The 71,269-nt window shown below is 52.9% G+C and overlaps 1 protein-coding gene across 1 annotated transcript; it reads right to left on the bottom strand.

Moving 5' to 3' along the window:
• Positions 1-9,997: 9,997 nt before the first annotated feature.
• CFAP100 (cilia and flagella associated protein 100) lies at positions 9,998-58,704 on the bottom strand. The gene is given in 16 exon segments (XM_068558456.1): positions 9,998-10,154; positions 10,876-10,969; positions 11,913-12,118; positions 13,244-13,379; positions 28,747-29,030; positions 31,040-31,225; positions 31,227-31,276; positions 31,516-31,697; positions 32,085-32,165; positions 32,466-32,629; positions 32,702-32,769; positions 34,350-34,536; positions 36,407-36,507; positions 50,705-50,782; positions 57,428-57,537; positions 58,660-58,704. Coding segments are annotated over 15 exon segments (1,980 nt in total). The 5' UTR covers positions 57,477-57,537; positions 58,660-58,704; the 3' UTR covers positions 9,998-10,040.
• Between the last annotated feature and the right edge of the window lie 12,565 nt (positions 58,705-71,269).

The following is a 71,269-nucleotide window of genomic DNA, read 5'->3' on the forward strand; positions in this document are numbered from 1 at the left end:
AGAACTTGATCATGTTTAAACTAGCTTAGGGCTGATCTCATAGGAGGTACAGGTCACACACATGGGTCTCTCATCTTTGGACACCCACATCAGGAAACTGAACAAAATCTTTGTCGTTAAACATTTCAACAGGCAAAACAGAAACGTTCCCAATTTCTCCGGCCACGTGATGGTCAGGATCCACGGGCGAGCCACGAACTTCTTAGAGTGCAGCCCAGCCTGCTACCAGGACAGACAAGAAGTGGCCTGATTCCAGCCTCCCAGGCTTCCAGAAGGAGGCGGCCACACTGGAAGCGCAGGCAGGAGAGTCCTACATGGTCCGGGCCGGGAGATCCGGTCTGTCCATTCGGCTGGCCGATTCCGGGCGGGGCGCTCAGGGCCGCTGAGAGCCCTGCACTCAGGTCCTGCTTCCCCGCAGCGTGTGCGTGTGCGTGTGCGTGTGCGTGTGTGCGTGTGTGTGTGGAGGGGGCGGTGGCTGACGTCTCCCATGCCTCCCGTCCCGGGCACCGCGCTGTCTTCGAGGGGAGGCACGGGGAGAGGTAGGGGCACAGAAGCCGTTGGAGAGGAGAACCCACCGCGGAACTCCTTGCACGCTGGCTCGCCCCACCCGGGGACCTGCCTGCCCATCGTGGGCCCCATGCCACCTCCCAGCCCCCCACCCCCGAGGGCAGGGCGCCTGCTCTTTCAACAGCACAGGGTCTCACATGAAGGAGACCCAGTGGGGGCGGTCACCCCCCCGCTCCTGATGCTGAGTTTGGGAGAATGCACCCCCTTGACTGGGCGATGGGCCCCTGTGAGGAAAGAGGTGGCGGCCCCATCCAAGTCGGGGCCTGGCTGAGAGATGGGAACACAGGAGCCAAGTGCAGGGCCTGGAGGCCAGGCCAACAGGAGGGGCAACCCAGCCTTGGCCGGGCTCTCCAACTGTGACATTGTTGCTTCAGGGGACCTGGGGCAGGTGACTGAATGTAATGGGGGTCTAAACTGGACCCTGAATGGGGCTTAAAGAAGGTGTGAAGGGTGTTACTGAGACAGTGACAGTCACTGGAAGACAGACTCTGTGTCAGGATATCCTGCTCCATCCATTTAAATCCCCGAGATCTGTGACCTTTACGTGGCTACGCAGGATTGTTAGAGCAGCTGCGTGCGGATATATCTGGGGCACAATTCAGTCTGCAGCCAACTTGCAAGTGGTTCCAGCAAACACGCAGGTGTGCGCACAGGCAGGCACAGCACACACACAAACACATGCACGTGCACAGCACAAATATATTCACACACTAGCATGTGAACACACATGCACGCATGTGCCCATGCACACACTAACGCGTGCAAGTGCACATACCTATGCACATGCACGGCATATGTATGCAAACGGGCACATGCACACGCATAGCACACACACAGGGAATAAAGTGAATCCGTAAAGCATTAATTCCTGGACACACGTGAAGCTGACATGTATTTCTCCCTTTTCTTAGCTTTGATGTTTTTCACAATAAAAAGTTTAAGAAAAAAGTTAATGGCAAATGACTTTTGAGTCATAGGACTTTCGGACATTATTCCACAAATATTATGACAGGAGAAATGAATGTAGATATTACATGTGTCCACTAATGGATGAATGGAGAAGAAAAACACGGTCCATCAATACAAGGGAATGCTATTCAGCCTAAAAAGGAAGGCAATTCTGACACAGGCTGCAGCAGGGATGAACCTTGAGGGCATTATGCTCAGTGATGTAAGCTAGACACAAAAAAACAAACAGTGCTTGATCCACTCATACAAGACCCCTAGAGCAGTCGGAAACATAGAGACATAAAGTAGGATGTTGAGTGCCAGAGGCTGAGGGAGGGACAATGGGGGGTGAGTGTTTAATGGGGACTGTTTCAATTTTGCAAGATGAAAAGGTTCCGGAGGACGATGGCGGGCAAGTTTGCACAACAGTGCGAATTACTTCTTGACCCTGAAATGTGCACTTAAAAATGGTTAAGATAGTAAATTTTATGTTATGTGTATCTGACCACAATTTTTAAAACTTCTTTAGAAACAACAGGAAATAGTCCATGAATACCACAAGATGCACAACTTCACTAACAACCGAGGGATTAAAGCCATAAGAAAAATACTGTGCATACACCTACCAGAAGGGCAGACATGAAAGACATAGTATCAAATATCAGCAGGATGTGGAGCAATGGAAAGCCTGGTACGCAGCGGGGGGGGGGGATGCAACCACTTCTGAAACAATCGGGCCTCAGATAGCGAAGTCCGTGCCCACAGACCCACAGTGCTCCTCCCAGTTGAACACAAACCCACCAGCCCTGCACCAGGACACACGGACATGGACTCTGCAGCCACAGGAGCCAAACCTGAAAGAACCTGAAGGCCATCACAAGCGGATGCAGAAATGAACCATGCACGCTCCTATGAAGGAATATTCCACAGCAATGGAGTACATTTTATTTAAAGGTAGTAAAACTATAAAAATTATTAATAAAAAATACTATATTCACAAGATGAAAGAATCTCACGGACACAATGCTGAGCCATCAAGAGCAATAAAGCAGCAAGCATGGTACACGCACTCACCGACTTTGGAACTAGGCAAAGCTGGGCTGCGTTATTTAGGGATGCTTGCCCGGGCGTAAACTATGAGGACAAGTCACGGACACAAAATCAGGAGAACAGCTACCTCACGGTGGGGAGGAGGCTGGGACCAGGGAAGGGCACTCCTGGGTGTCCACTCATCATGTTCTGTTTCTTGATCTTTATGATTATTCTTTACATGTATATAACCTACTCCTTAATATGTACTTACAGCTTATTATTATTGTTTATTAAAAAGGGGGTCTCCCCAACAAAGTAGAAGGAGACCTGCTTCTCCCAGGGAAGAAAAGGAATAGTTTCTACCAGTGAAATCTCGATACCATGGCTGCTTCAACCATCAAGCCTGACAACAACTCCCGTGAGAGGGGCAGCGGGGCCGCGACACTCAGAAGGAGGCTCTGGGACCTCAGTCCTGGGTCACTGCCTCTGAGGAGCCCACGGCACCTGATCAAAGTTCTCAGTCATTCTGTGCATGACCCTTTTGCCTTGGTTGCTCTGGCACAGCTCGGCCGGCACCATCGCTGGGAGAGAAAGAAGAAACGTGCAGAAGAGGGAACCGGGCTTCAAGCTGACCCACCTCCTTCTACGGAGACGATGCCACAGTCCCTAAGAGAGGACAGCAAGGCCACGGAATCCAGCCTCTGTGCCTGAGGCCTGGCCACACTAGCGCCCCACGCTTCTGATGCCACAGGGAGAATTTCGCAAGGTGCCCTCAGACCACCTGGTTGGACACATGGGGCTTTCAGACACGCAGGTCCTGTCCGATCCCGCACCTCTGCTCTCACATTCTGGACGTGGGCCTGGAAGCCTCTAGGTTTTCGCTTTTGATAACATCTTTATTGACATTGAACTTCTATACCACACAGTTAGTTAACCCATTTTAAGTATTAAGCTCAGTGGTGTTTTGCATATTCACAGGGTTGTGCAGCTACCAGCACAATGCATTTGACAACATTTCCATCAACTCCCCAAAACCCCACTCTTCAGAGGTCACCCCTCATTTCCCACAGCCCCGGCACCCCAAGTCCACTTCCTGTCTCTGTGGGCTTGCCTGTTCTGGTTGCCTCACGTAAGTGGGATCCACTAATTGTCCTTTTGTGTCTGGCTTCTCTCACTGAGCATCATGTTTTCGAGGTTCATCTACATCATAGCCTGTGTCAGTGTTTCACTCCTTTTCCATGGCTGAGTCACCCCTACCCTCTCTGCTTTTAACTCTATAATTAATTGTGTCTCCCTGCCTACACCACACAGGGCTGATGAGACTTTCACCTTCCGTCATGCTTGGGGTGTAAGCTGAACTTCTAACCAACACCAAGCGGTCCTGCGCAGAGGCTGAAAGCCCAGCCCCACACGGTACACAGTCGCCCTGTGTGACCAGAGCCCAGGAGGAAGGGTGAGATGGGCCTGCCTGTTTACAGGACCAGCGTCCTACGGTGTCCTGTGAAACCAACTCGCTGGTCAGTCTCCTGTGAGAGCTGCTCCCCACCGTGCCAAGCGGGCAAGACACACTGGTCAGGGACCACGGTGCTGCCTTCAGTTCAGGCCCGCTCATGGTAACTGTCTAGTTGGAAAGTGCTGAGGCTCCAGGGGAGGGTCCTTCCTGCTTCTTCCAGCTTCTTGGGGCTCCAGACATCCCTGGGCTTATGGCTGCATCACCCCCACCTCTGCCTTCATTTTCATGTGGCTTCCCCTCTGTGTCTGTGTCCCGATTTCCCTCTTCTTATGAGGACACCAGCTGCTGGATTCAGGGCTCTCCCTAATCCAGCATGACCTCATCTTAACCACATCTGCAGAGACCCTGTTTCAGAAACAAGGCCTGATTCTGGGGTCAGAATGGATATAAATTTGGTGGGGGGGGACACTATTGAACCCACAGCAGTGGGTGAGGTGTTAGAGGATGGAGGGAACGAGAAGTGCCCACCGAACTGACAGGGCATCGTGAGCCCGAAAACCGAGGCAGGCAGCCGCTTTGGGACCTGACTGCTCAGACCTCTGCGTGACCTCTGCAGGCCGACCTCAGCGGGAGCATATTGTGTCAGGAGTCTCAGGCAGGACACATCCTCAGGGTTCGGGGAGGAACCCCAGGAGGCCTTGGAGGCCAATTCTGTTGGGGGAGGACGGAAGGGCTCAACTCCAGCCACCGTGGGGAAAGTGAGCAGGGCAGCGGGTGTCCCATGTGGACAGGGCGGTGTTATCAGCTCGCCTAAGAAAATAACGTTTCGCGGCTCCTGTGCGTTTGTAAAAATCACGTTTCTACCGTGAGGTGCTCAAGTAACTGGAGGTGCTCCGGTCTTACTCTGCAGCCGTGCCCGTGTTCCAGCAGCGAGCATGGACTGAGGGCAGCGCCGTCCACGTCACCTGGTAGGCCCCAGCCTCGGGCTGAGAGGAGTCAGGCCACAGGCCCCGGCGTCCAGGGCTGCGGTCAGTCACCAGTGCACGGCCACTGGCCCCCCGAGGCTGTTCACACTCGATGATAAAGCCGGCCAGCCCTCCCAGTGGATTCTGTCCTGCGCTGCTGGGGCCGCGTCTACACGTGGGCTGAGCCCTGGGTCCGCCTCTGGACCGTCCCGCTGTGGGGTCGTTCACGCCCTCCTTTACACTCCACGGTCCCCACATGGTCACCCGGGAACCACGTGGGCAAGCAGGCGGGGTCTTTCAGCAGAAATGCGAGTTCCCTGGGGTGTCAAGTTGTTGATGTGATGAACGATGGTTCTTTTTAATTGTGGTAAGATATATGTAACATAAAACTCACCATTTACCATTAAAGTAGACAACTCAGTGGCATTTATCACGTTCAAATGTTGTGCAAGCACTACCTCTATCTGGTTCCAAAGCATTCTCCTCCTTCCTGCAGGAGGCCTGGCGGCTCAGGGCACCCCTAAAATGTGCCTGAGAACCCCAACCTTTGTATCAACCACAAATGCACAATTCCACGTGTGCCGGGGAGAACCCAGCTGACACCAGAGGTCCCCAAACAGGGACATGTGCCCCCGTGTCCAGGGCGCAGGAGAGTGCACGGTTTGGAAGGGGTCACTTTGCAGCTGCCCCTGAAACTGGCCTGCCTGGGGCCCCTGCGTGCAGAGCAGCTCACACACAGAGGGACCCTGGTGCAGCCCCCTCTTTCTAGGACATTAGATCGTTAAGGCCCCGTAAATGCAAGACATCATAACTTGGCTACAGAGTACTGAGTATAGTTCTCTGTGCTTCTTGTTCACCCAAAACTCGGTCTCCAAAATTCAATTCAGCATTGGTGCACAGAGAACGGGTTTCGGGATCACAAGGGAAGATGTACAGTATCCATGTAAGAATGGATCATGTTGGAGATATTATTATAAACTCACCTTTCGTTTACTATGGATACAGACAGTTCCACACAGAAATCTTCATAATTAGGTGTGTATACTGTTGGGGAGGGGGACCTTTTTCCCTCTATCCCTCCTGAGTTCCTGTGGTTGGACTAATAATAAAATTGACACAAGACAGATCAACAGGAGAAAAAGAAACAAATTTAATTCCTGCACACGGAGGTCTCATAGAAATGGGACCCAAGAAGTAGTCAAAGCAGGCAAAAAAAAAAAAAAATGATCATTCCCGCAAGAAGATGGAAGGATGTCAAATAAACAAGACCCAAAGGAAAAGAATCAGTAGCCAAAGCAGGAATAAACTGAGCAACCAAAAACTGTAGTGCTGGATTATAACCAAGAGCTTAAAATACCTACTCAGGTGTCCACACTGGTAAAAATAAGTGATTGCATAGGTTTCTTTTTTAAAATCAGATTGAATAAAAATCTCCTATGCAGAAGAATCCAAGTATTTGATGCAGACACTCAGCCATCCATCAAGGAGGTGAAGATAACTCCCTTCTACAGAAGTGTGGGTTGCCCAAACTAAGTTCATCCAAGAGAAGCCACACAGTATGGACACGGGAAAAAAAGTAACTTCACTGTGGGAAAAGCTGACACATAATAACTTAGCCAGGAGTCCAAGTAAGATTAACAGTGATAAGTTGCCTTGATGCCTATTCCCTTAATATAAAGTGATGAGAAAGCACTTGACCTCTGTGATCTGCCTCCTGAAAACACGTAACCCCAGTCTAATCACAAGAAAAACACCAACCTGATCAGTCCTCCTCCACACTGTCAAGGTCATAGAAACAAGGTGAGTCTGAGAAACTTGTCAAAGCCCAGAAGAGACTAAACAAACATGACGACTACATGTCATGTGGTGCCCTGGATGGGATACTGGAACAGAAAAGGTAGAATAAAGGTAAACTGAATAAAATATGGATTTCCGTTAATAATAAAGTATCAGTATTTGTTCACTAAATGTGACAATTCTGTAGAATAAGAGAAACATATTGCAGCAAACTAAACATCTAGAGGAAATTGGTGATTTCTTAGTGAAAACACACATTGACAAAATGGACCCTAAAATAACAATATATAAGCAGTCCTATTTGTGACCCAGAGACCTCTTCCCTCCTACTGATTCTCCACTCAATGCGCTGGGGGCTCCCTTTCCTGGACAGGGAAGGAACAGGGACAGAGCTGTTTGGCAGCTCCTCTAAGATCTGACCCCACCCCGTGTCTTCATGGTCCCCACCCATCTCCACCCAACGAGGACACCCTGCCAGAGGGAGTCTCAGGACCTATCCAACAGCCACTATTTCCACCCACACTCTGTGCAATCCAGCCTTCACGCCTTATGACTCACTCAATACCATTCAGATATACCTACTTGCACCCTCACTGTGTGCATTTAAAAACCACTATTTACAGATGATGTGTGCAAATAACCAACTTCTCAGATACACTTCTTTTGCAAAATCCAATTTTTACTCTTTAGAAAGAAAACTTTTTAATTCAACATTCAATCCAGGCACACTCACTGTCTGCAATAAATACTCTTATGTATATTCATTCTTCTCCATCCAACAGACAATTCTTGCCCAATCACTCTGGGCTAATGAACCAGGTCTCACATACAGATGGACCATACAGAGGTGATCTCATAAATCACTCCAGAATGAAAATGGGGTTGATCCCACACCTCACCCAGAGTGAAGCTGGATTGACCACAGACCTCACATCAAGGTGGGACTGGGTTTATCCCACCTATCACCTGAAGGTGGAGCTGGAGCTGGTGCAACACCTCTCCCCAAGGTAGAACTGGGGTTCATCCCACACCTCAAGTCAAGGTGGAACTGGAGTTGATGCCACACCTCACCTCAGGTAAGACTGAGGTTTAACTCATCTCACCCCAAGTAGAACTCTGGCTGATCTCACATCTCGCCTCAGGTGGAACTGGGGTTGACTTCACACCTCAACTCAGGACGGTGCTGGGGTTGATGCAAAGCCTCACCTCCAAGGGAGCTGGAGTTAATCCCACACCTCACCACATGGCAGAGCTGTGGCTGATCCCACATCTCCCCTCAGGGTGGAATCTGGGTTGATTCGACACCTCACCTCAGGGAGAATTGGGTTGTTCCCACACCTCACTCAGTGGGGAGCTAGGGCTGATTGCACATCTCATATCAGTGTGGAACTGGGGTTGATGCCACATGTCAAATTGGGTGCAGCTGGGGTGGATCCTACATCTCATATCAGGGGAGAAATGGGGTGGATTCCGTACCTCACCTCACAGAGAGAGGGGACTGAACCCACACCTCACCTCAAGGTGGAAAGGGAGTTGATCCCACACCTCACCTGAGGTTGGAGCTGAAGATGATCCTCCGCATCAGCTCAGGTAGAACAGTGCTTAATCTCACAACTCACATCAGGAAGAACTGGGGTCAATCCCACATCTCACCTAGATATAACTGGGGTTGTTCTCACACCTCAACTCCATGGGGACTAGGGTTGATCCCACATCTCACCTCAGGTTGGAACTGGATTTGACGCCACACGTCACCTCCGGATCGAATTGTAGTTGATCCCACACCACACCTCAGGGTTGAAGTGGGGTTAATCCCACACCTCACCTCAAGCAGAACAGGGGTTCATCCCACACCTCCATCCAGGGTGGAGCTTGTGTGGATCCCACACCTGAACTCAGGTTCAAGCTGGGCTGCTTCCACACCTCACCACGGTGAAAGGCTGTGGCTGATCCCACACCTCAAGTTAGGGTGGAACAGCCTTCGACCCAACACCTCACCTCAGGATGGAGCTGCAGGTGGTCCCCCACCTCACCCTAGGGTGGAACTTGAGTTGATTCCATGCCTTACCTCAGGTGGAACTGGGGTCGATGCCCCACTTTTCCTCTGAATGGAGCTGGAGTTAATGCCACACCTCACCACACAGTGGTGCTGTGGCCGATCCCACCCCTCACCTCAGTGTGGAGCTGGGGTTGATCCCACCCCTCACCCCACTGTGGAGCTAGGGTTTATCCCCACCTCACCTCACGGTGGAACTGGGTTGGATCCTACACCTCACCTCAGGCTGGAGCTAGAGATGATCCTCCACATCACCTCAGGTAGAACAGGGTTTAATCTCACCACACTCATCTCACGTAGAACTAGGGTTATTCTCACACCTCAACTCCATGGGGACTCAGTTTGATCCCACATCTCATCTCAGGGTGGAGTTCCAGTTAATCCCACACCTCACCTCAGGTGGAAACGGAACTGATCCCACAGCTCACCTCAGGTGGAAACGGAACTGATCCCACAGCTCACCTCAGGTGGAAACGGAACTGATCCCACAGCTCACCTCAGGTGGAAACGGAACTGATCCCACAGCTCACCTCAGGTGGAAACGGAACTGATCCCACAGCTCACCTCAGGTGGAAACGGAACTGATCCCACAGCTCACCTCAGGTGGAAACGGAACTGATCCCACAGCTCACCTCAGGTGGAAACGGAACTGATCCCACAGCTCACCTCAGGTGGAAACGGAACTGATCCCACACCTCACCTCCGGTGGAAACGGAACTGATCCCACACCTCACCTCAGGTGGAAACGGAATTGATCCCACAGCTCACCTCAGGTTGGAGCTAAGGTTTATCCCACATTTCACAACAGGGTAGAGGTAGGGTTGATCCCAAGTCTCACCTCAAGCTGGAACCGGGGTTGATCTCACATCTCATCTCAGCTGGTTCTGGGGTTGATCCCACCCTCACCCCACTGTGGGGCTGGGTTTTGTCCCCACCTCACCTCAGGAAGGAGCTCTCTGTCTCAGCAGCTAATTGAACTCACATACAAAATGGGCTGCTCTCTCATTATCTGCTGATTTAAATGACGACTGAGGGGAGACTGACATTTTGCCATAGCGTCTGCCTCCTGAGACAGGCCTCGAGGTACCAGAGCGACACAGCTTTTATTTCGCGCGAGGCTGAGGGGCAGCGCGGGAGCGGGGGGCACGGCGCCAGCCCCGCCGCACCCTGTCGCGCCAGCGCCGCCGCCTCTGCTGCTCCTTAGCCGGCAGGCGGCCGGGCGCTACGTGAAGAAGAACAGCTGCTCCCACGTGCCCTTGACCGCCAGCTCGGGCGCGGACTCCTCCTTGCTCTTCAGGGCGGGCGGCCGCGAGCGGCACACCAGCCTCCTGCCCCTCTGTGCGGAGGGCGACGCCGTGAGCCTGCGCCGCGACCTCCGAGCCCGGGGCCCGTGCCAGCCCCCCTGGTCACGCGCGGCCACTCGCGCTCAGCGGGCGGGCCGGGGCCGCTGTGAGCGCTCGGGGAGGAAGTCTACCCAGCCTGGGCCGGGCCTGCCCCCCGGGATGACAAGGGGGGACCCTGGAAAGTCGGCGGAAACGCCAGGCTGGAGGGCCCGTGTCTCCTGCCGCAAGGATCGCGGGAGACCCCGCAGTGTCCTCATGTGTGCTGGGGGCGTGTTCAGGCTCAGGCCTGCTTTAGGGACCACACATCCTGACGCCAGGGCCCGAGGCCACAGGCTGCTCCAGCCCATCTGCTGTGGCGGAGGACGCAGCGGCTGGGGGGCCTTGCTGAGGGGTGACGACCCTGGCCTGCGGCCTGGCTGGAACTAGGTGGGACCCGGGGCGGGGGCTGAGCTGTGGGCGCCAGCGCTCTGGGCGGAGGGCCCGCAGCCGGGCGGGGCTGGGAGGGCACCCGGAGGAAGCAGGTCCGGAGGGGCAGCTGGGGCGGCGGGCCCGGAACGGGAGAACTTGCTCCGCCCTGACCCCGCTCTGCGGGCCCATCTCCCGCCCCCCCCCCAGGACCTCAGCAAGAGCATCTGCAAAAGGGGGCGAGCCAGGGGGGGCTGCAGCCATCACCCCTCCCAGGCCCCCGCGCCTCCTCAGGGCCACCTTGCCCACCTTCCTCTTGACCTCGGCCTGGGCCCGAGCCTGGGCCCGCTGCAGACGCTCCTCCTGCAGTTGCTTCTGCAGCTTTAGCTGCTCCTCCCGGAGTCTGGGTGGCAGCAAGAGAGGGATTCATCACTAGAGGCCCAGGGAAGGCCACCGAGTCACCAGCTCCCTCCCATACGGCCCTCAGGCCACAGCCCTCCATCTTCGGAGAAAACTGCCCACTCCCCCCACCTCCCTGCCAGGGGTCAGGGCCTGGCTTCTGACCCTTGTTCCTCGCGGGTCGCGGCTCTGGGCTCATCCCCCCGGGAGACCCGACTTCCTAGCTCCTCGTCCCTGGTCACAGATCCCCCCGCCCATCGCCACCCTTGAAGGCCCAGGCCCCAGCAGGCTCTAGGGTCCCGTGTCCTCCTCTGTACTTGTGGCCGGCAAACTTTTGTCCAGTGCCTGCTCAAGCAGGGTCCAGGGACACACGGGAAGAGCCCTTGTGCATGTGGCAGAGACAGGGCTGTTTGCAGGTGACTGTGTCTCGGGGCTCTGCTAGGACCGAGTGAGCCAGGTGGCCACGGACTGGCCTGCACCCCACTGGGCCTGTGGGGAGCTCCACGGGCCTCCCTTCGGAGCCGGGCATCCCCTGCTGACCTCGGCTCCCCTCAGCTGCTCCCAAGCCGGCCCCTTCCCCCTCCACCGCCCCCCAACCCTGGGCTCTGGCAGTGCAGCCCCTCCCCCTCCGGTCCAGCCAGCAAAGCGCCTGTCACCGTCCCTTGTCCTCGGAGGGGAGGCCAGCTGGCCGCACCCTCACTTTGGCTCCCAGGCCCCTGATGCCACCACACGCCCCCAAGAGGGACTTTCTCCATCGGGCTGAGTGTGCTGCCCCGTCTGGGCCCCCAGATGCCCCCAGACGCCCCCAGACCCTGGCTCCGCTCCCTCAGCATGCAGCACCAGGTCCTGCCCCTGGTTCGGGAGCTCCGCGGGCAGGGCCCGCCCAGAGCCAGGGCAGCAGTGTGAGGGTCCCTGCGGGGACAGCTGCGGGACCTGCGGGACCTCACCTCAGACGGCGCTCCTTCTCCTTGGCTTTCTCGGCCTGCTCGAGCCTCGCCTGGGGCACCCGCTCCAGGTTCTCGAGCAGCTCGTCCAGCTGGCGCTCGATGGCGGCCAGCATCTTCACAGTGCCCAGGCTGGACTCCTGCTGGCTGCCGACACAGTGCCGGTACACGTCCAGCACCTTGCGGGTCAGACTCTCCAGCAGCTTGTCCTGCGAGGCGGGAGGCCCCCTCCAGTGTGGCCACGCGGGCCTGGGCCGGCCCCGAGCCACAGCCGGCCAGACCTCTCACTGCGGCTTGGTTGACCTCCCAGGGCCCTGCCCGCCAGGCAGTGGGGCTCGGGAAGCGGGGGGGAGGGGGCAGAAATGGACGCCTGGACTTCTCTTGGCCAGAGTGCCTGACCCCTTGGCCCTCTTGTGGTCAGCCAGATCCTGAGTCCCGGCACCTACTGGGGCTCATGCCTGGGCCTCGGGGTGCCCACTGAGGCCCAGTCCCCTATTCCAGGAGCCCTCCTTGTTCTGCCCCCACGCTGACCTCAGCTTCCCCAGGACCACGTTCTGTGACCTGCTTTCTGTGTAGCCCTGGGCAGGCGGACTCCCCTCTCTCAGCCTGTCCTGGCATTCAGAAAACTCAACACCCCTGTCCCACGGGGTGGTTACAAGAGAAACAGCAGGCACAGGCCAGGCCCAGGGCACAGCCAGCGCCCACTAGTCTGCAGGAGGCGCGGACGCCTGGCCTGCTCTCGGGGCATCCCATGCGCCTGGCCCGGTGCCTGGCGCACAGTAGGCATTCAACAGGAATTTGAATGAACTAGGAAGCCAGGTCCACACCCTGGGCGCCGGGCATGCTGTCAGGAGGGGTGTGCCCGGTCCCGGTCCCAGGACACATCCCTGGCCTCTGTGCCCTCAAAATTCCCTCACCCTCCCAGCCTAGCTGGGGATGTGCCTGCCTTCCTCCTGGCAGGGTCACTTCCAGACACACTGTGTGTGTTTAAGAAGCTGATGTAGTCATTGAAGGAAGCAAGGGATAGAGGAGGTGTGTCGGGGAGCTGCCTGTCACGGGGTGTGAATACATGGCTGGCTCCGGACTGGGGCCAGCGGCCTTGTCCAGTGGCACCCCTGGGTCAGGCCCAGAGCCTGGACAGTGGCAAGGGGCCATGGCAGCCCTGGAGCACCACGCCCCCGGGGCCTCGCTCTCCCACTGTCCGAGCTCTGGGCACTGGGCCCCCTCCCAGCAGGTGCCCATGAATGCCCCCACCCTCCCACCCTGGCCTGTGGCCACGTGCCCTTTGCCCACCACCGCCCACGGGCAGCCCTCTGTCCATCCAGGGGCCCTACCTCCTGATCACCCTTGTACTCGCCAAAATGGAAGATGCGGGCTTTGAGCTCCAGCTCCGCGGCTATCTCCTCCTCCTTGGCGATGGACATCATCAGCGCGGCGATCCACTGCTTCAGCTGGCTGACCTCCCGGTCCCTGCATGGGGGACCAGCACCTCTCTGAGCCTGCTGGCCTCTGCCGCATGCTGAGGGCTGGGTGAGGCCCAGGGTCAGAGGCGCTGGCGAGATGCAGGAGGAAAAGGTAAGATCTTTAACAATCCACACTAAAAAAAATGAAAACAAAAACCAGCCTTATTGAGGTGTATAATTCACCATAAAATTATTTTCAAGTGTACAATTCGGTTGTTTTTAGTAGAGTTGCAAAGGTGCACAACCATCACCATAATCTAATTTTAGAACATTTTCACCACCTGGAGAGAAACCCAGGCGGTCACTCCCACTCTTCCGTCTCCCGTACTTTGTCTCCTGGATATCTCATTAACATGGAGCCACACAAAATTTGTCCCTTTGTGTCTGGCTCTTTCATTCAGCATAATGTTTTCAGGTCTGTCCGTGTTGTAGCGCGTATCAGAGCTTCATTCCTTTCTGTGACCACTGTGGTCCATTTATGACTGCAATAGTGCATTGTGTGGAGAGACCACACTTTGCTGATGGATTCATTCATCACTGGACATCTGGGTAGTTTCCACCTTTTGGCTCTTGGGAATAATGCTGCTATGGACATTGACAGGACAGGGCTTTGTGAGGACATGTTTTCAATTCTCTTAGGAATAGGATAGCAACAATCAACTTTTACATGAAATAATATATTAAAATTTTTTTTTAATCTTTCACAATCATGGCAGACACTGACCGTTGTATGTTGGGGTTTCTGGAGCAGGAATCCTGGCTCTTAGGGCTGTCGAGGGGCCATCCCACATGGGCAGCTGCATGCAAGTCCCGGCCAGAGTGAGCAGCGCATTGGCCACTCAGCCAGCAGTGCCGGGAGGCCTAGAGGTGCCCCTTTCCCCTACAGTGATTTTGTGGCTCTGCCCATTGGTTGATGGAACATACTGACATTTTCTCGTTTATAGGCCAAGTGCCATGGGCTGCTGCTCGTTTGCCCACTGGGGGCCACCGGTCTGTCACATGCACCGCCACAGGGCTACGGGCCTCAGTCTCCCGGTGCCCCCCCAGGCTGCAGCCCCATGGCTGTGGGGCTGAGGCCAGAAGCCTGAGCATGAGGGATCCTGACCCGGTCTGGCCAGCTCTCCTGGGCTCTCAGAGGCGGATGGCCTGAGAGGCCACACGCAGCTCACACATACCCTCCCCGCGGGCCCTTGTGGGGTGCACGCAGGTTGCCCGGGACAATAACAGAGGCCGGGCCCCCCCCCGCAACCCTGAGTGCCCACCACAAGGGCGGGTGTGTTTGGGGTCAGGGATGCATCTCCTAAGGGTACAAGATTGCACTCGGTTCTAGCCTGTTTTGTAAAGCTTCCTCTACGTCCAGTGCCTGGACCCATGAGTGACCCTGCAGCCGGCACGTCTGTTACATGGACCAGGTTGGGGGCCGGGGGATAATTTTGTTGTTCTGTTTCTTCTCCAGGTAATTGGGATAAAAAGGTACCTTTTCCCCACTAGTTCTCTTTAAATGTCAAATTGTTGGGTCACAGGCTTTTTTCTCTTCCACCAGATCCCACTGGGAAAGGAGAAAAGACTCAGGAAATGCAGGGCATGAGGGCCACACTGCTCAGCGTCGGTCCTCTCAGACCAGCGTGCACATCACCAGCACATCTGTCAGAAACGCAGGGTCCAGGCCCCACCCAGGACCTGCCCAACTAGAGACTTCACTTAACAAGATCCCCGGGAACCCTCCTACAGTGTGGGCAGGAATGCAAGCTGCTGCGGCCACTGTGCAGAACAGCATGGAGGATCCTCAGAAAGCTAAAAACAGAGCTACCATGTGACCCAGCAATCCCACTCCTGGGCATATATCCAGACAAAAGTCTAATCCAAAGAGATATATGCACCCCCACGTTCACAGCAGCACTAGTCACAATAGCCAAGACATGGAAACAACCTAAGTGTCCACTGACAGACGAATGGATAAAGAAGATGTGGTGCATATATACAATAGAATACTACTCGGCCATAAAAAAGAATGTAACAGGACTTCCCTGGCAGTTCAGTGGTTAAGACTCCATGCTTCCAATGCAGGGGGCAGGGGTTCAATCCCTGGTCGGGGAACTAAGATCCCACATGCCACAGGGTGCGGCCAAAAAGTAAAAAAAAAAAAAAAAAAAAAGAATGAAATAATGCCATTTGCAGCAACATGGATGCAACTAGAGATTATCTCACAAAGTGAAGTAAGTCAGAAAGAGAAAGACAAATATATGACATCATTTATATGTGCAATCTAAAATATGCCACAAATGATCCTATCTTCGAAACAGAAACAGGCTACAGACAGAGATAAAAGACTTGTGCTTGTCAAGAGGGAGGAGGTTGAGGGAGAGGTGGAGTGGGAGTGTGGGGTTAGCAGATCTAAGCTACTATATACAGAATGGATACACAACAAGGTCCTGCTGTAGAGCACAGGGAACTATGTTCAGTATCCTGTGATAAACCATAATGGAAAGAAATATTTTTAAAAATACATATATATATATATATATATATATATATATTTGTGTGGTGGAATCACTTTGCTGTGAAGCAGAAATTAACACAACATTGTAAATCAACTATACTTCAATTTTAAAAAATACTAAATTTTTTTTTTTAAAAAAGCAAGATCCCTGGGGGAATCCAATGCACAGCATCTGAGGAGCATTTTGCCACCAAAAAAGTGATCACACAGGGAGGGAACCTATGGGTTGAAAGGGACTTAAAGATACAACTGATTGCAGAGTATTGATCTTATTTAGATTCTAATTCAAATTAATGATTGAAAAACTCCGTTTATGGATTTTGAATATTCAATATTAAGGATTACTTTTTTTAATGCTATGATGGTATTGTGGTTAATTTAAAGAGCTCTCATCTTTTTAGAAGTATCTATTGAAATAGTTAAAGATTAAATGATACAACGCCTGGAATTTGCTTCAAAATAATATGGGAGGGACTTCCCTGGTGGCACAGCGGTTAAGAATCTGTCTGCCAATGCAGGGGACCTGGGTTTGAGCCCTGGTCTGGGAAGATCCCACATGCCGTGGAGCACCTAAGCCCATGCACCACAACTACTGCACCTGCGCTCTAGAGCCCGCGAGCCACAACTACTGAGCCTGCATGCCACAACTACTGAAGCCCACGCGCCTAGAGCCTATGCTCCGCAACAAGAGAAGCCACCGCAATGAGAAGCCCGTGCACCACAACAAAGAGTAACCCCTGCTCACCGCAACTAGAGAAAGCCCGCTTGCAGCAATGAAAACCTAATACAGCCAAAAATAAATATATAAATAAATAAATTTATAAAAATAATATGGGACATAGGGAAGTGGGTGGGGTCTAGGTGAAGGGAGATTGGCTACAAGTTGGTCACTGGTGAAGCTGCTGATGGGATCCTGGAGACTCATTGTACCAACCTCTCTACTTTCGAAGATTTTTTTTTTTGATGTGGACCGTTTTTAAAGTCTTTATTGAATTTGTTAAAATATTGCTTCTGTTTTACGTTTTGGATTTTTGGCTCCGAGGCATGTGTGATCTTAATTCCCTGACCAGGGATCGAACCCGCACCCCCTGCACTGGGAGGCGAAGTCTCAACCACTGGACCTCCAGGGAAGTCCCGCCTCTCTACTTTTGTATATGTTTATGTGTTTGAAATTTTCTTAGAGCCCCTGGGCTGAACTGGAGACGTTATAATAGGTTTTTTAGGAGGTAACAAGAAAGAGAATCCCTTCATAGATACCTGGGGGCATATACTCAGAAAGTTTACTGAACTGGTATTAAAGAGAGAGAGAGAGAGAGAGAGAGAGAGAGAGAAAAGCAAGCACAACCAAATGTGAATAAAGGTCATTCAAAGACTATGCAAAAGAGAAGGAGTTACCATATTCCTGCAGAAACAGCAGCAAAAAGAACAAAGATAACATATTTTGAAGTAGGGGAAGATGGGAGAGTAGGAAGCCCCAGGCGTCTACCTCCCCGTCCAGACCACTGTTGCACTGGTAGAAATGTGACGGAGTTCTTCTGTAACTCTGGAGTCTGCTGAGGCTTGCAGCTTCTAGGGGAAGACTCTGATGTAAAACCGTGTTCATTTCTGTCCATTTCAGCACTGAGCACAGTAACAGCTACCTATCCCCCACCTCCATCCCTCTGGCAGCATCTGTGCAGGTGTTGTTCCTGGAGCACCTTGCACACCGCTCGCAGGAACCAGGGTGGGCGAAAAAGACCCTGCCCTCCAAATCTCAGGATCTGTGCTTTGATCACTGATTGCTGCTTCTGATTCCCTCTGGTTGACTTGACTTCCAGGGCAGTTAAAGGACTGGAAATATCCCCGCACCCACTTCATTTTTGGCTCCTTTCCCCTTTCGAGAGCCAGACATTAAAGGACAAAGGCGTTAAAAAGCAACATATATGGGAGGAAAATTAGAAAGGGGTCACACAAGACAAGGGAAAGTCTCAGAAAAGACCTGAGACCTTAAGTTTACAGCTCAGGGTGATTCTCAGCACAAAGATAGCGTACAACAGTAAAAAAAAAAAAACAAAACCAATAAACAATGGCAACAATAAACAGAAAAGTCTGGGGAAGAGACAGAATGTGATTTCCAGAGTTAACACATTATTAGACTCAAATATTCAGGGTTTACCAAAAGTTCACAAGGCACACACAGAAATGAGAAAGTATGGCCCATTTACAGGAGAAACAAACAAACTGTTCCTTAAAAAAACATGATGGCAGGTATACCACAAAGACTTTTAAAAAACTGTGTTAAAAGGTGCTCAAAGAACTAAAAGAAGATGTGGAGAAAGTCAAGAAAATGATGTGTGAACAAAATGGAAATATCCACAAAGAAGTAGAAAGCTTAACAAGGAATCAGAAAAGAAAACCTGGAGCTAAGAAACACAATAATTGAAATAAATAATTCACTACAGGGATTCAAAGGCAAATTTGAGCAGGGAGAAAAAACAATCAGTGATCTTGAAAAGAGGACGATGGAAACTATGGAGGCTGAGGAACAGAAAGGAAAAGACTGAAGAAAAGCAAACAAAGCCTAAGGAACCTGTAGGACAACAAGAGGACCAATACATGCATTGTGCGGGTCGCAGAAAGAGAAGAGAGAGAAAGAGGCGGAGAATATATCTGAAGAAGTAATGGCTGACAAGGTTCCAAACTGGATGAATATAAACATCCAAGAAACACAAGGAAATGCAAGTATGAGGAAGTCAAAGAGACCTACACTGAGACATATTATAACAAACTATCACAGGATAATCAAAAGCCAAAGAATCTTGAAAGCAGCAAGAGAGAAGCAAATCACCACATACAAAGGATCTTCACTAAGATTTTCAGCACATTTCTCATTAGAAACTGTGGAGGCCAGAAGACAGAAGGCCAATATATTCAAAGTGTTCAAAGGAAAAAAAAAATGTCAACCATGAATCCTACATCTGGCAAAAGGGTCCTTTAAAAGTGGAGAAATCAAGACATTCCCAGATGAACAAAAGCTGAGGGAGTTGGTGACCACTAGAGCTGTCCTGCAAGAAATGCCCAGAGGAGTCCTGCCGGGTGAAATGAAAGGTTACTGATAGTAACTTGAAGCCACACGGAGAAATAAAAATCTCAGTAAAGGTAAATACATGAGCAAGTACAAAAGCCAGTATTATGGTAACAGTGACTTGTAACTGTACTTTCTGTTATTTATATGATTTATAAGACTAATACATTTAAAGAAGAAAAAATCAGTAGTGTAAAAACTAATATTACTGAAACTTGTTGGTTTGTAACTCCAAATCTTGTTTTCTACATAATTTAAGAGACTAATGCATTTAAAGAATTATTAGTTTATGTTTGGGGCACACAATGTATGAAGACATCAGCAACCAAAAGGGGTAGGGACGGAGCTGTAAAGGAGCAGTTTTTGTATGTTATTCAAGTTAAGCTGATATAGATTCAAATTTGACGGTTATTTATAACTTTAGGTTAGTAAATGTAATCCCCATGGCAACCAGAAAGAAAAGAGCTACAAAACATACACCAAAGGAAATGAGAAAGGAATGTAACTATTTCACTACAAAAAAAAATCAAAAAAAACAAAAAAACAAAAAACAAAAACAAACAAAAAAACACAAAAGATGACAGTAATGCAGGAAATGAGAGATAAAAAAAGAGCTATAAAGCTTGATATAGCATGATGACAGAAGTCAGTCCCTCCATATTAGTAATTTCTTTAAATGTAAATGGATTAAACTCTCTAATCAGAAGACAGAGATTGGTAGAATGGGTAAAAACACATGACCCAACTAGGCGCTGCCTATCAGAGACTCGCGATCCAAAGATACAAGCAGGTCAAAAGTCAAAGGATGAAAAAGGTATTCCATGCAAATATAACCAAAAGATAGCAGGAGTGGCCATACTAATATCAGACAGACTTTAAATCAGAAAAGGTTACAAGAGACAAGAACATTATATATTAATAAATTATATATTAATAAAAGGTTCAATACAGCTAGAAGATATAACAATTATAAACATTATAAACATTAACCCACCTAATGACAGATCTTCAAAATAGTCCTAAGTTCACCAAATAATATTTTGTTATCGAGGTTTAAGTTACATATCAGAAATGTACCCATTTTATGTATACCATTTGATGCGGCTTCACAAATGTACATACTGTGTAAGGACCAGCATAATCAAGGTATAGGGCCTTTTCACATTGAAAAACAGTTCCTCAAAAAGTTAAAACTACAGTTACCATATGATTCAGCAATTCCACTTCTGGGCATATACCCGCAAAGAACTGAAAGCAGGGTCTTAAATATTTGTACACCCATGTTCACAGCAGCATTATGCACAATTGTTAAAACATGGAAGCATCCCAGTGTCCAACAACAGATGAATGGAGAGACAAAATGTGATCTACACACACAATGGAATATTATTCAGCCTTGACAAAAAAAGGACATTCTGACACCTGCAACAACACGGATGGACCTTGAGGACATTATGCCCAGTGAACTACGCCAGACACAGAAGGACAGATACCGTACGATTCCACTTACATGAGGGCCCTACAGCAGTCATGTCCACAGAGACAGAAAGTAGATGGTGGGAGCCAGGGGCTGGGGAGAGGGAGGGGAGTCAGTGTTTAGTGGGGACAGAGCTGCAGTTTTACAAAATGAAGAGTCATGGGGATGGATGGAGGTGACGGCTGCACAACACTGTGAATGTACTTAATACCACAGAACCACACACTTAAAAATGGTTACGATGGTAAATTTTACGTGGATTTTGCCACAATAAAAAAGAAAAAAAATGAAGAGACCCTTCTCACCCCTCAAACTTGAGAGCCGTGCTCACCTAGACCCTGGCATTAGGATTCTGGAGGCAGCGAATGACACACGCTTGGCTCTGGTTCCTTCATAGGACCTGGGTTTTGTTTGTTTTCCTTGTCTGCTCCAGCATCCTAGCTTTTTCTTCTCGTTCTTACCCACATGGAGGTGCCCAGTGGGAGCTCCTCTCCCTGCACCTGGGCCTTGGGTTCAGCCCAGGGCGGTTTTCACCTGCCGGTGCACTGGCTTTTGCCTCTCCTGCCTTCCGTCTGTTGGCGCCTAGAATTCCTCCCACTCGGCACCTGCAGGCGTCTCCCTGGGCCCTGCCCTTTCTCCCGCAGTGCCACCTGTTCTTCTCCTTGGAGCTCTGGTAGCTGCCCCAGCCTACTGCCCGCTTTGCCCGCCTGATTGCCGCCGTGTTCAGTCCTCGTCATGCTCTTCACCCCGGTGGGCTTCCCTGTGCCCAACGGGTCTTTCCCCGGCGGGGGTGAAGCCTCTCAAGAGAGGAATTAAGACGTTCCCCTAATTCTCACAGTGTCTACGTTTACTAGGATTTCTCAAACTCATCCCCTTCATGAATGTTTTTTCTCATGTTTCTGATGACAGTTTTTTGTTTTTTTTCTAATTATCTATTAATTAATTAATTAATTTATTTTTGGCTGTGTTGGGTCTTTGTTTCTGTGCGAGGGCTTTCTCCAGTTGCGGCAAGCGGGGGCCACTCTTCATCGCGGTGCGCGGGCCTCTCATTATCGCGGCCTCTCTTGTTGCGGAGCACAGGCTCCAGACGCGCAGGCTCAGTAGTTGTGGCTCACGGGCCTAGTTGCTCCGCGGCATGTGGGATCCTCCCAGACCAGGGCTCGAACCCGTGTCCCCTGCATTGGCAGGTGGATTCTCAACCACTGCGCCACCAGGGAAGCCCCCGATGACAGTGTTTGTTTGCTTCTCTTTAGAGCTGGAAGTCAGTGCACATCCAGTCCCGGGACCTAAGGTGAGTTGTGTCGCTTTGATTGAGTGTCGGGATGGAGCCTGGGCTGGAGGCTGACATGCCGGCTGGTCTCCGCCGGGCCGTGGAGGCTCGTTTCCACGTCTGAGCGGCAGTCATGGGCTGCAGGTGCCTCGCGTGGGTGCCAAGACTCAGCATACACGGCGTGTGGCTCAGGCGAGGCCGACACGGGCAAGTGCTTTCTGCTGGGTGTGGCTGGCCCCGTCCTGGTGGCCCCAGCTACTGCAGGGCTGACCCTCACCTCCAGCGACGCTGTCTGGGGTTCTGCTGGACTCCTTCCTGCGCATTTTCTGACTTCCCGGTTGGGCTGGTCCTTCTTGGAGGAAGGTTTGCGTGGTTTCCAGGAAGCGACTGAGGCTTAATTTCTCTTTTCTGCTCCTGCGGTCACTATGGCAGAACTGGGAGGGGCTTGGGTTCCCTCTGGCTGGAACACCTCCGCTTGGCTTCTCTCTGGTCCCATCACCTCTGCCCTGTCTGGAGACACGGAACTGACCCTGGCGCTCAGGCTCTGTCCTTACCTCAGTGTGTCCTGTGTCTCTTGTGTGTCTCGGGCCCGTCTTCCTGGTCTGGGCTCTCCTTGGCCCTCAATGGAGGGCCCAGGGAGTGAGCGTCTCAACCAACTCACAGCAGGGAGAGGGCTGGGACCTGAGGGAGGAAGCCAGGGAGCCAGCGTGCAATTCAAGGAGGTGTTCGCCCTCAGGGTCGCACGTGACTCCTCACGCACGGTACCCTTGACAGTCCTCCCTGACAGAGAATATATGATGCCCTGTCCGCTCGTCCTGCGACCTGACGCGCCCAGTCAATGTACAGAGGCGACTGGCCAAGTCAGCCTTAAAAGGTCCTGAATTCACCAAATAATATTTTGTGGTTGCGGTTTAATTTTACGTATCAGAAATGTACCATTTTGTGTGTATGGCGGGGCTAGACAAATGTACACGCCGTGTAAGGACCAGCATAATCAAGGTACAGGGCCTTTTCACGCCCCCAAACTTCCTCGTGCCCCTCGGTCTCCTCCCTCCCCTGCCCCAGCCAAAGGCACCTGATGGGCTGAAGTCTCCTTTCATTTTGGCTTCTCCGAGATGCTCACACCCTGAACGCAGGCTGAACTCAGCGACTTGCTCTCACCAGTGGAGTGCGGGCAGCACGTCAGTTCTGTGCCCAGGTTACAGAGGATCCCGACTTCCGTCTTGCTAGGAGACTCTCTCCTTTGGCTTTCTGGCTTGCACGCAAGCTGCCATATCCGGGAGCCCAAGTGGCAGGGACTGAGGGTGGCCTCTGGCCTAGAACCAGCCAGGAACCAAATCCTGACAGCAGCCGTGTGCAACGAGCTCGGAGCTCAGAGCTCAGAGCCTTGGGATGATTGCACCCCAGCCTCCACCCGGACAGAAGTCCCCGTGAGGCCCCGGAGCAGAGAAGCCAGCCCAGCCGTGCACAGGTCCCTGAGCCACAGAAAGCCTGAGATAATAAATGTGTGTTAGACCGAGCCACCAAGTTTTGGGGTAGTCTGCGATGCAGCAATGGATCACAAACATAGTTGGTTCTGGCCCTCCCGATTAATAAGGTAGTAGGTGTTCTCCGGTGCCTGGCTTCTCTCCCTCAGGATAATGTGTGTGAGGTTCACCCGCATCTTTGCCTGGCTTGATAGTCTGTTCCTTTTTACTGCTCAGTAGATTTCTATGGTGTGTAACAGCCCCCTTTACATGTCCGTGCCCTAATCCCACAAACCTGTGAATATATTACGTCACCTGGCAAGGGGGAACCAGGGTTGCAGATGGAATTAAGGCTGGTAGCCAGCTAACCTTGAGATGGAGAGATGGTCCTGGATTATCTGGTTGGACCCATTGTAATCACAATGGTCCTTGTGAACGGAAGACAGAGGCAGGAAAGACAGTCAAGCAATGTGAGGTGAGGAGGCCTCCACTGGCATTGCTGGCTTGAAAATGCAAGGGCAAGGTGGCCTCTGGAAGCTGGAAAAGGCCAGAAAAGGGCTCTCCCTCAGGGCCTCTGGGAAGAACGAAGCCCTGCCGACACCCTGGTTTTAACCCAGCGAGACCCATTTCGCGATTCTGGCCTCCAGAACTGTAAAGAGAATAATTCTGGGTTGCTTTAAGACCCTCGGTTTGCACTACTTTGTCACAGCAGCGGTGGACACCTAATGAGAGTGCTGTGGGCAGGCCGCACCGTCCCTCCGCTCGCCTGCTGGTGCCGTGGCGTGAGCCCAGCCCTGGGCTGCTCTGCCTGACTCCACTGCGGCGCTCCTGAGAGTTTCAGGACACCGTCTCTAACACGGCCACTCTTGCTTCCCCTGTGGGAATACACTGCTCATCTGCTGTTATATATGTTTCTTAATACAGACTTCATATTTTAGAGCAGTTTTAGGTTCACAGCAAAACTGAGTGCAAGGTACAGAGATTTCCCGAATTTCCCCTGCCCCCCACCTCCCCCACTATTGACATTCCGCGCCAGGGTGGTCCGTTTACCACAACTGATGAACCCACATGGGCCCATCATTATCACCCAGAATCCACAGTTTACACTGGGGTTCACCCTTGGTGGTGTACATTCTATGGATGTGGGCTTTACCCATCATTGTGGTGCCACATACAGTATTGTCACTGCCCTAAAATTCCTGTGCTCCCCCATTCATCCCTCCTCCCCCCAACTCCTGGCAACCACTGATCTTTTCACTGTCTCCATAGTTTTGCCTTTTCCAGAATGTCGTATAGTTGGAATCATACGGTTTTGTAGCCTCTTCAGATTGGCTCCTCTCACTTCGTCATATGCAGTTAAGTTTCTTCCATGCCTTTTCACGGCTCGACAGTTCACTTCTTTTTTAGCACCAAATAGCATTCCACTGTCTGGTTGTATCTCCTGAAGGCCATCTCGGTTGCTTTCAGGTTTTGAATAAATTATGACTAAAGCTGCTAGAAACATCTATGTGCAGGTTTTTATGTAGACATAAGATTTTACCGCCCTGGGTAAACAGCAAGAAGTATGATTGCTGAATCCTAAGGTAAGAGTACGTTTGGTTTCGTTAGAAACTGCCCAGCTGTCCTCCAAAGTGGCTGCACCATGCGGCATCCCCACCATCACTGATGAGAGTTCCCGTTGCCCCACAGCCTCACCAGCACCTGGTGCTGTCAGTGCTCTGAGTTCGGTCATTCTGATGGCTGTGTAATGGTATTTCGGTTTTGATTTTTGTTTTTTGTTTTTGGCCACGCCTCACAGCTTGTGGGATCTTAGTTCCCCGACCAGGGATAGAACCGGAGCCCTCAGCAGTGAAAGCTCGGAGTCTTAACTGCTGGACCGCCATGGAATTCCCTCTCATTGTTGTCTTAATTTGCATTTCCCTGAGGACATATGATGCCGAGCATCTTTTCATGTGTTTATTTGCCATCTATTTTTTTTAGGAGGTGACAGTTCAGATCTTTGGCCCGTTTTTTAAATCAGGTTGTTTATTTCTTATTGTGAAATTTTAACAGTATTAAAATTTTAACAATTTTTTAACAATATTAAATTTTTAACACTGTATATTTTGGACAACAGCCCTTTATCATATATTTTGTAAATATCTTCTCCCAGTCTCTGGCTTCTCTTCTCATTCTCTTGACACTGCTTTTCATAAAGCTGAATTTTAAATTTTTAATGAAGTCCACCTTATCAATTCTTTCTTTCACAGACTGTCTTCTTCGGCGTTGTATCTAAAAAGTCATCACCGTACCCAAGGTCATCTAGGTTTTCTCCTATATTTTCTTCTAGTTTTATAGTTTTGCATTTTAGATGTAGGTCTGTGATCCATTTTTGAGTTAGTTTTTGTGAAGGGTGTAAAGTCGGTGCCTAGATTCTTTTTTTTTTTGCATGTGGATGTCCAGTTGTTCCAGCACAATTTGTTGAAAAGACTGTCCTTGCTCCATCGTACGACTTTTGTCCCTTTGTGAAAAATCAGTTGATCACATTTATGTGGGTTTATTTCTGTGTTCTCTATTCTGTTCCATTGATCTCCATGTCTATTCTTTTGCCAATTAAGTCTTGAAGTTGGGTAGTGTCAGTTCTCTAACTTTGATCTTCTCCTTCAACACTGAGTCGGCTATTCTAGGTCTTTTGCCTCCACATAAATTTTAGAATCAGTTTTTCAATATCCATTAAAAAACTTGCTGAGATTTTGATGGAGATTGCACTGAATCTAAAAATCAAGTTGGGAAGCACCGATATTTTGACAATATTGAGTCTTCCTACCAATAAACATGGCTTGCTTTCTTTTATCAGAATTTTGTAGCTTTCCTCATACAGATCTTGTACATATTTTGTTAGCTATATAAGCATTTCATTTTGGGGGACGCTAATATATCTTCAATTTCAAATTCCACTTGTTCATTGCGAATATATAGGAAGGTGCTTGACTTTTGTATATTAACCCTGTATTCTGTAACCTTGCTATGATAGTTTACCAGTTCCAGGAGTTTTTTTGTTGATTCTTTCATTTCTTCTACACAGATGACCATGTGTTCTGTGAACAAAGAAGGTTTTATTTCTTCCTTCCCAGCCTGTATACCTCTTATTTCCTTTTCTTGCCTTATTGCATTAGCTAGGACTTCTAGTATGATGTTGAAAAGGAGTGGTGACAGAGGACATCCTTGCCTTGTTCCTGATCTTAGCAAGAAAGCTTTAAGTATGATGTTAGCTGTGGGGCTTTTGTAGACATCCTATATCAAGTTTAGGAAATTCTCCTCTATTCCTAGTTTATTGAGGGTTTTTATTATGAATGAGTATTAGATTTTATCAAATGCTTTTTCTGCATCTATTGATATGATCATGTGCTTTTTTCTTCTTTAGCTTATTGATGTGGTGGATTACATTAATTGATTTTCAAATGTTAAACTAGCCTTGCATACCTGGGAAAAATCTCACTTCATCATGGTGTATAATTCTTTTTATACATTGTTGAATTCAATTTGCTAATATTTTGTTGAGGATTTTTACATCTCTGTTCATGAGAGATACTGTACTTTTCTTGTAATGTCTTTGTCTGGTTTTGTTACTAGGTAGGTTAACGCTGAATGCTGGCCTTAGAAAAGGAGTTAGGAAGTATTCCCTCTGTTTCTATCATCTGGAAGAGACTGTAGAAAACTGTTATCTCTTCCTTAAATGTTTGGTAGAATTCACCAGTAAATCCATCTCGCCCTGGTAACTTGTGTTTTAGAAGGTTTTTTTCTTTTAATTTTTATTTATTTATTTTTGGCTGTGTTGGGTCTTTGTTGCTGCACATTGGCTTTCTCTAGTTGCCGCGAGCGGGGGCCACTCTTTGTTGCAGTGCATGGGCTTCTCATCGTGGTGGCTTCCCTTGTTGTGGAGCATGGGCTCTAGGCATGTGGGCCTCAGCAGTTGTGGCACACAGGCTCAGTAGTTGTGGCATGCGGGCTCAGTAGCTGTGGCTCACGGGCTCTACAGCACAAGCTCAATAGTTGTGGCACACAGGCTCAGTTGCTCCGCGGCATGTGGGATCTTCCCAGACCAGGGCTCAAACCTGCGTCCCCTGCACCAGCAGGCAGACTCTCAACCCCTGCGCCACCAGGGAAGCCCATGGAAGGTTATTAATTATTGATAAAATTTCCTTAATAGACAGGCCTACTCAAATTGTTTGTTATATTTTTAAAGTTTGTGTTTTTTTTAAAGATTTTTTTGATGTGGACCATTTTTAAAGTCTTTACTGAATTTGTTACAATATTGCTTCTGTTTTAAGTTTTCGGTTTTTTGGCTGTGAGGCATGTGGGATCTTAGCTCCCCGAACAGGGATCGAACCTGCACTCCCTGCATTGGAAGGCGAGGTCTTAACCACTGGACCACCAGGGAAGTTCCGAAGTTTTCTTTTTCTTTTTTCTTTCTTCCTTTTTTTTTTTAGAAACGATGGTTGAGTTCATGGAAGTTAAATGCATATGGGTTGTGACTGTCCTGGAAATAAACTGTTGGTGATCTTGGGGATGGCTCAGCTGGCTGAAGACCAGCTACCAGACAGCCCCTCCAGGATTCTGCTATGAGGCATATGGGTGCATGTGTACGTCCTCTACCAGGTTCTTGGAGTCTGGGAGGCCGCCTGCCTCTCCCCAGCTCATCTCTCTTTGTACCTCTGCCACCTCCCAGGTTCAAGGAAACAGTCTTTCCTGAGAGCTTAAGTTTCTGTATTATTCTGGAGACTCTCAGTAGGAAATTCTCCAAGGCAGGATGCAGGCCAGCAAGACACGCGCACTCAAGAACGTGGTTCCCCTGGGACATCATAGCCCTGGGCTGGCTCCCACCTCAGGGTTTTTACACGTGCTTTCCCTCTGCGTGCAGCCCTCTTCCCCCAAGATCTCCATGTGGCTTTCCATCGCTCAGGAAGTGCCTGGCTTAAAGGACACCTTCCCCTGGAAGCCTCCCCTACCCTCTCCCATCTGCTGCGACACTCCACTTTGGCCTCCTTCTTATATCACTCTTTCTTTTCCTCCTAGCATGTGTTACTACCTACAAGTCAAATCTGTGAGCCTCTAAGTCTGCTCCCATGGGCTGTCAGCTCATGAGGCAGGGCCTTACCTTATCCCTGGAGAGCCTAGACCCCGGCCTGATCCAGAATAGGTGCTTAGTCACTGTTCGGGAATAAATGGATGATTCCTGGCTCCCAGCAGGCCTCACGTGGTGCCCCAGCCTGACCCTGCCCAGACCAGCTCTGGGGGGCCTAGTGTCAGCAATAAGCCCCTGCGCGAGAGGTCCTTGGAGATTTCCCCCTCTGGGTACAGGCTGCTCCAGGGTGGGGAGGGGCCTGACCTGCTCCCAACCCCAGCCCCCTGCCCAAGAAGACACACCCTCTCCCCAGAGCCAGGCCTTAAGTCTTCAGATGGAGCTTTCCAGAAAACTGAGGCCAGGGCAGGGCAACTGAAGCCATGCACAGGGTGGGGAGTGCACAGCCAGCTCCCAGTTGCCGTGGGAGGCCCCAGGATGAAAGCCAGTGACAGGGCCCCCTCGCTGCCCGGGCGCCCGGCGGCCTGAGACCTACATGCGGATCTGGGTGTTTTTCAGGGTGAAGCTCAGCTCCTCCAAGGCCTCCTCCATCTCCTGGGTGTTCTGGACCAGCGAGAGGTTCTGCTCTTCCAGCTTCACGAAGACATCCAGGAGCTGCTGGGGCTCCGTGAAGTACAGCTCCAGCTCCCGCTCCTGCAACCAGAGCCACGTGGGGTTGCTGGATGGTGCGGGCCCGGCTCCTGCGGCCCCCGCCCAGAGCAGGCACTGACCTCCCTGTCGCCGTCTGGGTCCTCCTGCACGGGGAGGGTAGAACGGGCCCTGCGGAGACACAGGGTCGGGGAGGCCTGAGGGCGTGACGCCTGGTGTTGCCCGCCCCTCGTCCCCTCCTCTGTCCCTCAAGTGGCCAAGGCGGTGGCACCAGGCTCCTCTCGGCCCCCAGCTGTCACACAGCAGCCAGGGGCAGAGTGTCAGCACCAAACTAGCTCCTCTCGTTCCGGTCAGGCTGCAGCTCGCGTCCTCCCGGGGCCTGTGAGCCCCCGTCCCAAAGCGGCTCTGCTCCCGCCCCACCGGCCCCTTCCCGCACTCCAGGTGCTCGGCAGCTGTGCACCTGCGGCTCCCCATTCACCGTGGGCCTCTTCTCCCCACCTCCTCTGTCAGGTTCGGCCGTGGCACGTGTCCTTGCTGGTCCCACGCACAGCTGTTGTGACACGCGTGTCACGGGGCAGGGACCGTGCTGGGCGGGCCCAGAGGCCACAGGAAAGGCTGCTTGGGCTGCGACACTGCAGGGGGCCCTGGACCGACCTCAAACGTGCTTTCGTCGCCCCTCCCGGCCTGCTCCAGCCTGCACCCTAGCAGACACGCAGGTTCTGCTGGCCCCGGAGCTGGCGAGGGAGGCTTGCAGCCGCGGCAAGCTGGGCCGAGGCCTGAGAGACTCCAGGCCCCGACCTTCGTGAAGTACGGAGGTGACAGCGCAGGGGCCCACGCCGACAGGTAACACACTCCCAGGCCTGTGCCCCAGCCCGTGTGCACATTGACGCCCATTCGGCAAATGAGAAACACGCTGCCCAGAGAGCCAGTCACCTGCCAGGGTCACCGCTAGGACACTCTCGGCCCAGAAGGTGCCCTTCTAAGAATCCTCCTTCCAGGAGGACAGAGCCCGGGGCCGGGCTGGACTTTAGCCCCCACTTGCCCTCTCGGCCGAGTGCCTTGTGCAGCCCACGACCTGCCCACATGTGCTCAGTGGCCCTGGTCACATGGCTAGTAGAGGGCGGGGCCAGACCTCTGTTCTCAGGGTCTGTCCCGACAGGAGCCTGCCGCTGGGAGCTCCAGGGCTGAGGGCAACCCAGGGCAAGGAAGCACACACATGTAACCTCTTCAGCTGGAAACAGCACCACCGACAGGGGTTCCAGGGACCACAGTTAACCTGTTGCGTGTGCCTGGCTTGTGCAGTTGGTGATATGTCAATAACACTACAGTATCAGAGAAGAAAGTAACAGAAGGTCTAAGCGCGACCATGGCAGTGCTTTGCTGCAACTTCCTGGCCTCTGCAGCCCTGGCCCCGAGGGCAGGTGCTGGAAGCAGAGCCAGGGCTCCCGCTTTGCCTGGCTGCTCAGTGCCCCAGCCCCCTCCCCGCCGCATGGGCAGCCCCGCAGGAGGGGCCGGGGTTTGGGGTGGCTGGGCTGGAGGAGCGAGGGGACAGGGAGGAGGGAGTGGGGCAGGAGGTCTGTCCCGTTGTCACCTGTCACTGCTGGAGAACAGTGGGGGTGGAGGGGGGGTGTCAGGGCACTGCAGGAAGAGACCCAGGAGAGCCCAGGGGGGCTTGGTGGTCCCAGAGGTGGGTGTCGGAGGGACCACGCGGCAAGTCACCGGGTCTGGATCTGTTTGATTTGTTTGTCCCTTACCGTGTTTTTTAAAAGACTTAAAAGTAACTGTCACAATTAAAATTTGGGACTTTTATATGAAAATTCAGACTTCCCGATTCTCTTGAAAGGCTCGGGGGCTCTGCCAGCCGCCAGCCAGCACTCCTGCCACAGAGGGCATGGGCAGGTGCGTCCTGTCCCAGGCGCCGACCTGGCTGCTTCATCTGTGTCTGTCCCACCAGTGCCCAACTGGGCCACCCCAGGCTCAAGTTCACCAAATCAGACAAAAAGCTTTGCTTGGGGAACATCTTGCTTTTCAGGCTTAAGTCTGACTCCAGACCGTCCAGGCTAGAAACAGGCCCTCCTCACCCTCTCCCCCAAGCCGGGGTGCCCCTGGCCAGAGCCACTGGGGACCGCTCCGCAGCAGGCCAGTCACCTCCGTCGCCCCCCCCCACCAAGCCCACTCACCTTCTGGGGTCCAGCCTGCCAGGCACACTGGGCTGGGTGCCCTGCTGGTGGTGGAGAGTGCCGGACGGGACCTGCCTTAGCTGCGCCACCTGCAGGAGCCTGGCGGGCTTCTTTGGGCCCTGCTCCTCTGGAGGAAGCAGAGGAGGGCTGTCCATGTGCCCCAGCCCGGAGCAGGGCCCCCCCCAGCCTGGGGCAGCCACATACCTCTGAGGCCCGTCTGGCCCTTGACCTCTGGCCCTACAGGAAGCAAGGGAGGAGCCTCAGGTGGCTCAGGGGCACAGGGTTCCCCAGGACCCTCCCCGAGGGCCCCCTCAGCGGCAGGGGCAAGGTTTGCTTTGAGAGCCGGCAATTCTCCCAGGAGTGTGTGGGCTGAGCCCGGGGGGCTCTGCAAGCGGGGGAAGGGGCCTGGCCCGGGGCCTGGAGCCGGCTGGACACAGGCTCCAGGGGCACCCGGCACGCCCTCTCTCTCCTGCTACCTCCGTCCCCAAGTGCAGAGAGCAGCGCGTTCTCCTCGAAGGCCTCGACCGCCTCCTTGGTCCTCGCGAGAGCCGAGCGCTTTCCCTCCCGTTCCGCCAGCCACTCCGGGGGCGACAGCTTGTACAGGAAATCCCTGTAGACCTTGTAATGCTGCAGAGTGTCTTCAGATTTGGAGATTTCACTAGACCCGGGAGGGGACGGGTGAAGTCAGGCTCCGTCCCTGGGCGCCTTGGAGGGGAGGCCGGGCCCAGAGCTCCCAGTCCTCCTGGAGGACGGGCCCCGGAACACCGCGTGCGGGGAAGGAGGCCACCCTGCCGGGACCAGCACGGCTCACGCCCCCCGAGCTGCAGCCGCTCTCTGGGTGGAGCGAGCCCTGTCCCGGTGGCGTGGCCTCAGGAAGGCCACCGACTCCCTCCTGGCCTCGGTCGCCTCGTCTGAAAAAGCCCCGCAGGGCTTGAGGTCCCTGAGAGAGCCGAGGTTCAGAGGTGTGTGTTGTATGGGGCTCCTGTGGCTCCCGGAGAAGTGCTGGCGGGGATGGCGCAGGGGCCAGCTTGCCGCCTGGCCTCACCTCTTGAGGTTCATGACCTGGGTGGTCAGATCACGGATCTCGAGGATCTTCTCCATCTTCGCTTTGGACTCCTTCTCAGCCCTGGGGGTGGGGAGGGGAGGGAGCCAATCACAGGGTGTTCAGGAGGGGTGTCCACTCTGCCTTCAGTCAAGGCCGGAGGTGGGGGAGCTGCCAAGGAGGGGCCTGGGTGGGTGGTGGCTGTGAGCAGGCCGGGGTCGGGGCTGGGTGGGTGATGGGTGTGCACAGGACGGGGTCAGGGCTGGCTGGGTGGTGGGTATGCCCAGGCCCAGGGTGAGGCTAGGTGGGTGGTGGGTGTGAGCAGGCCGGGGTCGGGGCTGGCTGGGTGGTGAGTGTGCACAGGCCGGGGTCCGGGCAGCTCACACTCTCAGGGCCTGCACAGAGCTGCGGTTGTTTTCCCTGAGGAACTCGTCAAATAGAGCAGCGTCCTTCTCCAGAAACTTCTCCGCCTGCTCCAGCTCGGCCTCCTCCTTGGCCGCCAGCCTCTCCAGCCGCTGGATCTCGTTCCGCTTCATATCCAGGGCGTACTGAGGGCACCGGAGCAGGAGTCACACCCCTCACAGGGACAGCCCGCTGGGCCCGCGGGGCAGCCAGCCTACCTGGATGAGGAACATTTGCCGCTTCTGGTCGATGTAGCTGTTTATGTTATCAGGTTCCATCTTCCTCTCTGCAACAAGAGGCATGAGGTATCTGGGGCGGGCAGGCGGTGGGAGAGAGACCCAAGCCTGCAGCCTGGGATGGGCACAGCCAGGCAGTGTGGGGCCAGCCTGCCGGTCTGGTGCTATGCCTGGCTGTGAGGCCCAGATTACTACAGGGACCGCGAGAGAGCCAGCTCTGGCTCCAGCAAAAGGAAAGCAGGCTCTGCTGATATAGTACAGTCTCCATGGCTAGAGACTGGCCAGGTGGGAAGTGCTTCCGTGTGTCCGACTTGAGCCCCTCTTGCTGTAGCACCCTTCTCACCTGGAATGAAGCTCTGGACACGCCCACCCTGGAAGTCTTACCTGGCTGGACTTAATGATGAAAGGTCTATCGGCCAGGACAGTGAGAGAATGGGGGCGGTGAGAGAAAAATGGGGCAGCATGATCTCTCCTTGGGGTGCCCTAAGCCTCCAGGGCACAATGTGGGCAACAGCTAAGTCTACCCTGGCAGGGTTTAAGCCAGGCGGAAGTTAAGGTGGGCATCGGGACCACCTTCCGGAGTACCATCAGGGAGGCATCACAGTTGAGCTCAAGGCCCATGCGGGCCTCCTTCCCTGCCTTCCTCTCCAGGAAGGCCTGGAGGCTCCCCAGCTGTGGACGGAACCGTGGGGCTCTCGGCCTTTTCCCTCAAATCCTCTCCTTTGCCGAAGAACCCGGTGTGGTACAGGAGTTCCGTTTTCAGTCTAGATGTCTGGCCTGGCCTCCCTGGGCTCGTCACTGGAAGTCAGGCCTGCTGGGTCCAGCCTTCCCCACCCAGACGCCACGTGCTGCTCCCAGGTCTTAGAAATGGACAGCGAGGCAGAGACAAAACACATTCAGTGCTGCTTCCCTGGTGCAGAGCTCCACACAGAGAACGTCCAAGCAAGCTCAGGGCTTCCTACCCAAAGCAACAAGCCTCCGGCATCGGGGGTAGAGGCTGGGGCTCTCTCCACGCTCAAAGTCACATTCAGGGCCCCTGTAGCCCATGGGGTCCAGGACTCTCTGATCTCAATCGCTTCTTTCTAGTTTAGTGGTTTATACTTCACTGGTAGAGTATTAGTGCATTTTTAGTACTTCAGATTTCCTACAGGGTCATAAAAATAATAACAGGTCACACACACACACGGCTCCCTCTCACTACATGCAGTGTCTGAAGACGTTGAATCGCACCACCCATGAGGCTGGTACTGTTCCCAGCCAGGAGAGGAAGCTGCGGTACAAAGCTGACTTGCCCCGGACAGAGAAGCCACTCCGTGCTGAAGCTCAGATGCTCGCCACCAAGGGAAATGCCTACATTTTATACATTGTCCAGCCTGCATTCACCGTGCAGGTCAGCATTCAGAATGCACGCAATGTTGGGGTTCAAAGGCTCTTAGAGCAGCAATCCATGTGGAATTGATCTTTGTACCCCGGGAGGCAAAGGTCAGGCACAGAGAAGATCCCCGCCACACACACACACACTGCACCACAACCCCGCATCTCCCAAGCCCTTTAAACGCACTGCTCAGACCGCAAGGGCGAAGACGGGATTCTGGGACTTCGGGGCTGGGGGGCGGGGGGAGGGGTGCACCTCGGGTCATGGCGAGCTTCCAGGCCATTTGCTCGCGGAAGATGCGTAGCTGCTCTGCGCGCGCCTCCCGGTCCGCCACCTCGCCCTCCAGCTGCAGCTCGCGCCGCAGGCTGGCGTGCCTGGCCGCCACCTGGGACGAGTAGGTCATCTTCTCGTGCACCCGCAGCTGCTTCTGTTGCTGCCGATGCTGGGGGGGGGGGGCGGGGTAGGGGAACGGGGTCGGGCGGGGCTGCACGGGGCCAGCCACCCAGCCTCTCCCGCCCACCAGTCCCCTCCGCGTCGCCCTGTCCGGGGTGGCGGGGGCTTCGGAAGCGCGCACGCTGCGGAGGCGCGCACTTGGCCGTGTGGCGGCGCGCACGTGCGGAGGGGCTTTCGGACAAGACCCTGGGGCTGTGAGCCTGCGGGAACTGCTCTGGCTTCCTGAGCACAGCTGCCCAGGGCTTGACAGGGAGGCGGGGCGCCAGATGAATCCCAGGATGCGGGTCAGATGCGCATTCCAGATCAGTGGTGCAGGGACACACTCACTAGAGATGATCCTCGTTTGTCTGAAGTTCACACTTAAACTGAGCGTCTTGTATTGTCATTTGCTAAATCTGACAAACCCACGTTGAGGGAAACCAGATCCTCGGAGTTTCCAAAAGAAACGAAATCCCGAGTTTGATCTGCAAGCTCCCTACTCACTGTGGGCAGCCCGTGGTCACGTGCGGGGGTCTGCACCTCCCTACCTATTCCCCACCCTGCCTGGCCTCTGGCCGGCCACCCCCAGGAATGCATCCCGCCCCAGCCCTGCACTTGGGAGGGTCTCAGTGTAGGGTGGGGTGAGGGACTCTTCTTCCCGAGGCCTAGTGCCCTGCTGTCCAAGCCCTGGGGATCTTGCTGGCTCAGGACCCCGACTGCCTGATCAGATAAGCCCTCACGTGGGTCTTCATTTGGCTTCTCCTGGTCAAGTTCTACTTCCTGCTGGTCCTGCCGCGTGCAACACCTATTCCACCTCTAATCCGTGGCGGGACCCTAATCTGCACATCCATGTACAATGAAGTTGGGAAAATGTCACCCGCTAGAATTCCAGGGGCAGAAGGTCTGCAATTTAAAGACACTGGGCAGCTGCGTGGGGTCAGCGTGAGGAGGTCGGGGGCTGTGCTGGGCGGAGGAGTGTGAGGTGGGGACAGGGGTTTTTGGAAGGAAAGCAGAGGCTCCCTGAGGCTGGGCCAGGCTGGGAGAAGAAAGTCCAGGTTGCGCTGGCACTGGTGGAGAAAGGGGAAGTCCTGTGTGTGCGTGTTGCCACGAGCGCCACTCAGAGTAGCTCTGTGTCTCTGTCGCTCCTCCTTCCAGGCAGGAGGTGGGGAACACCGATGGCACCGCCTGGATCCTAGGCACAGGGGTGGGGCTGGAGGACCTGCAAGTCCCTGTGCGTCCTTGGTCCTGATCGGGGTCACAGAGGGAGCCACTGCTCTAAGGAATCTCAGATGCTGAGCCCTGAGTCGGGGTGGACACAGTCAGCCCATGAGGGAGCCCGGGACGCAGGCCTTGCCTGTAGCGTGTGAGAGTGCGTCCCAGAAACCCGGCCTGGGGGGGGAGGGGTGGTGTGTGTGTGTGTGTGTGTGTGTGTGTGGGTGTGGGTGTGTGTGTGGGTGTGTGTGTGTGTGTGTGTGGGTGGGTGTGTGTGTGTGTGTGTCTGGCCTCCCAGAATTCCAGTGAGAGGGGACTGTGCAAGGTCAGAGCACGCGGGGGGTTTCCGAGGGCCTTGAAGGTCAGGGAGAGTCTCAGGAGGGGACAGCATCTCATGCAGGGGACGGCAGAAGTTAAGGCATGGTGGCTGAGGCTGTAGCCACAGAAACGCCCCCACCCTGACAACAGCCCAGGAACAGTGGTGATGAAGCTGGTAAGACAGTGGGACAAGAGACCTGGGGCCAGGCAGCTGCGAGTTGCTTTCATCGCAAGTGGTGAGCCACTGACTATTCCAGAGTGAGAGAGTGACCTGAGCAAAGTGCAGTCTGGCTGCGGCCGTGTGAGGGAGGGAGGAGCTGCGGGCAGGCTGCTCCTCGATAGGTACTCACTGATAGAGACTTAATCCGCTCCTGGTCTCTGAGCAAGAAGAAATCCACGTCCCCGGACACATGGAAAGGATTAGCCGACTGGTCGGGAACAATCGCAGAACCTGGGGAGGGAGATGCCTCGCTGGAGAAACAAGCCAGCTCTTCCAGCCGGTGATCTGGGCCTCCTCTGGGGTCCCGGCACCCTCCCAGCCCAGCAAGGGAGCTTCCATGAAAGCACAAGCGAGCAGCGAATGTTCTCTTGGATCCAACTGTGCCTGAAGTCCACCCCTGGACCTTCCAGCTCTGTAAACTTACCTGTCTGGTTTAACCTGTTTGGACTCGGGCTTCTGTCCCTGCCATCTGAAAGAGACCTTGTGAACACACACCTTCCTGTGTCTCAGACCTGTGCTACGTTCCTGGCCCTCTGTCCTCTGTCACTTAAAGTCTCAGGAACCCCCAGCCCATAGGGGAGAGAAGCTCCACCTGCCCTTTGTAAGTGATGGAAGCAGCTGCCCCGGGGGCTGAGGCACCTGCCTGCAGGGGGCAGGGGGAGCCCTGCGCTTTGTCCTTGCAGGGGTCTCCCTGAGCCTCCCAGGGGAAGGCTGGGCTTGGGAGCTGGTAAGGGCAGAGTGCCTGACGTCTGGGAAGGCAGGGCAGGAATCTGGGAGGTGAGGGCTGCCAAGGACCCCAATCCTGCTGCCTCCCTCCCAGTAGTAAGGGGGAGGTTCCCACAGCACAGCTCACAGGTGTCAGAGAAGATGGAACCCAGGGCACCAAACTAAGGGTTTAAAACTATGGTTGCTTCTTCCCCCACTACCCTTGATTTAGAAGAAACAGGGTTTATTGTTAAAAAAAAAAAATCTCAAAAGTAAAAGAAAATATCATATATAAAAAAGAACTCCATTTTAAACAACTGCTGATAACATTTCTAGGGGTATTTTTTTCCTAATACTTTTCAATACACATTTTTGATAATTCCATACCTTCCTTAAAAAAAAAAAAAACACTTGAAAGTTACTAATTCTTTGTGAACAGCATAAGGAAATATTAAGGGCTACCGTAACTCACTGCTTCATGTGGCACACTCGCATGGCAAACGCGGTCCCCACGGCACAGCCCTGGACATCCTGAATCCTCCACTGCGCCATCACTGACTGGCCCTCGGAGTGATTTTCCGAAGGGAGACTAGAGGGCTGTGAGCAGTTTCCAGGCTTCAGAGACTTAGGTTGACCTGCCTTCCTGGAGGTCGGTCCCATTCTACGCCCTCACCCCCAGAAAGAGGATGCCATTAAAGGGACATGAAGTTATGCCCTGACAGTCTCAAAACACCTCCACACAAGACATGTGTCAGTTCCCACAGGGAAACGATCTTGCAGTGGAGAAGCCTGGCAGCCTCCACATCAGCCCGGTGAGAGGGGTCTGCATCCCGACCCCGGACGCGCCCAGGACGCTTCATCTGCATCCCTCATGAGGAGGGGTCAGAGAAGCCCAAATACGGGCACGCTACAAAACCTTTTACTCTTTTTGCCACTTTTCTGTAAGAATTAGCTCCTATCAGAAAAGAGTTTTAACAACTGAGTCGTGCTCAGACTGAGAAGAATAGAGAAAAATGATCTGCTCCTTGCCCCAGCCCATGGGGGGAAGTCAGCAGGGGCCGTGTCAGTTCCACCCTGCCTTCTGGCAGTGCAGCCGGTCTCTGTGGAAGAGGTTAACTGCGGTAGTCAGCAAGGACTAATGTTCGTAACAACCCTATGAGGTGGGAAACACTGCGACCCCTGTGAGGAAACAGAGGCACCGAGAGGTTAGAAGCCCCCCAAGGCCACGCAGCCGTTAAGTAGCTACGCCGAGACCAGCTTCCGAAGCAGAAACTGCCTCTGCATTCAGGGAAGAAGGGAATGTTTAGCGCTAACGTGAAAGGAATCAATGGGTGATGTGAAGACGAGCCCCAAACCCAGAATGGTGATCATTCCAGGCAGACTGTTCCAGAAACTCAGTCGGTTTAACATTTACACATCAAGCAATGTACTACACCCCATTAACAGAATGAGGAAGAAAAGTATACGATCATTTCAATAGATGCAGTAAAAGTGCTTTTTAAGATTCAAAACTTACTTTGAATAAAAGTCTTAGCAACCTAGGAGTAGAAGCAGACATCCCTGATCTGACCAAAGGAAGTATGGTGAGCTGAGTCATGGCCCCCAAAGACGTCCGTGCCCTAGTCCCCAGCCTGTGACTGTGTTCCCTTATAGAGAAAGGGGATTTCGCAGATGTGATCACGGACCCTGAGATGGGAAGATGGTCCTGGATTATCCACATGGGCCCAATATAATCACAAGGGGCCCTATAAGACGGAGGTCTGGAGCAGCAGGAGGAGGGGGGGCAGCAGAAGCACAGCTGGGGAGATGCCACGGAGACGGGAAGATGCTGCTCTCGGGGGTGGAGGAGCGCAGGCGCCTCTAGAAGCTGCAAAAGGCGGGAAACAGATTCTCCCCTGGAGCCCCAGAAGGAGCCAGCTCTGGGGGCACCTTGATTCCAGCCCGGTAAGATTCATTTTGGACTTCAGATTTCTAGAACCCTAATAAATTTGTGTGTTTTAAACCACGGAGTCTGTGGTAATTTGTTACAGCAGCAATGGGAAACTGATCCGTGTAGCCACAAGAAACCGCTAGGTAAAATATTTCCCCCCAACATTGGAAACAAGGCATGGATGCCTATCTTAGCAGTGTTATAATTGAGGGTCCTCATGATGCCATAAGGCAAGAAAAAGAATAAAAGGTGTAAGGATTGGAAAGGAAGGGAAAATAATGTCACTCAAGGTGATGGAGTAGAAAATCCAAAAAACCTACAAACAAAATGGATACAATTAGATCAATTAGGGGTGGTTTGTAGATATTCTTGTGAAATGAAAAAAAAGTGCATAGAAGAGACAATAAACCTATATCTTCATGCCCTTGGGGGTCAGCAAAGAGTTTTAAAACAGGACTTGAAAAGTACTAACCACAAGGAAGTGATCGGTAAATTGAACTACGAAAGTAGAAATTTTTGTTTATTAAAAGGCACCACGGGGCTTCCCTGGTGGCGCAGTGGTTGAGAATCTGCCTGCTAATGCAGGGGACACGGGTTCAAGCCCTGGTCTGGGAAGATCCCACATGCCACGGAGCAACTGGTCCCGTAAGCCACAACTACTGAGCCTGCGTGTCTGGAGCCTACGCTCCGCAACAAGAGAGGCCGCAATAGCGAGAGGTCTGTGCACCGCGATGAAGAGTGGCCCCCGCTTGCCACAGCTAGAGAAAGCCCTCACACAGAGACGAAGACCCAACACAGCCAAAAATAAAAATAAAATAAATAAATTTAAATTTAAAAAAAAAAGTCACCACGAAGAGAGAGAAGGCAACCCACACAGTGGGGGAAGGTACTTGCAATACTTAGAACTGGTGAATGATTTGTAATCAGAATATGTAAAGAGCTCCTAGGAATCACTAAAATAAGGAGACAGACAACCCAATAGAAAAGTGGGCCGAAAGCAGGAGGAACAGGTGCTTCACAGCACAGAGTCATCAATGCCCCATAAACATAAGTAATCGCCCTCGCTGGTCACAGGGAACATGAGATACTAATGCACACCCAAAGGACCAGGTAATACAAAAAGGAAGTATGTGTGCCTGGTGTTGGAGAGGTGTGGAGCAACTGGAACCCTCACACCTGTTGGTGGGCTGTGAACTGCTACAGTCGCTCTGGAAGATTGTTCAGCGGCAGCTACGAAAGTTTAACATCCAGCCAGCAATTCCACTCCTCCCTATACACCCAGGGGAAACAGCCCCAGAATGGCACACACAAGAATGTTCACAGCGGGGGGCCCTCAAGATGGCGGAGGAGTAGGACGATGTGGAGTTCGTCTCTCCCCAGAAACGCATCAAGATACATCTACGGGGCTTCCCTGGTGCCACAGTGGTTGAGAATCTGCCTGCCAATGCAGGGGACACGGGTTCGCGCCCTGGTCTGGGAAGATCCCACATGCCGCGGAGCAACTAAGCCCGTGAGCCACAACTACTGAGCCTGCGTGTCTGGAGCTTGTGCTCTGCAGCAAGAGAGGCCGCGATAGTGAGAGGCCCGCGCACCGCGATGAAGAGTGGCCCCCGCTTGCCGCAACTAGAGAAAGCCCTTGCACAGAAACGAAGACCCAACACAGCCAAAAATAAAAATTAAAATTAATTAATGAATTAATTAAAATTATTTTTAAAAAAATACATCTACGGTGCTTCCCTGGTGGCACAGTGGTTGAGAATCCGCCTGCCAATGCAGGGGACCCGGGTTCGAGCTCTGGTCCGGGAAGATCCCACATGCCACGGAGCAACTAAGCCCGTGAGCCACAACTACTGAGCCTGTGCTCTAGAGCCCGTGAGCCACAACTACTGAGCCCGCGTGCTGCAACTACTGAAGCCTGTGCGCCTAGGGCCCGTGCTCCACAACAAGAGAAGCCACAGCAATGAGAAGCCCGCGCACCGCAACGAAGAGTAGCCCCTGCTCTCCACAACTAGGGAAAGCCTGTGCGCAGCAACGAAGACCAAACCCAGCCAAAAATAAATAAAACAAATAAATTTATTAAAAAAAGGAAAAAAAAGAATACATCTACAAATGGAACAATTCTCACAGAGCACCTGCTGAACACTAGCAGAGGACCTTGGACACCAAAAAGGACAAGAAAGATCCCCCCATAACCAGGTAGGATGAAAGAAAGAAGAAGGGAAAAGGAAGAGGAGAGGAAGCGGGATGGGACCCGCACCCCTGGCAGGGAGCTGAAGGAGAGGAGAGGCTCCCACATGCAGGGAAGCCCCCTCACCCGCAGGGAGATCAGCTGGGACAGAAGGGGAGCTTCGGGGCTCGGAGGAGAGCCCAGCAACTGGTCTGTTGCAGGCAGGACAGAGTGAGACCTACACAGATGGTGCATGCCACAGCCCTGCGAGCCCCAGCCTGAGAGGGTGTCCACTGGTGCCAACAGGGGCTGGGTGCTGGAACGCAGGGTTTGGAGAGCCGACCAGGGAGGGGACTGATGTTGGCTGTGAGGAGGCAGCCTGAGGGGACGGGATGAGCAGCTCTGCCACCGGGGTGCTCACAGAGGAAGCGCCAGAGGCACCATTGTTGAGTCACGTGCAAGGGGCGGGGCCGCCAGAGCAGCCTCGCGCTGGCCCCTGCCTCCACGGGGTACCAGGGAGGGCTCCCACGCCCGCCATCACCTCCTCCGTCCCCACCCCAACCTGGCGCCCGCTCACCCCCATCACCCCTGGACAAGCTCACGTGTTCAGTCGCTACCCCAGCACCCTCCCGCCTGGGCGCCCGCTTGCCCCCATCGCCGCCTCGGCTCCTTCCTGCCTCACGGCTCGTGGGCTCTGGGGCAACCTCTAGAGCAGACTCTGGTGGGAGGAACACATGCGGGGCTGGGGCTGAAACCACAGCTGAGCCCCAGGGGCCATGTGACTAAGGAAGAAGAGCTGAAAGCTCTCCTCGCAGCTGCGTTACACCTCCACTGACAGCTTCCTAAATTCAGCGCCTGTGAAACATGTGAAAGAACAAGTGCTCCTGCAGGTGGGACGGGTCTGGCTTTAGCAGCTCTGGGCTTTGTAGGCACGTACACATGGGGGGTGGGCCAGGCCAGAGTCTGAGCTGCCCCCATAGCTCCCACAACAGGTCCAGATGCACGACTACTGCAGTCCTGGGACCTGACCTCACTGGATCTGTGCAGGTGGCCTGGTGAAAACAACACCTGAGAGTCACCAGGGCCAACTGCCAGCACGCCCACAGTTAAGGCAGAACCGAGAGCAGTGCCAACAACAGTGTACTCTGTGAGCCCATACAACGGGCAAAAGGGGACACAATAGAGCACATTCACAGGTGAACAGCTCCAGTGAAGGAAAACTCCGGCTTCTCTCCCAGTGGGAGCGCTCCAGTCCTGCCTACCTCACACCGGAGATCAGAAACACAGCTCAGAAACAGATCTGGGGGCCTCTACTCCAATAACTAGGGAGCAGACCCCACCCCTGACAGGGCAGTGACAACCACAGAACCCAGGGGAGGCGCCGCTCAATATCTAGGGCAGGCTCTGGTCACCACAACACCAATCAAACCCTCTATCAAGGGGATAATGGCACAAGCCTCTGGACCAACCTCACCCACTAGGTGGCAGACACCAGAAGCAAGAGGAACTACAATCCTGCAGCCTGTGGAAAGGAGACCTCAAACACAGCAAGTTAGATAAAATGAGACAACAGAGAAATATATTGCAGACAAAGGAGCAAGGTAAAAACCCACAGCACCAAATAAATGAAGAGGAAATAGGCAATCTACCTGAAAAAGAATTCAGAGTAATGATAGTAAAGATGATCCAAAATCTCGGAAATAGAATGGAGGCACGGATCAAGAAAATAAAAGAAATGTTTAATAAAAACCTAGAAGAACTAAAGAACAAACAATCATGGATGAACAACACAATAGCTGAAATGGAAAATACAATAGAAGGAATCAATAGCAGAATAACTGAGGCAGAAGAACGGATAAGTGAGCTGGAAGATAGAATGGTGGAAATAACTGCCGAGGAGCAGAATAAAAAGAAAAAAAATGAAAAGAAATGAGGACAGGGCTTCCCTGGTGGCGCAGTGGTTGAGAATCTGGCTGCCAATGCAGGGCTCACGGGTTCGAGCCTTGGTCCGGGAAGATCCCACATGCCGTGGAGCAACTAAGCCCATGCGCCACAACTACTGAGCCTGTGCTCTAGAGCCCACGAGCCACAACTACTGAAGCCCATGCATCACAACTACTGAAGCCTGCATGCCTAGAGCCTGTGCTCTGCAACAAGAGAAGCCACAGCAATGAGAAGCCCGTGCACCGCAACAAAGAGTAGCCCCCACTCGCCACAACTAGAGAAACCCCACGCCCAGCAACAAAGACCCAACTCAGCCATAAATAAATAAATAAATAAATAAATAAATAAATAAATAAATTTTAAAAAAAGAAAGAAAAAGAAAAGAAATGAGGACAGTCTCAGAGACCTCTGGGACAACATTAAATGCACCAACATTCGAATTATAGGGCTCCCAGAAGAACTAGAAAAGAGAAAGGGCCCGAGAAAATACTTGAAGAGATTATAGTCAAAAACTTCCCTAACATGGGAAAGGAAATAGTCACCCAAGTCCAGGAAGCATAGAGAGTCCCATACAGGATAAACCCAAGGAGGAACATGCCAAGATACACATTAATCAAACTAACAAAAATTAAATACCAAGAAAAGTATTAAAAGCAACAAGGGAAAAGCAACAAATAACATACAAGGGAATCCCCATAAGGTTATCAGCTGATTTTTCAGCGTAAACTCTGCAGCCAGAAGGGAGTGGCAGGATATATTTAAAGTGATGAAAGAGAAAAAACATACAACCAAGATTACTCTACCCAGCAAGGCACTCATTCAGATTCAACAGAGAAATCAAAAGCTTCACAGATAAGCAAAAGCTAAGAGAATTCAGCACACCAAACCAGCTTTACAATAAATGCTAAAGGAACTTTTCTAGGCAGGAGGGGAAAAAAAAGAAGCCACAAGTAGAAACAAGAAAAGCACAAATGGGAAAGCTCACTGGTAAAGGCAAACATACAGTAAAAGCAGGAAATCATCCATACACAAGTATGATATCAAAACCAGCAACCATGAGAAGAGGAGAGTACAAATGCAGGAAATGGGAATTGCATTTGAAATTAAGAGACCAGCAACTTAAAACACACTTGTATATAACATACTGTTCATGGGAAATGCAAACCAAAAAACTACAATAGACACACACAAAAAAAAGAAAAGCAGGGACTTCCCCGGTGGCACAGTGGTTAAGAATCTGCCTGCCAATGCAGGGGACGTGGGTTTGATCCCTGGTCCGGGAAGATCCCACATGCCGTGGAGCAACTAAGCCCGTGCGCCACAACTACTGAGCCAGCCCTCTACAGCCTGCGTGCCACAATTACTGAGTACGTGCCGCAACTACTGAAGCCTGCACGCCTAGAGTCCATGCTCCACAAGAGAAGCCACCGCAATGAGAAGCCCGCACACCACAATGAAGAGTAGCCCCTGCTCGCCGCAACTAGAGAAACCCCGCATGCAGCAATGAAGACCCAATGCAGCCAAAAATAAATAAATAAATAAATAAATAAATTTATTTTTTTAAGAAAAAGAAAGAAAAAACAAAAAGCAACCCAAACACAACACTAAAGATGGTCATCAAACTACAAAAGAACAAAAGAGGAAGGGAAGAAAAAAGACCTACAAAAACAAACCCAAAACAATTAAGAAAATGGCAATAGGAACATACGTATCGATAATTACCTCTTATGTAAATGGATTAAATGCTCCAACTGAAAGACGCAGGCTCGCTGAATGGATACAAAAACAAGACCCATATAAATGCTGTCTACAGGAGACTCACTTCAGATCTGGAGAGACACACAGAGACTGAAAGTGAGGGAATGGAAAAAGATATTCCATGCAAATGGGAATCAAAAAAAAACTGGAGTAGCAATAATCATATCAGATAAAATAGACTTTAAAATAAAGATTGTTATAAGAGACAAGGAAGGACACTACATAATGATCAAGGGATCAACCCAAGAAGAAGACATAAAAACTGTAAACATATATGCACCCAACATAGGAGCACCTCAATATGTAAGGCAAATGCTAACAGCCATAAAAGGTGAAATCGACAGTAACACCATAATGATATGTGACTTTAACACCCCACTTACACCAATGGACAGATCATCTGGACAGAAAATTAATAAGGAAACACAAGCCTTAAATGACACATTAGGCCAGACAGACTTAACTGATATTTCCAGGACATTCCATCCAAAAGCAGCAGATTACACTTTCTTCTCAAGTGCACACGGAACATTCTCCAGGACAGATCATATCTTGGGTCACAAATCAAACCTCGGTAAATTTAAGAAAACTGAAATCATATCAAGCATCTTTTCTGACCACAACACTGTGAGATTAGAAATCAATTACAGAAAAAAAAATTGTAAAAAACACAAACACCTGGAGGCTAAACAATATGTTTAACTAAATAACCAATGGATCACTAAATAAATCAAAGAGGAGATTTAAAAATACCTAGAGACAAATGACAAAGAAAACACAATGATCCGAAACCTATGGGACGCAGCAAAAGCAGGTTCTAAAGGGAAGTATTATAGCAATACAATCTTACCTTAAGAAAACAAGAAAAATCTCAAACAAACAACCTAACCTTACACCTAAAGCAACTAGAGAAAGAAGAACAAACAAAACCCAAAGTTAGTAGAAGGAAAGGAATCATAAAGATCAGAGCAAAAATAAATGAAATAGAGACAAAGAAAACAATAGCAAAGATCAATGAAACTAAAATCTGGTTCTCTGAGAAGATTTACAAAATTGAACAAACTTTAGCCAGACTCATCAAGAAAAAAAGAGAGAAGACTCAAATCAATGAAATTAGCAATGAAAAAGGAGAAGTTACAACGGACACCACAGAAGTACAAAGGATCATAAGAGACTACTACAAGCAACTCTATGCCAATAAAATGGACAAGCTGGAAGAAACGGACAAATTCTTAGAAAGGTACAACCTTCCAAGGCTGCACCAGGAAGAAATAAAAAATATGAACAGACCAATCACAAGTAATGAAATTGAAACTGTGATTAAAAATCTTCCAAAAAACGAAGTCCAGGACCAGATGTCTCCACAGGAGAATTCTATCAAACATCTACAGAAAAGTTAACACCTATCCTTCTGAAACTCTTTCAAAAAATTGCAGAGGAAGGAACACTCCCAAGATCATTCCACGAGGCCACCATCACCCTGATACCAAAACCAGACAAAGATATCACAAAAAAAGAAAATTACAGACCAATATCACTGCTTTGGGTAGTATAGTCATTTTCACTAACAACGAAAGATCAGCAAGAGAAATCAAGAAAACAATCCCATTTACCATCGCATCAAAAAGAATAAAATACCTAGGAATAAACGTACCTAAGGAGGCAAAAGACCCGTACTCAGAAAACTATAAGATACTGATGAAAGAAATAAAAGATGACACAAACAGATGGAGAGCTATACCATGTTCTGGGATTGGAAGAATCAATATTGCGAAAATGACTATACTACCCAAAGCAATCTACAGATTCAATGCAATCCCTATCAAATTATTAATAGCGTTTTTCACAGAATTAGACCAAAAATTTTATAATTTGTATGGAAACACAAAAGACCACAAATAGCCAAAGCAATCTTGAGAAAGAAAAACGGAGCTAGAGGAATCAGGCTCCCTAAATTTAGAATATACTACAAAGCTACAGTCATCAAAACAGTATGGTACTGGCACAAAAACAGAAATATAGATCAGTGGAACAGGATAGAAAGCCCAGAGATAAACCCACACACATGCGGTCATCTAAACTATGACAGAGGAGGCAAGAATATACAATAGAGAAAAGACAGCCTCTTCAATAAGTGGTGCTGGGAAAACTGGACAGCTGCAGGTTAAAGAATGAAATTAGAACACTCCCTAACACCATACACAAAAATAAACTCAAACTGGATTAAAGACCTAAAGGTAAGGCGGATACTATAAAACTCTTAGAGGAAAACACAGGCAGAACCCTCTTTGACATAAATCACAGCAATATCTTTTTCGATCCACCTCCTAGAGTAATAAAAATTAAAACAAAAATAAATTAATGGGACCTAATTAAAAGCTTTTGCACAGCAAAGGAAACCATAAACAAAACGAAAAAACAACCCTCAGAATGGGAGAAAATATTTGCAAACGAAGCGACCGACAAGGGATTAATCTCTAAAATATACAAACAGCTCATGCAGAGCAATATCAAAAAAAAAAAAAACCAATCAAAAAATGGACGGAAGATCTAAATCGACATTTCTCCAAAGAAGACATACAGATGGCCAACAAGCACATGAAAAGATGCTCAACATCACTAATCATTAGAGAAATACAAATCAAAACTACCATGAGGTATCGCCTCACACCGGTCAGAATGGCCATCATCAAAAAATCTACAAACAATAAATGCTGGAGAGGGTGTGGAGAAAACAGAACCCTCCTACACTGTTGGTGGGAATGTATCAATAAATTGGTGCAGCCACTATGGAGAACAGTATGGAGGTTCCTTAAAAAACTAAAAATAGAGTTACCATATGACCCAGCAATCCCATGCCTGGGCATATATGTGGAGAAAACCATAATTCTAAAAGATATATGCACTCCAGTGTTCATTGCCGCACTACTTACAATAGCCAGGACATGGAAACAACCTAAATGTCCATTAACAGAGGAATGGGTAAAGAAGATGTGGTACATATATACAATGGAATATTACTCAACCATAAAAAGGAATGAAATAATGCTATTTGCAGCAACATGGATGCAACTAGAGATTGTCATACTGAGTGAAGTAAGTCAGATAGAAAAAGGCAAATATCATATATCGCTTATATGTGGAACCTAAAAAAAGGGTACAAATGAACTTATCTACAAAACAGAAATAGAGCTACAGATGTAGAAAACAAAACATATGGTTACCAGCTGGTAAGGTGGGGGGAGGGATAAATTGGGAGATTGGGATTGACATATACACTCTACTACATATAAAATAGATAACTAATAAGGACCTACTGTATAGCACAGGGAACTATACTCAATACTCTGTAATGGCCTGTATGGGAAAAGAATCTAAAAGAGTGGATATATGTATATGTATAACTGATTCACTTTTCTGTACACCTAAAACCAGCACAACATTGTAAATCAACTATACTCCAGTAAAAATTTTAAAAAAAAAGAATGTTCGCAGCAGTATCATTTGGAGTAGCTAAAAACTGGAAACAACCTAAATGTTCACCTGTAGAAGAATACACACATTGCTGGCGTATGTACACAGCAGAATACGCACCACAACAGCGAAGGACTCCTGCTACGTGCATGTCAGATGTGATGCTGGAGAAAGAAGCTGGAAGCAAAAGAGCACAGGGTGTGATTTCACTTGCACAAGGGTCAAGAGCAGATAAGAGGATTCCATGGTGATAGCAGAACATGGCTGTCCTTGGGGGAATGGATGGAAAAGTTCTAGATGGTGAATGGGGTGGAGTTTGGACACAAAATTGTACACATTTATCAAAACTTATCGAACTGCAGCCTTGAGATTTGTGCATTTCACTGTATATGAATGATACCTCAGTGAAGAAACAAAGACAAACCACAATGTGCACCCCTGACCCTTAATGTAACGTTCAGTTCAGTTCAGTGCAAGCATCACGGGTAGAAGAAACTGTCGGGTGAATGGCTGGTGGGATGTGCGACGCAGGGTCAGGCTGTCACACCTGAACCCGCAGGTCACCGGGTGGCCCACCACGAGACAGCTGAAAGCACAGAGCCCACCCAGGAAGGAGTCTGCGGACACGGGAACATGGATCCTATCAAGTATCCTGGGTTAATGTCCAGCCAAAGGAAATGGGCGGCCCAGAGAAACAGCTTCAGTGACACCACCAGGAAGCGAACAGACACGTTTTGTCTCGGGGACGTTCTATAGGATAATTAACGCCATTTCTCTACAAGCACAGAAAATGAAAGGACGTGGAAAGGGGCTCAGCTTGATTCAAAGAGACCGAAGATGCTCAGATCTCATCTGACTCCTGATTAGAATAAGTGTTCTATGGGAAGACGTTTCTGAGACAATTGGGTAAATCTGACGATGGCCTGGTTAACTGCTTATGGGCTTGTAAGAAAAGATCCCTACATTTGAAAAATGCACACTGCACGGATGAAATGACGTGTCTGGAATTTACTTTAAAATATTCTGGCAAAATCTGCAGCAACGTGGATGCATCTAGAGATCATCACGATAAGTGAAGTCAGAAAGAGAAAGGCAAATACCATATGATATCACTTATATGTGGAATCTAATATATGCCACAAATGAACCTCTCTACGAAACAGAAACGGACCACAGACATAGAGATCAGACTTGTGGTTGCCAAGGGGGAGGGGGTATGGGGGAGGGATGGACTGGGAGCTTGGGGTTAGTAGATGCAAACTATTATATATAGAATGGATAAACAACAAGGTCCTACTGTATAGCACAGAGAACTATATTCCATATCCTGGGATAAGCCAGAGTGGAAAAGAATATTTTAAAAAATGTATATATGTGTATAACTGGGTCCTTTGCTGTACAGCAGAAATTAACACAACATTGTAAATCAACTATACTTCAATAAAAAAAAATAAATTAAAAAAAGTAAAATATTCTGGCAAAGACAAAAAAGAAAAAGAGAAAAACGATAGATGAAGCAAACGTGGCAAAATCTTGTCTGCTTCCAATCTGGCTATGAGCACACAAGTTCATTGGACTTCAGTCTCTACTTCTGGGCAGGTTTGGATTTTGATAACTAAAACAAAGAGGAAATGGGGTTGCGGCAGGGTAGACTGGGAAGCTTGGCCCCAGGGTGGGAGCTCGGCCTGGCAAGGGCAGGCTCAGGGAAAATGTTCACATCTGCACATCTCTGCAGAAGGATCAGACTGGCCTGTAAGGCTGGGTTGGGGGTGGGGACAGCGAAGGAACCAGGAGGGAGTCCAGGAAGCCAAGGCGTGGAGGACACAGCAGGGGCTCAGAGGATGAGGCACATGCAGCCAGCTGCCTCCTCTTCCTTCTCCTAACAGGTGGCAATCATGTGCCTCATTGAAAAGCTACACTTCTCAGACTCCCTTGCAGACACTGATGGCCCCATAACCAATGAAGTGTAGGCAGAAACTGCTGGGTGGGGCTTCTGGGGAAGAGGTCTTCCCAAGATCTGAGTTAGCAGGTGGGCAATTTTGCCCTTCCCTTTGCTCCTTCTCCCTGTCTGGAATCAGATGTGATGGCTGGAGCTGCCACAGCCATTTTGTGACCATGTGACAACCTTATGGTTGAAAGGCCTGAAAATAAAGATGGTGGATCAGAAAGACTTGGGACCTGGTCACCTGGAAGATTTTGTAGAACTGCCGTTGGTGGAGCTCCATGGAGCCCTGGTCTGCCTCCCACGTTTCTCATTACAGGATGAAAAATAAACCCTACTTTGTGGTTTATGTTCCTATTATTTCATGTTTCAGTAACCCAATTCTGAATGGAAACAGAAGCATTTCTCTCTGTCCTTCACACTAAAAACTAGGTCTGAAGGCATCTGGGGGCTGAGGGAGAGTCTGCCTCCCACCAACTGGGACTTCAGCTCCCAGCTGCAGAATTACCTTTGGTTTTTTTCGCATGTTTCTTTTTTTCTTCAATGACTGAAGAAGAACTATTGTCCATGGATTCCGGGCTCTTCTCTGAGGAGACACAAAAGTGAGGGCCACAGCAAATGACTCATTGGCTTGGTACAACTGTGAACACAGCGTGAGGCTGGGGAGACCCCAGATACTAGGACTCCAGCCCCAGGGTCTCCCCTACCAGCTGACCCTCAGTTTCCACATTGGAGAGGATTATGCTGACTTTGCCAGGAGGCTGTGAGAACTGTGCAAGAGAATGGCCACAATCCCTAGCACACGTGCCTGGCGCACAGAAGGTGTCTTGTGCGTCCCCTTTGGCACCCCTCCCTTTGCTCCTAAGGGCAGAGCGGGACCGTTTTTCACGGAGGCCACGGGCCCTAAGCCTTTGATGCCCACCCAGCCAGCCCTTTGGCTGCGAGCCTCCCAGGGCTTCCAAGGGCTGCAGCGGAAGACGTGGAGAGCCCCTGCCCGCTGCTCTCTTGTCCGCTGACACCACAGCCCCAGCGGCAGGCGGGCAGCAAAGCGACTGCCTGGGGCCAAGGGGATGAGGAGGGGGAGAGGGACCTGCTGGTCTGTCGGAATGACGCTCCCACATCAGCACTGAATCCCCCAAAGCTCCTCTGCTCGCCAGGCATCCCCGGAAGGTCCTGCAGGCGCCTGCAGCTCAGCAAAATCGGTGCCTCAGGCTTCCCCTAGACCTGCCCCCGTGCCCCCTCCTGCTCCCCTCAGCACCTGCCCCTCACCAGCCTCCCGCTGCCCCCCAGGCCCTGCTTGACCCCCGAGGCCCAGCCCGCTGTGGGCGCTCCGTGCTTGCCCTCGACGTGCCCTTCCCGCCACCGGGGCCCGCGCCCACACGCCCGCCCTTCCCACGTCCTGCCTCCGTCCGGCCGGCTTCTCCCCGGGGTCTCCGCCGCGCCTGCCGGGCCTGGCCGCCCTCTCTCCCGTGGGAGGACGGCAGCTCACACCGCCCGGCGCCTCCCCGGGCTCAGCTCCACACCGGTCGCCACGTCCAGTCCCCAAAGCTCGGGAGACCCGTGCTGCTCCTCAGGAACCGAGGAGACGAGACGCGAGAGTTGGGTGACACCCGAGGCCGAGCGGGGACGTCACAGGCCCGACGCCCGCCGGCCCCGAACCCCTGGGCAGTGCTGCCCTCTGGAAACGCCCATGGCCCAGGTGCCACGAGAGAAAGGCGTGGATCTGGGCTTCCCGACGGGGCTGTGAATGGGGTCAGGCCCTCCCCATCCTTGGGCTGGGGCTCCACAGGGAGCTGGGCGAGACCCTCAAGATAGGCAGGTGCTGCCCGGCAGCCCCCGGCTCCACTCTCCCCTCTGGCAGAACCAGAGAACGAGGGGCGCATTGCAGGCGTCCTCCGGCCACCCCCGGCGCCGCCCTGAGCTCTGCTTTCTGGGTGCTGTTCCGAGCGGCCAGCCTGGGTCCTGTGCCTGGCCCTCTGACCCGCCATCCCCTTTCTAGTTTATCCCAGAGACGCGTGGGAATCACACACAGGTGTCGACTGCCGCGCCGGAGGGAAAAGCGAACACTGGGAACAGAATGAGCCCTCAGTAGAGAGAGGTGTGGTGACTGCTGGTGTGTCATTCCGTGGGCACAGGGCGTGGATGTGGGCGGTTAAATGGACGTGCACGTGGAGGGCGGCTGCCCAGATCAAGCCCCGGGTGGTGCTCGCTGAGCCGCTCTGCCTCGTCCCCTGCCCCCCGCACTTCAGCCACCCAGCCTCCCTGGGCGCCTCACACAGGACGAACGGTTCCTGCCCCAGGGCCTTTGCACAGAGGGGCTCCCCGACTCCCCCCACACCCGACAGTGTGAATTTGCTTCTCTCTCAGCTCCCGTCTTCCTCTCTGAAAGCACCCGAGTCACCTGTTGCTCCCTCTGCCTTCCACCCCTGAATCCCAACCTCATGAGGCTGGCTCGGTCCACAGCCGTCCTGGTACCCAGTGGAAGCCGCTGAGGAACTGGCACAAACGAAGGACAACGTGGAGGCGTGAGTGTTCCCTCACAGCCCGCGGGTACAGGAAAGTCACGAGATGCCCACCCTTCCCCTGCAGGCAACTCCACCCCGGCCACCAGCTCCCCCGCCAGCCTGGGCTCAGTGGGGCATGGGGGCAGCCAAAGCAGCCACGCCCACAGCCCAAGAGGAGGGAAGCGGGGAGCCCCTGCTAATGACGTGTCGCTGCTTGTTGTGTGCTCGTTGGCCATCTGTACCTCTTCTGTGGAGAAATGTCTGTTAAGTTCTTTGCCCAAGACTTAACAGACTTCAATGTCTGTTAAGTTCTTTGTGTATTTTGGATATTAACCTCTCATCAAAGCTTTCCTTAAGTGTCTGGCTCCCAAAGCCGGGGAAGGGGCCCCGTTTCTAAATCCCCCGACAGACATGGCAGGGAAGTGACGCCAGCTTGTGGGGTTGAAATAATGACCAGCCTCTGTGTGGCCCCTCAGCAATCAAACACACAGCCCCAATTTGGGACGACAAGGTCCTTGTTGTCCACCCTGGCACCCACAAGCCACGGCGGGAACTCAGGCCACCCTCCCCTCCACCAAATGCCAAAGTTCACCAGAATCTCCCAGCCTCTTCATCTACTTCTCTCCCGGAAGCTGCGGAGCTCCTGTCTGGGGTTCTGACAAGTTCCTGCCTGCTCAATACTCGTTTGTGTGGAGAGAGTGACTCCCAGGTCTTCCTGCTGGGTCACCTCCCATGACAGATATTTTGTTCTTTTAGATGCCAGTGTGGATGGAACTGCCCCTTAATTTCCATGTTGGATGGTGCACTGCTGGTGTATAGAAACACTACTAATTTTTGAGTGTTGATCTTGTACCCTGCAATGTTGCTAAATTCATCTATTAGCACAAATAGCTTTCTTGGGGATTCTTGGGGATTCTCTACATATCGGATCATTTCATCTGTGAACAGAGAGTTTCCCTTCTTCCTTCCCCATCTGAAGCCCTTTTACTTCTCTTCCTTGTCTAAATGCCCTGGTGAACCTCAGCACGGTGTTGAAAGGCAGTGATGAAAGCTCCTGGTCTTTGGGGAAAGCGTGCAGCCTAACAGAATTTTACTGAAGGCTTTTTAGGTGCCTGGTTGTGGAGACGCCGCAGCATAAGAGGTACAGAGCAGCCCCTGCCCTCAGGGAGCCGACACTCTACCGGGGAGAGAGATAAACAAGGTAAGTAAGGAAAGGCCAGGCAGGTCGGGGTACGTGCTAAGGAGGGAATGAAGCAGGGCAAAGCGAGGAGGAGCATGGGGAAGGTGCAGCCGCCCCATGATTGAACGGCACACGGGGCTCACTGAGGGGGCTCACGCTGAATAAACTCCTGAAGGGAGCCCCAGGGGGAGGGCCTTCTGGGCAGGGGACCGTGCCCGGTCTGTCCCAGCAGCACAGGCGGCCAGTGGCGCGAACGGGACGAGCACGGAGAGGAGAGCTGCCTATCACTGGCCCCCAAACTCTCCGAGAGCAGGCGACGCCTCCTGTCCTCGACCTCTGCACCCCAGCCTGGCACAGAGTAGCTGTGCTCACACCCGGCCCGATCTTGCAGCTCCCCAGATGAAGGTTGGGTCACTTAAAACCAGGCTCCTAAACCGCCAAAGTCAACGACTGAAGCCGGCCCCCATGCCCAGGGTCAGCAGTGGCCGGGGAAGGCACGTGCACACGCACTGGCGGAGCGCGCAGGCCCGAGAGCGAGGCCTCAGCAGGAATGACACCGCCCAGCTGCCCCCTCCCCCCACCCACACGGGAAATACACTCGCCGCTCCAGGGACGGCCCCCAGGCCCCGCCCCCGCGAGGATCCCCAGAGATGCGGGACCAGCTGCAGGCCACGTCCCCCGGAAGGGGCTCTGCACTGGGGTCCTGCAGCCCTGCCCCCGCCAGCCCCGACTGCGGAGCCTGGGGCCCACTCTGGCATTGCCGGCCGCTCTGCCAGGCCAAGGTCCCACCAGGCATCCTCTGCCCTCTGTGCCAGGGCCAGGCCTTGCCCAGGGTCTCGAGGGAGCCGTGGCCAGTGGCCCCCTGCCCAAGGGGGACGGAATGGCACCCCAGCCACAGAGTCATAAAACCCAGACACTGGGCCGTGTCCTGCTCAAACCCTCGCCGTCATCCCCACGGAGCCCAGCGGTCCCCCTACGCTCACAAGGCCCTACACGCTGGTCCACACTGGCCTCCTGTCTCTTCCGCCAGCCCTCACGCTCATTCCCCCGTCAGGGCCTCTGCTGGGCTCGCCACTGCCTAGGACACCCTTCCGCGCACGTTCATCCTTCAGGACAGTGACCCACAGGTGTCGAATGTCGCTTCCTCCCAGAGGCCTCCCCACCCCCTCGGCTGCTGCAGATATAGAATGATTCCCCGATTCCCAGCGTCTGTGTCCCTCGCCCCAACCTCAGTCCCAGGACGGGCAACTCCAACCGCGCTACTCACCTCTGAGGCCCCAGGGCCTAGGACGCATGCCCACACACAGCCGGCACTTACTAAGCACATGCGAACGAGGAACAAACCCAGAGCCCACTCCCCTCCGTGTTCCATCCCAGCTAAGTCCTTGCCCACGCCCCCGGCCACCCTTCGTCCAGCAGCCTGCAGCATCTCGTCCAACTCTGGCCCCGCGCATGCAGATGGCAGCCCAGGCCCTGGAGGACGGGCGGTGGGCGTGCTAACAGCAACGGCGCAGACACTGCACAAGCAATATGGATGCGCCTACTGTTGACAGAGCTGCACGTGTGCCCAGCCCTCCCCCCACGGCAGCCCTCGGGAAGACAGGCTGCTCCTACTCCACAGATGAGGCAGCTGAGGCTGACCGAGGTGACCCGAGCAAACAGGTGTGTCGGACTCCAGTGCCCCTGCCCGCGGCCTCTGGCTGCGGCTGGGGTCCAGACGCCCCATCTGCACCTGGCCCAGACTCGGAGCTCAGTGTCCCCAAGCCCCTCCCCCCCAGAGGGCTCAGAGTCTTCCTGGCCCCCACTGTGGTCGCCAGCTCCTGTGGCTGAACCCAGGATGCCAGGCTCAGCAGTCTTCCTGGCTTGAGCCCCAGTCGACACACCCTCACCCAGATCGACTTCCCTCACCCGCCTTGCTCAGCACCCCTGCCCAGCCCAGACTGCCGATGCCCTGGGTCTGTCGGCTTGGCCGTGCCGGCCTGGCCTGGTTTCCTCCCTAATGCACAGACCCTCAACCCAGACCAGGCCACCCAGCTCAGGGAGGCCTCCTGTTTGCTTGTCACCTCCACGGGTACGATCACAGAATCTTGAGGGTCACAGGGTGCCCGCCATCTAACCAGCCCCTGGTACCATAGAGTCAATCAGCATAGTTTATAAGCTTTCAATTGTCTTGTGAGAGCGCCACTGTGCTGCATTGTTTTGGGTGCGTGCATTTAATTTGTTATCTGTAAACATTGCAAAGCTATTTTTTTTTTTTTTGGTAACACCATTTCAGCCTTCATTTTTCAATTTACTACGGAGCAGAGTAAGTGAGAGAGGCAGAGCACACGGTGTAAAAGCGCGACCGCTGCTGACAGCAGCCCACCGACAGCGAACTGGTTAAAGAATTATGCTACCTGCACACGTGGGGTCGCTATTTGCTGCAAGCACTGAAGGTGTAAGGGAGCTCGACGTTGTGATAAGGCACAGTCTCCACGACGCCTGGGTTAACGGGAAGCAAGGCCCAGGGAGCGTTGCTGCTGTGTGGCCGTTTGTGTGAGAAAGGACAGGCCGTCTCTGTGTGCATTTGCTTGCACGTGCACAAGGCGTGAGCGTGGCGGATGTCACGCGTGGAAGGAGACAGAGACATGGCAGCCGCCACGTCGGGAGGCAGGTAGGGCTTTTCACAAGGGGGGGGGGGCTATCGACACACTTTTGAATCCGAACCACAGGAAAATTAAACCAAAAGCGGAAGGCATGCACAGCGCGCAGACAGTGGACGTGTTGTCCTTCCCGCCCCCTCAGCCCCGGCGGCCTCTCAGGTGCCCCTCAGCAGGAGCACCTGGCCACGCACGTGTGCCTCCAGAGGGGGAGGGGCTTCACACGGGGGCCGGCGCTGCGGAAAGCCGAGAGCCCCACCTCCACGGCGGCACCTTCCTCAAAGCCTGTTTTGGGGTGCATTGTGCCCCCCCAAAATTAATGCTTTTGAATATCTGAAATCCTAACTCCCAGGACCTCAGAATGTGAGCCTGTTCAGAAACAGGGTGGCTGCAGCTGTAACTAAGACGAAGTCATGCTGGGCTAGTGTGGGTGCCTAATACCGTATGACTCCCGTCCTCAAGAAAAAGGGGACATCTGGAACACACACACGTAGAACGCCAAGTGAAGATGAAGGTACACACCGAGCTGATGCTCCTACAAGCCCAAGAACCCCAAAGATCGCCAGCAAACCCCCAGAAGCCGGGAGACAGCATAGGACAGAGTCGCCGCCTCACGGCCGCAGAAAGGAACCAGCCCTGCCCACGACACCTTGATTATGGACTTCTGGGCCCCAGAACTGTGAAAAGACACACTTCTGTTATTTAAGCCCCCGGCCTGGGGCGGGGCTTTGTTACAGTGGCCCTAGGAAATAAAACATGCAGTTTCTAGGGAACCTGGCAAACCCGTGATTTCTGGTTCACGGCCTGATTTAGACTCACTGTGGCCCTTGATTACATCTAGACCTCACCGCCCAGGCCCCCAAGGCTGCCTTTGACGCTGAGAGAGCCCACCCCAGCCCAGAACTTACTGTTGAAACTTATGCCCTTGGAGACCACAGGAGGCAGGACCTTGGACATCCGGGCGAAGGAGGAAGCGCTCACCGAGAGAAGCTTGCCACTGGCTAAAGCAGATTCCAACCTGGGGAGAGAGACGCGGCCTGAGCCAGCTGGGCCCGCCCCCAGTCCCCGCCCCACGCGAGGGTTGGCTGAGAACAGCAGCGCTCGCTGAGAGCGCGCCACGAGGCCCACACCTGCAGCTCCTCGCCTTCCGACCTCGCTCCCCTCCTTGGCTCGGTTCCAGCCGCCCTACCTAGTCTTTCTGTTCCCAGATCAGGCCTCCCCCACACCCAGACCTGAGCTCAAGCGTCACCGCTCCGGAGAAGCATCTTCTCAACACCCCATCCACTCCCATTTGACCAGTTACCAATATTTGATTTACCCCTTTAACAATCAGTTGATTGCCTAGCTCCCCCTAGAACGTAAGATCCATGAGGACGGGGTGAGGCACTGATTCGTGGCTCATCAAGCGTCTGGCCCCGCCACGGCGCTTCTTAACTATGTACTGAACGAGTGTGCATTTTGCAGAGGCGGAGGCAAAGCAGCAAGCTGTCCAAAGTCACACAGCCAGGAAGGGCCCAGGCTGGGACTCCAGCCCAAGATTCCTTGACTCCAAAGCTTGCACCCTTCCAGCCACATTCCGGCTGCAGCCTCCACGAAAGGAACCGTGTACTCGGGCAAGGCAGGGCCCCCCCGGGGCCCCCCACACCCCCGTCTGGGCCGTCGGGCCTACGGCAAGGGTGCCCGGGCCTGGAGGCAAGAAGGGTGGCCAGATGGCTGGGTATGTGATAAGGCCAGTAAAGTACGGGCAAGGAAGGGGGAGAGCGTTGCAACGGGGGTTGGACGGGCGCCCGAGGTGTCTGCCTCCGACCCCGCGCGCCCCCAGCCCCCCCCCCCGCACACACTCCGCCCCGCCCCCGCGCGCCCCCGCCCCCGCACACACTCCGCCCCGCCCCCGCGCGCCCCCGGCCCCCGGCCCACACTGCGCTCCGACCCCGTGCGCCCCCGCCACCGCCCCCGCACACACTCAGCTTCGACCCCGCGCGCCCCCGGCCCCTGGCACACACTCCGCTCCGACCCCGCGCGCCCCCGGACCCCCCCCACCCCGCACACACTCCGCCCCGACCCCGCGCGCCCCCAGCGCGGGTCCAGCACGCACTCACGGGCTCCGCACGGCCACCCTCGCTCCGAGGCCTCTGCGCACCTGGTCTCGGCTCCCCGAGCCCGGGCCTTCGGTTTACGTCGCCATGGCAACCATTCTCCCGGCAGGCGGGGCTGTGACGTCGCAAAGGCTGCGGGGGCCCTGCTGCCCACGAGCCGCACGGGGGCTGCGCAGCTCAGAGGAAGCGCCTGGCCCAGGTTTCTTTCCTTTCTCGGTCTTCACCATTCCGCCCCGCTTCTGCTCATTTTCCTTCATTCTCTGATTCATTTTTTCACCGTGCACCAGGTTGCTCGTGGTACAAAAATATACCTGGTCCTTCCTGCGGAGTGGACCTCACTTTCTAGAGGGGCAGCTCTTAAAAGTGTGGTACCGGGCGGCAGCATCACACATGCTGGGAACTCGTTAGAAAAGCAGATGTTCTGCCGGGCCGAAGCAGAAGCTATGGGGGCGGCGGGGCCCGGCAATCTGGGCTGTAACAAGCCCTCCAGGAGGTGATTGTGGTGCTGGCTCAGGTTGGAGAACCACCGCTCCAGAGGGTGCATGAGACATAAAATAAAGGCAGAGTGACAAATCTGTCAGTAAAAAGAGGGAGGGATCCCTGTTAAATCGCCCAGATTCACCAGCTGTTGTGGCCACGGGCACCAGGGTCTGCCCTCTGCCTTCCCGGCTGAAGGCCCCCTTTCCCTCCAAAACAGCAGGAGGCCCCTCCTTGAGATCTGACCGTGGCCACCATTTCTGCCCACGCATCTCGGGGATTTATAGACTGACAAGGGCATGTAGGGCCCTCTGGGGTCCTCTGGACAGTCTGCAGGCCAGTACTGTAGTGCCATTGAGAGTCCCAGCGGCTCCTGGGTCTGCCCAAGGCAGGATGAGTGGGTGGGGAGACCAGTTCCACGAGTGGGAGGGGGGGAACCCGCCGGTGGAAGGAGCGAGAATCCCTGGATCACCCCTGGAGGAGTGGGACCCAACAGGCAGTAACCACAGTGTTCTTCGTACCAGGCAGGAAGGAGGTTCTATTGTGTTAAGCCACACATGGGACTTGTGTGTGTGTGCACACTCACATATGTATGGGGGAGTATATGTTACAGCAGCTGGTGTCGGGTGCCCTGAGCAGACAAGCGTCTCCCCCACCCCCAGGACTCTCACAGCCCTACTGATCCAGCTGCTGCCTGACTCTGCAGCCCGGCCTCCCTCCTAGCTGTCAGAGCCACGGAAGAAAGAGCTGGCCACTGAGTTTGGGGTCCAGAAGCCACAACAGGCTCTGTTAACCAGCGACTGAGCTAGCAGAGCACAGGGTTCTGCGAGGGTTCATCTCAAGCAACCCCTGTTCTAAGGAGACTTTAGGAATCTGGAAAATAGGCAACCCGAAAGGAGAAAAGCCAATCCCTTGTTAACAACACGTGAGCTTATTTTCCTCCTTGAAGAAGGTGTGGCAGTCAGAGCTCTTGGGAACAGAAACAGAAATCAACAGGAGCCAGTTAAAGGGGAAAAGGGCAGGGAGGCTCCCCGAATCTGCAGGGGGTGGGAGCCAGGCTGAGAGATGGTGTGACCAGGAGCGAGCCCAAAGCCGGCTGCAGGTGTGTCCTGGGGGAGGCCCCTTGGCTGTGATGGAGGTCCTGTTGTGTGATTCTGATCTTCAGAACCTGGGTCACCTGCCCACGCTTCATGTCTCATAGGCAGGAGCCTAAGGGTCCCACCTCCACCCTGACTGCAAGAGAGGTGGGAGAGAGAGCTTCTAAGGTGGGAAGTGGGGACTCCTAAGATGGGGGCCCCCAGCCCAGGAGGGGTGTCAGAGGTACAGGTGGTCCAGCCTGAGGACAGGAGCTGGTGTGTTTCCATGGCGCCAGGTCTCAGGTCACTCCCGCAAAACCGACTCTGTGCCTATGCTTCTATTCACCCCTTTCCTTGGAATGACCTTTATTCTCCTGTCAAACTCCTACTGTTACCAAACTCAGGTTCAGCTGCTTGCCGCTCAAGAATCCAATAGTGAGAGACAAGTGTTGGGTAAAAGGAGAGATGGCTTTATTGAGGAAGCCGGCAATCCTGGGGAGATGGTGGACTCACGTCCCAAGGAACCAGCTCCCCACTCCCCAGGTTTTGCTCGGAGATTCTATAGGGAAAAGAGGAAGGGGCTACGTGCTGAGGAGAGGGCTGTGGGGGCGTGGTCAGCTCGTGGACATCCTTCTGATTGGCTGGTGGTGAGGTAACCGGGAGTCGGCATCATCAACCTTCTGGTTCCAGCTGGTCTGCGTCTACCTGCTTGTGGGCAGCAGTTAACTTCTTCCACCTGGTGGGGGCTTCAGTATCTGCAAAACAGCCCAAGGGACATGGCTCAGAATAGTATCTATAGCCCTTGAGGAGGAACTAAAAGTCCCTGACTTTGTTTAATGGCTAAACCATCATTGTTTTGTCTTGCTTGACTGTTTTCCTTTCTTTCCGCATTTTCTCATTTCTCTGATTAAATATATTCTTTGGGTAAAGTTTTTGTACAGACAAGAGGCAGGTGGAGGACATGGGGAGGGGGGTGTTGTCCCAGGAAGCCCCTACAGGGTCCTGCTCGCTAACACTACATTTCTCAAGACTCAATTCGGGGCTGGCCTCCTAGCAGGCATCCCTGGAACAGAGCATTTTGCTGCTCTGTGCAGTCACGGCCTGCGTCCTGCGGGGCCATCAGCCCACAGGCCCTAGCCCTGCCTCCTCTGGATCCTGGGTGGGTCCAGCGGGGGAGAGACTGGGGGGCAGGAGACGTGGTGGAGCCAAAGCATCTGTCCCCTCCCTCACCATTCATTCCCATTTTGGTATCTAGTTACTTCCATCACGCGTGTGACAAATTCCCTGTATTAAATTCCCTCTCTATGAAACCCCCGAGGGCTTCCGTTTTCTGAGTCACACCTATTTGACAGGGGCAGGAGACCTTGCTGGCCAAGGGGACAGGCTGTGGCATCAGTCCAGGCTGGGTCCACATCCCAGCTCTGACCCTCACTGGCGGTGTGACCTTGGGCAGGTTACTTTAGTGCTCTGGGTCTCAGATTCTCCACCTAAAAAGTGGGAACAATAACAGTGGCCTGGGAGGGATGTTGTATGTTAGCACAGAACCAGCACCCAGTTGGGCCTCAAAAATGCTAGTCTGCCTGTATCATAATGTGGTCTGAGGGTGTGTCTGACTGCAGAGGTCTACAGGGCATCCCAGCAGAGTGGCCGAGATCTCCATGAGGAAGCCGAGGGTCAGAGACTTTAAGCTGTTTGCCCGAGACCACAGCCCATAAGAGGCAGAGCTGGGATTCAAACCCAGGCCGTGTGACTCCACAGCCCAGCCCACTAATGCCACCCAAGCCTCTTCCCGCCTGCCTGGCGAGAGATGGTGCTCAGGCAGCCGGGGAGGGCCAGGTCGCGGGCCTGCGGCTGGAGATGGGCTCTGTGGGGTGCTCAGCCAGGCAGTGTCCCTTCCCGGCCCCACCTGTGCTTGTCGGCCTCGGGGCGCCCGACATCTGGGCCCACATGACTCAAGCGGACCTCAGAACCCCTCTCCCAGGTGTGGCACAGCTCCTGCAGTAAACAGATGTGGACCACACGGGACACATCCACTGATGCCCCTTGGGTGTCTGTAGGCTTACAGTGGCAGCAGGAAGGAGTAGCCGTGCAGCCAGCAGAGACACAGGAGGATTCTCGGTGACCATGGCGGTCAGACGCCTGACTGCCCGGGCCTCTTGCATCTGGATTTCCTTTTCTTCCTCCTTCAGTCTCAGAGGCTGCAGGATGCGGAGAGAGTCTACCCCACGGTGAGCCGGGGTGTTGGTGGGCCATATGGCCCATGTGTGCTGCTTCCACTTCACCCGCCATTAAGCTCCAGTCCAGCTGAGGTCTACACTACTCCCGTCTGCCGGACCAGGGGAAGCTGCCAGGTCCCGGAAGTGAGTCTGAAGCAGTATCCCACCTCCCCTCAGGGCCCCCTCCCCACCCCAGTGCCCTCACGTGCCCGTGTAGTGCCCTGGCCTGGCATGCTTTTTATGTCCCTGTCATCAGACTGCTTTCCTGACAGCTCAGATGGACAGATAATTTGATTGGCGTCTGGGGAGAAAGCGGGGTGACTTTTGGCATCCACGTTTGGCTTACAGTACAAGAGAAAGAGTGTTAAGTGAGCTGGAAGGAAAGTCTTGGAGCCCGGAGTAAGATGTGTTGGCTTGAATCATCAGGGGAGGCGTCCCGGGGTGACGTCACTGGGAGCTGGTTAAAGGATGCATAGGGTCCACATGGGGCATTGGAGGAGCGGGGAAGACTGTGGAGCTCGGAGCAGCAATAACCCTCTGAGGCTGGGGTGCAGAGAGTGTGGCGGTAAAGGCAGTGGCGGGGGCGCGCAGGCCGGCGGGGGCCCCAGGAGAAGGTAGGCAGCTGCCCGCCAGGTCACGGAGGGCTGGACTGTTGTTCCTGCCCTGATTGGGGTCTTTCCTCACTCCCCAGGGACACAAAGAAGGCAAAGCACGATCCGATTTGCTTCAAGGAAAGGAGGCCGATGCATGTAGGTGTGGGTAGAGCCCAGGTGGGCAAAGCAGGAGACGGGCGGAGCGGCGGGGCCGCGCTGTCCGAATCCACCGCGGGGTGTCGCCCTGCACCAGTTTGAGTGCCGGGCCCTGGTGAATGCCCCTTCTGCCCAAGGGGACTTAACAGGAGAAGAACCTTTTGTGCCAGGCAGCGGTGAAAGGTTCCCGGGTGACGCAGGCTGGTAAACAAGCTGCCCCGAGAGCCCGCGTCAGGCGCAAACGGCGACCTTGTCGGCGGGCGAGGGCGCGTCCCGCGGCTCTGCTCTCGGGCTGGCGGTGGGCGTGGGGCGGGGGTCCCGCTCGGCGTCCTGCGCGCCCGCGGACGAGGACGCGGCCGCCTCCGGGCACCGCGTCCCGCTGGGGACCCCAGGCACCCTCCTGGATTGCTGCAGACAGCCGCAGGCAGATGCTGGAGGAGGTGCGGGGGACATCAAGGTCTGGGCAGCCCCTGCGCCCATATGCGACCACCCCCCCCCCTCCAGTTTAAACCTTGCTGGGAAATCTGCAGCCTGCCTCAAACTCCAGCACCGCCGCAGCCTGAGCGCCATCGGAAACTTCATTTATTCGGAATCCTGTTGCAGGCTCACGTCCTCCCCAAACACTACCCCGAGGCGTTTTTACCCCAACTCTGCTGGGCCTCTTAGTGAAAACCTCATTTCTAACCCCCAAACCCCCAAATGAAACCTAACCCAACCCGGATGTGACCAACTCCAAACCCAACCCTGGGCTCACAGACATTTTAAACCACTGAATAAACAGACAAGAAATGCACAAATATGTTATGGGTGTAAAAATCCCAGTGACACCAATGAAGGGGGTCAGGCGTTGATGGTCAGGGGTCCACCACACCCCCATCTCTCCAGAACCCTCGGCTTTGCAGGGGGCTTCCATCCTTTGGGGAATGGGATCCTCCCATCCCCACTTTCGCGGGACTTGCTTTTCAGACGAAGCTGTCGCCAGGCAGCCTGTGGAGAGCTTGCCGGATTCGAGGTGCCTGGCCTGGCACGTGGTGGCCACTCGCGTTTGTGTGGAACGGCCGGCCCACCGGAGATCCGTGCACCCCCTCCGCGTTTCCCCTCTATTATCAGCAAGTGCTGTCCCTGTACGGAAATGTGTAAGGAGTGTTGGGCTCACTTCAAATCCAGATCGGTGCTGCCGAGTTGCCCTTTGGTTGTATTCTTTTGTTTTGTTCTGTTCTTTTTTTGCCTGTGCCAATTTCACTTCCACCGATGTCGCTGGGAAGTGTTAGCTTCTTCAACATTTACCAACGCTGAGTATTATCAGTCTTTCTCATTTTTTGCCCATTTGATGGGAAGAAAAATTCCAAATATCATTTTAACATGCATTTCTCAAGGACCTATCTGCAATCTCTCCAACAACTGTTTATTAAGTGTTCAACAAATATTTCTTTATACCATATAATAAAAATCAGCACTTCCTTGCCCACTTCTCAAATTCTCTGGCTGCTTCCTCTGGTTTATTTCTCCCTATTCCTAAACAATCTGTTTAAGCTTTGATTTCTCAGTTTATCAGTTTTAGATAGGTGTCAGTGACTCCCCACACTTGATTCAGGGTTTGGGAGTCAGTCTTTTCCGATTTATGACTAGATCAGTGCGGTTCCCTTGTGAGACATTACGTCCTTGTCTCTTCTCCCTGAAATTAAATCCTCCATTTTCCCCCTTCTTTATTTGTCCACTTTTTGAGTTGTGAAATATATAAATTATACAGAAGACTGTGTAAAATATATGTACAATTCAAAGAATAACAATTTTAAAAAGGAACAAATACCCAGGTTAAGAACCAGACTGTTGCCAGTTCCTTAGAAATCCCTGGTGGCCCCATCCTGACTTTTGGGCTGTGCTCCTCCTGGCTTTGTAGTTTTGTCACCCACCCTTGTATTCTGAGAGAGTTTGTTGAGTCTTTCCTGGCACGTGGTGGGTGAACTTTGTGGAAACGGAAGCATTTGTCCTTATTCTTGGGGGGTGAGCTTTCTCGCTCAGCACTGGGAAGAGGTATGTCCACGTGCCTGTGGCTCACCCACGTCCACTGCCACGGAGCAGCAGTTCATCGTATGAACACAGCACAATTTACTGATCCATTTTACCGCCGATGACATTAGTGTTTTTTTTGTTGTTGTTGTTGTTGTTTTGGCCACGCCTCGGGGCATGTGGGATCTTAGTTCCCTGACCAGGAATCGAACCTGTGCCCCCCGCAGTGGAAGCGCGGAAGCTTAACCACTGGACCGCCAGAGAAGTCCCTGCCGATCACATTTGGATTCTGTGCAGTTTTTTCTTGTACAAACAATGCTCCAAAAACCTACCTTGTACATGCCACCTGATGCACAGATACCGGTGGAGCTGCTTGGTCCGAAGAAGGGTGTTCATTCTGCTTTACCGGCTGACACTAGACTTTCCCACAGTGGTGGTGCCAGTTTACACTCCAGCAGCAGGGATTCTACGTTCCCTGTGATCTGCTGCCTTGCCAACACTCTGAATTGTCATTTTTGCCGTCGGATGGGAGTCCCGTCTCAGTGTGCGCTTAGTTTGCACGTCCCCATGGCCGAGGGTGGTGGGTGGAACCCCTTTCCCTGTGCTTCTTGGCTCTCAGCCTCCCTGTCCTGTGGAGCGTTTCTGGAAGTCGTTGCGCATTTTCCTGTGGAGTTGCTGTCTTTTCCTGTCAATTTGCAGGAGTCCTTAGGTACTATAGACACTCATCCCTGGTCCGATATATGTGTCACAAATATCTTCATTTTCTAAAGACTTTATAGATGTGCTTGCCACATTTTTGTCTTTAATCCACCTGGAAACTACTTTTGTGTATAGTGTGAGTCAGAGGCTCACTTTCACTTTTCCCCTGTTTGGCTAGCGGATTACTGCAGTACCATATACTAAGGTCTGTCCTTTCCTCTATCTGCACTTTGATCGTGGCCATATATGAAGTATCTGTACATACCCTGTGTCCAGGCCCCATTTTATTCAGTTGGTCCCTTTATCATCTGTTTGATTCTATATGTCATGATCACTCATCATTACAACAGCTCTAAATATCACTCCCTAATGGACAGACACACAGGCAATTCCATCAGTGCCTTAGGTGTGTGTGTTTTCTTGCATAGATCCCTCCTGGGACCGCCCGCCCTGCTGCTCTTACCTTGACTGGCTGATTTCTTGGCCTCCTGGTTGGTTGTCACATTAGGACTTCCCTTCCTTCTCCCTTGTAAGAAAGTGTCTCCTGCTCCCTGGGTCTACTTTCTTGTTTTGGTGGAGCATTCTTCTAGTGGCTTTCTGAGAGAGTCATGGGAGGAAAACTTTAGAGAGCTTACATTTCCAGACAGTCACCTGCTTGATAGTTTGGCTGGGTACAGAATTCTAGGTAGGAGTAATTTTTCTCCTGGGATGTTGAACGCATTTTGCAGCCCCTTGTGACAGATGATATTTTCCAAAAATAGAGCAGTATGTCCAGTCCCGAATGCTCATCCATAACCTTGCTACTCTTTAGCAGGACACCCTAGAGCCTCAGCAGGTCCTCGGACGGCCCTGACGAACAGAAGGCGACAGAAGTCAGGTGGTGTGACTTTCCAGGCTAGGTCGTGAAGGATGATAGGGCTTCCTCCGGACTCTCGCTCCTGGACTCTCAGCCCCGTAAATCAGCTTCCTTGCTGTGAGGAAGCCCTGGCCACGTGGAGAGGCCACGTGTGGGTGTCCTGGCTGGTAACCCCAGCTAAGGCGTCAGCCCAGAATTAGCATCAATCCCAGACTCGAGTGACCAGTCTTTCAGATAATTTCAGGTTCCAGACTTCAAATCACCCAATTGATGCCAAGTGGAGCAGAAGTGTACTGTCCACACTGAGGCTACTTAGATTGAAGCTTTAAGGGCAAAATAACGATTGTCATTGTTTTTCTTTTAATAAATAAATTTATTTACTTATTTATTTTTGGCTGCGTTGGGTCTTTGTTGCTGCGCACAGGCTTTCTCTAGTTGCAGTGAACAGGGGCTACTCTCCTTTGTGGTGCGCGGGCTTCTCATTGTGGTGGCTTCTCTTGTTGCGGAGCACGGGCTCTAGGAGCGCAGGCTTCAGTAGTTGTGGCATGCAGGCTCTGTAGTTGTGGCTCACAGGCTCGAGAGTGCAGGCTCAGTAGTTGTGGCGCACGGGCTCGGTTGCTCCGTGGCATGTGGGATCTTCCCAGACCAGGGCTCGAACCCATGTCCCCTGCATTGGCAGGTGGATTCTTAACCACTGCACCACCAGGGAAGCCCCTGCTGTCTTTGTTTTGAGCCAGTCAGTTGTGGGGCATTTGTTATGTAGCCTGTGTGACCGGAATGCCCCTCTTCATGCCAGCTACTGGCTAAGCAGACTTGAGGACATGACGGTGAGCCCTGCACCTGAGAACATGATCTAGTCAATCAATTTAAATAAATTTTAAAACACTGTAACAGAAGGTGAGCATCCCACATGTTCCCAGCGCCCGACGTTTGTTCCCGTTCACAGCAGCATACTTGGACGCGGCAGCGGGCAGCCTTCCCGAAGGATGGAGGGCCAGCGGTGGGTCTGCTTCTCCACCATTCGGCCGCATTCGGCCGGACTGGGCTGGTGACCTGGGGTGATGGGAAGTTGGAGAGCAAAGCCCTGTGAGGCCTGTGCTGGCCCTCGCTGTGCCGCGGCCACGAGTCGCTCCAAGTCGCCGGGGACCCAGATGAAGCAGGAAGGCAGGTCACCTGGGGAGTGTGTGGAGAAGACCAGAGCCGGGCAGGGGGTGCAGGAAGCCTGGGCCCAGACGGGCCCTCTTCTGCCCCGGCCATAGGTCTGAGTGGGTGCTGGTGCTGGGGCCGAAGAAGGGGCTTTGGACTGCCTCCCGGGGGTGGGCCCCAGCCTGAGCAGGGTGAGATTATTCCTTCAATCGTTCAAGAAAGAGAAATTGAGTTATTTGTAGTGAGGTGGATGGAGTTAGAGTCTGTCATACAGAGTGAAGTAAGTCAGAAAGAGAAAAACAAATACAGTATGTTACACATATATATGGAATCTAAGGGAAAAAAAAAAAAGGTCATGAAGAACCTCGTGGTAGGACGGGAATAAAGACAGACCTACTAGAGAATGGACTTGAGGATATGGGGAGGGGGAAGGGTAAGCTGTGACAAAGTGAGAGAGTGGCATGGACATATATACACTACCAAACGTAAAACAGATAGCTAGTGGGAAGCAGTCGCATAGCACAGGGAGATCAGCTGGTGCTTTGTGACCACCTAGAGGGGTGGGATAGGGAGGGTGGGAGGGAGGGAGACGCAAGAGGGAAGAGATACGGGAACACATGTATATGTATAACTGATTCACTTTGTTATAAAGCAGAAACTAACACACCATTGTAAAGCAATTATACTCCAATAAAGATGTTAAAAAAAAAAAAAAAAGAAAGAGTTACTGAAGAGTCACCCCCCGCCAGGCATGCAGCAAAGAACAAAAGAAGCAAAAGTCCCTCCCCTCAAAGAGCTAACCTTCTCGTGGAGAGAGAGACAGCGCCTAGCAGCCCAGTGGGCCAAAGCCAAGCCTGGCGGGCGCCAGGAGGGCGGCGGGGGACGGCAGTGGTTCTTCGAACACTGGTCAGCGAGCGGAAGTTGTCTTTGAGACAGAGAGCTGAGGAGGTGAGGGTGGCAGGCAGAGGGGACCCCCCGGGGGAGCAGGACAGGGAGGGCACTGGGTGTGTCTGGTGAGAGCGGGCCTGGAAGAAGAAAGTCAGGGAGGAGGGGGACCACGGACTGGAAAACACCCCCAGTGCGTGCGCCAGTTAAAATGAAGATGAAAACTCACACATGGGGCTTTTTTATGTATTTCAAGATAAAACACTGAAACCCTAAAAGCTTCCTGGGAATTAGAAATTACTTTCAAAGACAAGAGCTTCGAATTTACCCTCAAAACACAGCCTCAGAGTGACAGAAACCTTCTGGGGGAAGAATAAGACAAATGACTTCGCAACCAGCTGAGCAGGTCCCTCTCTGCCAAAGGCAGGGAGCTGCTCAGATTTGCAGCTCTCGGTGGAGATCCAGCCCGTCGGCCCAGAGGCTCCTCTCAGGGAGCCGGCGTTTTCTTCTCTGTTTCACAGATGAGGAGACTGAGGCCCAGACAGGTCAAAGCATGTGAAGGCCACACGGCTGGGGAGGCTCTGAGCCAGGCCTGGTGGTCCTGGCATCGCTCTGCCTTCCCAGTGGTCACCAGCCCCCAGAGGCCCTGAATGCAGGCCCACCTCCTCCAGGACATCCCTCCATGGCCAGTGCTGTGCTCCCTGCACCCATGGCCCCATCTCCAGCCCAGCTGCCTGTGAGGTGCTCCCACCCCGGACTGCTCCCTGCCCGACACTCCAACCCGTGCTGGCCCACCTCTCTGATGAGGGCCCAGTGTTCTAGTTTCTTTAGGAACATCTTCCCTCAGGGCGGGGATTGTGACTTTTCTGCCTGAAAAGTGTGGTTTGTCAAGGGCCTGGGCTCCGGCTTCAGACGACCTGAAGGATCAGATCAGGGTTCAGCCGCCTTCGAGCTGTGTGTCCTGGGGAGAGTCACTGCACCTCTCTGTGCCTCGGTCTCCTCCACGCAAGGACCACGAGGGGACCAGGCTGTGTGAGCATTAGATGAGTTAATACTGGCTCAGCACTGGGAAGGCGCCTGGCCCGGCCCGTGCTCCCGGCCCGCTGAGGGGTCTGTTATAGATTCACCTGCGGTGCTGCTTTGCCTCAGACCTAAGAGTCTCCACCTGGTCTGGCTCCTCCCTCCCCACCCCTGCCCTCCCATGGCTCTCCCTGCGCTGCTGCTGTGGCCGCACTGGCCTCCGTGACTTCTCAGCTTCTCCAGGCTGCCGGCCTCAGGACCTTGGCACTACCTGCTTCCTTGCCTTCAAGGCTGCCGTCACCTTCTCAACGGGACCTGATCCCACTGCGGGTTCCAAACTGCAGCGCACGCCTGCAACTGGGCCCCCAGCAGACCCTTGCCCCCCACCTCTCATTTCCCCACAGCCTCTCTCCCTTCTGACCTGCCCTCTCCTTTACTGCCTGAGCCTTTCCACTGTCTGTTTCATTTTCCCCTGGCAGAAGGCAAGCTCCTGAGGGCAGAAATCTTTGCCTGTGTGTTTGCTGCTGTGGCCCAAATGCCTAGGCGGCACCTGGCACACAGCGGTGACTCTGAGTTGTGCTGACGGAACTGTGGATTTCAGAACCAGCTGGGTGTCTCCTGAAAATGCAGATTCCCAAGCCCCAAATCAGCCTTTCTGGGGGTGAGGCTTGAGACTGTTTGCTAACCTCCTGCCGCCCCGCTGGGACTGATGCAGGCACGTTAGACAGCCATTGCACTGAAGGGGGCGGCCTGCACCCCAGATCCCCACGCCCCAGCGCCCAGACCACAGACCACCTCTGACTTCTGGGGCCCTAGCTGTCCAAGCCTCTGGATTTCCGTGGCCTTAAAACAGTGGCAACTTGCCCAAGGCTGTATGAGAAACAGTTGCTTTTGCAAAACGTGGCCAGAGGCATGGGAAAAAGTCCCAGCCAGGACCGGGACAGATAAAGGGCCATTTCCAGGCAGTTGAAGAGGTCTTGGTCTTGAGGAAGAATGGCCTGAGGCAGGCTGGGGGTGGGCCAGAGAAGAAGATGCGGGAAGATCCGAAGAACCGGGCACCGGACAGGCAGTTAACCAAGCAGGGCGGGGAGAACCCTGGCAGAGGGGAGGCAATGATTCCCCACTCCCCACCCTCTCCCCCCTGCAGGAGGAGTGGAGCAGGCCTTCCAGTGCACGGGGTTTGGCGTCAGTTAACCGGCTCTGCCTTTGGGTCTCCGGTCAAGCATCAAGGACTCCTCGCCACTAATCCAACTTTAAAAACGCAAATACCCTTGACCTAATCCTCCACCCCCACCTGCCCAGACTTTCTGCTCCCACAGGGCACCCGCCGCAGGTGTGGCATCAGAGGGCACGCCCAGGAGCGGGGACTGGCAGGGATGACGGCCCGCACGGTGGAGCTGACTGAGGGGTCAGGGAACATCCCCACGGGCCCAGCTGGAACAAGCCTGGAGAGACTGTGAAGCCAGTGAGTGTGCGTGAGAGTCCGTTTTGTGTTTTAAAAATGCACGTGCTTCTCTGCT

This window comes from Eschrichtius robustus, chromosome 12, assembly GCF_028021215.1.
Source record: "Eschrichtius robustus isolate mEscRob2 chromosome 12, mEscRob2.pri, whole genome shotgun sequence".
NCBI classification, from domain to species: domain Eukaryota; kingdom Metazoa; phylum Chordata; class Mammalia; order Artiodactyla; family Eschrichtiidae; genus Eschrichtius; species Eschrichtius robustus.